This window comes from Topomyia yanbarensis, unplaced genomic scaffold (genome assembly GCF_030247195.1).
Source record: "Topomyia yanbarensis strain Yona2022 unplaced genomic scaffold, ASM3024719v1 HiC_scaffold_57, whole genome shotgun sequence".
Taxonomy (NCBI): Eukaryota; Metazoa; Arthropoda; class Insecta; order Diptera; family Culicidae; genus Topomyia; species Topomyia yanbarensis.
In genome coordinates this window covers 29,547-95,108 of record NW_026683791.1, presented here as the reverse complement: position 1 = coordinate 95,108, position 65,562 = coordinate 29,547, and the positions used below count along the sequence as shown (strand labels likewise).

Here is a 65,562-nt window from a genome sequence, read left to right as displayed (position 1 = left end):
TTTCCCAAAAATTTTCCATTTGGGAATTTTGCATAGTACCAGGCGTTTGGTGCTTATACCAAAAGATAGTTTCGGTTCGTATTCCTCGTCGGCAAACAGAACTTCTGTGCTTACTATCGAGACATCACTCGGTATAAGCCAGTGTTCACGCAGGACGTGTGACTTTTTGGATTTTAGTGTCTAACTAGTGCTAATTTGGGTACTAGTTTAGATACATCGTCTAACTAGACACCCAGTTGGTGCTAGTTACTGACGAGGAGCATCCGAAACACTAAAACAGTAAACCATACTCTAAAAATTGTATTTAAAAATTATTATCTATGAAACAAAAAAATACCAACTTAATCCACCTAGCAGTGGGATGAGACATTTCTTACATATATCACTGTTGAATCTTTTATTAGTTTGCAGAACTCATACGAAATAGCCACACAATAGTTTCTAGTCCTCCATGAATAAAACCTCGAAAAAAAATGAAGAATTTATAGAAAATCAATAAAACGAACGAAATTAAGAAATAGAGCGAAAAAAGTTCTCAAATTCATTAAATGAATAGAATGATTTATATAAATCAAATTAATGAAATACATAAATCAAATTATATTAGCTCATTGAATGGAAAATTGGGTAATATTTAAAAATAGTCATGAGATAATAGAACAAATTGACTCAAACTAACAAATTGAATAAAATAAATAAGTGGAACGACTGATCATGAAATGAACAAAATGAATCAAATGAATCAAATGAATCAAATGAATCAAATGAATCAAATGAATCAAATGATTCAAATGAATCAAATGAATCAAATGAATCAAACGAATCAAATGAATCAAATGAATCAAACGAATCAAATGGATCAAATAAATCAAATGAATCAAATGAATCAAATGAATCAAACGAATCAAACGAATCAAATGGATCAAATAAATCAAATTAATCAAATGAATCAAGTGGATCAAATGAATCAAATGTAGAGACGTTGCGATACTTTCGATACTAGTACGGAATCGATACTTCTGTTTCCGATACTCGTTTTACCGATATCGATACAATGTTCATGACATCGAAAAAAGTCGAAACAATCAGCATGTCGAAGAATTTGAATCGAAATTCTGAACGCTTTTGGAATGATTTCCGAATCAAATGCAATTACCGATTCAGTCTCGACCGTTTCGGAATCGGTTGTTGGGTTTGAATTGGTAAAAATATTAGAGCACCCATAGCATTTGATGAATAAAATCCAGTAGGTGATGAATGATCTACAGTCCGACAGAATCGTCGACTCGATCCACCACCAAACGATTCGGACCAAAGTGTGTTTGTCGGACGGATTTTTCTGTTCGCAGGAGCAGCGTAAAACTTGTTCTGCTCCTGCTGAATATACTGCAACAGTGTGGAATCGAATGGCGACACCTTCAAGTATCGATACCACGACTACGACGATATCGAAAGTATCAGTACCTGCATTCGATACCAGTATCGATGTATTTTAATATTGCAACGTCCCTATTCGTCATCCATCGGCACTGCTATTTCACGATCGCTATCTGCTCGTCCGTGTACTTGTGGGACCGAATCTTCTTCCGACAGATGATGTCCTCCATCATCCAGTGATATTTTCGGCCGGAGTCACACAAACTCGTTCCGTCCTTGTTGTCGACAGCTTTTTCAATGCTTCCTTCTTCTTCTTCGTCATTATCTTCGCCGGACGGCCGATGCCGGTCTTCTGCTCCACGCTCAGGAATGCTAGGATCCGGTAAACTGTACTCATGGGCACGTTTTCGTCTCGAAAGTGGTCTACCGTAATCTTTTTTCCACGATGACCATGCGTTTTGTAAAACCGTACAACACGCTCGCGGAGTGCTTGCTGTTTCGACGCCATCTTCGATTGAAATGACAGCACCCGAGCAAAAAGAAACATGCCACCCATTTCCATTTCTAGAGAGCAATTCTATTGTAGAGAAAAAAAAATTACGCTCTTTACTTTAATTACAGAAATGTATTGAAATCATTCTTATTTTTTATTGAACACCCGTTAGAAAAGGTAATCAAATACCATCAACCATTTTCTACGATGTAAAGGTCGCTGACCCTCCAAAAGACTCTTCCAATCTTTAGCCGAATTCTTTCGAAATGTTTTCAATACAGAAGTGCGCATACCTTCCTCTAGCACCTGGAACCGCATTGTTAATTATGAGTTATGACCTAAATCTTCCATCATCAACAGGCCAAGAAGAAGTTTACGCCGCACTCACGAAAGTAGACACTTCTAAAGGTGCTGGAGTCAATGGTCTGCCGCCACTTTAAATAGAGGAATGTGCTGATACTTTGTCACTTCCCATAGCGCACATCTTCAAACTATGGATTTGGGAGGCAACCTTTACGGAAGCCTGGAAAACGGATTCGTCATTCCAATCCACAAAACGTAGAAAATCCTGAACTACATCGCAAATGTATTTGAAAGCATAGTTCACAACGCGTTGTATCGCGGTGTAAGTAGCTATTTGGCGACTACTCGGGTTCTGATTGCCCGGCGGACCCTTCTTGTCAGGGCGGCCTAAGTGCTCCTACCGGAATTTCGAATCGTCATATGTCAACAAACAAAAAATGAAAAAACAAATAAATAAATTGCTTCCGTTTCTCTTAGTCTTAAATTTGCCGAAAAAAGCCAAAAAAACGATACAGTAGAACCTTGCGGTAATTAAAACATAGTAACGCAAATAAACTAAATTTACCGACTTTTGTTTCCTCTCTTCTCGTTGCGTTCTGCTACCTTTGCTGGATGTTTCTGGTGATAGGAATGTTTGACGGATTCTTGCCGCTTCCGACTGGCCGGGATCCCAACGGCCGCGTTCACCTGCAGTCTTCGTTGGCTGCTGCGGTAGCGGTCCTTTGCTTTTAGCTAGGGAGGTGAGCAAGGCTCCTTTGTTGAAACCTCCCTAGAGACGGTGGTGATGAATCACCGGATTCTTTACTCCCCGCAAAGAATCCCGGAAGACACCGCAGTGTTCTTCCCAGGCAAGGCCGTTACCCTACCTGGTTCCCTCTCCTTGGTTTTAACTGTAGAGGAGAGCAACGCTCGTTCGGCTTATACTCTACAGCGAGAGGGTTAGGCGCTTGGGATCCTTTGCGATTAGCCGGGGAAGCGAAAACTGCTTTACAATTAGCTTCCTTCGACGGCGATCGTGCACCACTAAAACTTTTGACCGAACCACGGGCCAGCACTATCGACGGGAATATCTTCTGTCACACACGCGCACTTCACTCACAAGCTATTGTGGCGGTAAACTTTTCCAAAAATAATCGACGTCTGTCTTCAACCGTGGTTCGTCACTTTCTAAACTCGATGGCCGCCTTCCAATTCGTCGATAACAAACCACCAACCGCATCGCCGCATAGTTGTCATCGCCAATGCACAGCATAATCAGAACATTATTTACGGCAAGAGGAGAATGGTAACCTATCTAAACCTTATATTTATCATACAAATTCATGCAACAAAAATTATCTAACCTATCTGCACGAACAAAACCGTTCACAAACGCGAAACTATACAAAAATTTACAAATAAACGTACACGGTACGAAACATCGGTGAGCACTATGTTACGTAAACAATACACTCTACGGAGTGTATACACAAAAAGGGTATATTTCCACCCAGTGCTAAATTGTTATCCCGATCCTGACCCCTGAGTTTCAGCACGGTTTTGCAGAACAACGCTCGACAACAATTAATCTTATGTGATTTGTAAACAAAAATACAGCGAATTTCATAGGAAAATCGTATATTTTTTTAGCTACAAGAGTAACACGTATGTAAATCATAAGATTAGCTTATGAAACGGCATTTATTTGGTCAAATCGGTTAGCTACACTCAGCCAAAACGTATATCGAAATTCATAAGAATTAACGTGTGATGCTGATGCATAGAAAAGTAACAAAACTATGTTTTCATAAGATTAATATGCCAATCATTTGAATTTCATACGAGAATTCTATGATTCTCATAAACATAAGAGAAATTTATAATGGTACCTTATGAAAAATAAAAGAAGGCATATGGAAAATGAAACCATAGCAAACCGATTTGAGGAAATAAATGCCGAGAATCTTATCCGATTTGGTTCCAATTCGGGGCAGAGAATGGTGGGGCTAAGGCACAAAGCTCCGATCAACATGGGGAACATGCCATTTGAACCAGTCACTACTGATTCCTGGTGCAGCTAGGAATCGATACAGGGGTGACCCGATGGCAGTACAGGTAAACTTCGATATAACGTACATTTCGATTTAAAAAATGTATCGAATTGTACGTTATATCGAAGCATGCAAAATGCTCACAAAATTGTTGTTCATGGTACTTTATTTTATAGAATTTTGACAAAGCGTATCTAATTTTTAAAATTTAACCTACTTAGCAGTGTGAAACAACTTTTCTTATAAGAAAATTATGTGGTTCCATGTAATTATTCTTTTTTACTTATAAGAATAAAATTTTAAATCTAAACCAAAATGCAATTATCATAGTATTATATTAAAATATTCTTATTCCTTTCCTAATTATTAAGGCATTAGTCAATTATTATTCTGTCTGAGCTCGTAAAATGTTTTTTGCCTTTCTCATATAGAAAGGTTATGCAATCACTCTAAAATTCGCCAACCTAATCCCGGCCCCGAGGGCCGAGTGTCATATGCCATTCGACTCAGTTCGCCGAGATCGGACAATGTCTGTGTGTGTATGTATATGTGTGTGTATGTGTGTATATGTGCATGTGGAAAATAAATGTCACCTCTGTTTCTCAGAGATGGCTGGACCGATTTGCACAAACTTAGTCTCAAATGTAAGGTTCAACCTTCCCATCGACATCCAGTTCCGGAGTTACGGGTTGAAGAGTGCGACCACACAGCAAATTCCCATATAAACTGAAATGAAAAATTCTCAAAGGAGGCAGTAAGGGAAAATTTCAAAATCGAATTTGCGTTTTTGATGCCATGCCAAATGACTTTAAAATGCATGAAACGTTGAGATTTGATGAAATCTCGAAAAAAATTTTTTTAACAAAGATTGACTTTTTCGGACTTTGGCATATTTTTGCCTTTCTTATATAGAAAGGTTATGCATTCACTCTAAAAATCGTCAACCTAATTTTTTTGACCTATAAAGGCTTAGGTAGGAGTATGCAATGAGGGGTTGCTGCTTTACAATTAAAACTAGTTTAAAATTTCTTAACAAGTTGAAAATTTTCGGCAGGGTCCAGACCCCCCGGATCTTCCACCTTGATCCGCCGCTGGTTTCAAGCGATGTTTCAGTGTCGACACATAGTATCTCAAGATCTTGGCTGTCGTTCCATTGTATGTATGTGCAAATCGTACTGAATATGTAATATACATTTCCATCATTGTATTGAAAATAACCAGCCATGGGATCGTAGTTTGGACAAATGAGAGGGGCACAATTGCACCACTAGGTGGATAAAACAGGTTTTTTTATATTCACACCGTATACGTCTCATTAAATAAAAGCAATTTAAAAACTTTAATCATTACAATAGACTAACTGACTGATGGAAGAATTTTTGAAAATATTATTCATTCCGTTAACCGGTTTCCTAAATACCCAAACCGGTCGTAAAACGTGCACAGTTGTCCTTATAACTACAAATTATATCTTTTACTCTTATTTGTTTGATATGGCACATGATAGGATACGAAAACAATCACTGGTCCTTGTAACCGGATTCAGGAGTCTCAGCAACTAGCAGAAAATTTTTGATAAACATTACTGGATTCCTCGTGGGTCATCAAGGGGACGTCATTCCATGGGTCACATGATGGCAAGCTTTAAAATTAATCATCAGTCTAGGGAACTGAATTCCGCAATATGCGATAACGGAGTTAAATGTGTCCGCATTACTTTCAATATGATTCGTAGATCATATGGTTGAAGTAATTTGATGAGCCACCAGGGCCGGCGGAAAGCGTGAGTAGTATGGGTAGTACTACCCACTCGAAAATAACCGAGTGGGTAATTACCCACTCGAAATTTAGAACCTTTTCAAAAATTTAGATGCGCAATGCATGTATCTCGCACTACACACATTTGAAAACATCGATGTACCACAATTCCATTTGCATAAACGAACGTGATTTAATGTGAATGTAAGGTAAGCGTGTGCATTGCGAAAAGGGAAACAATCCTTACTAATAGACCCCTCACCCTATTCTTTCTACCCACTCGGGCGTAAAGTGTTTCGCCGCCCCTGTGAGCCACACGTCGTGAATGATAAGAAAAATCTGTAATTCGAAGAACCTAACTCCGGAGTTTCGTGAAGCAACTGTATCTGATTGTTATTAAGTATGATTGCAGTTCACATGCTGTTTTATGTTGCACAGCATTACGTGGAACTTACACATTGTAATTCAGCCCAGAGAATCAGATTTCGCCGTCCCGAAACCATCCATCAATGGCCACACCAATATTATTAATTCTAGTTTTTCTTATTTCCAATTAGAACTTACTGATCATGTATTATTTATTGAGATAAATGGTTGGTTTTGATAAACTACGGTCATGCGCAAATAAAATTGGATAAAAACCTCTCGAAACCTTCAATGAAGTAGCCAATTGCTAACATCCTCAATAGAAGCCCAATTAGTACGTTTTAAGATTGTGTATAACATATCCAATTCTTAAAATATGGAATACATGCGTAATTGAAAAGAAATTTGGACCAGAAAAATGCACGAGGAAAAATGTACGTTATACGATATACGTTATATTGAGGGTACGTTATATCGACGTTTACCTGTAATTTCATTTTCCTGTTATTCTATTGCGCACGTTATTTTAATGTTCCGGATATTCCGTAAAATTCGTTGACAATCAAACATATTATTCAACGCTGGTAGTAGGTATTCTTTATTCAATTTTAGCACAATGCAAACTATCCAAGCAATCCGGTAATCTGGGACAGCAACTTTTCGAGTAAGGAGTTAACATTTGAGGCCACGCTAGCTGTTGCCGCGTTCAGATTTGCAGTAGCATTGGCCAGCTCGCTGATCAGATCCGATGAAGCGCTATTTCCAGCAGCCAGAACTTGAGTTAAAGTACTGTCCACGTTGGCAATCTCTGTCAACAGCTGAGCGGTTTGAGTGTTCAGTGTTGTGGTCAAATCGGTAGAGACTTGTGACAATCCATTGGCAACAATGCTGGTGAGAGCCGTCTGAGCACTTTGGAGGGAAGCGCGAGTATTTGTCAATTCTGTGATCAATTGATTGTTGGCGTTCGACAATACACCGGAAAGAGCGGCGGTAATTTTATTGACCTGACCGTTGATTGCACTAGTCAGAGTAGGCAGTTGCGTTTGTAGATTGCTTAGAACGTTATTGCCGCCTGTGAGGATGTTCAAAATTGTGGTCTGTAGAATGGAAGCTGGAGCCGTGAAGGTAACCTTGAAAATATTTTAAAATTTGTACTTGAAAGGATGAAATTGTATTAAATTGTGAGACTCACCGCCATCAGGCACATGCCAAGTCCGATGATCATCAAGGATTTCATTTAGTTAGTAATATACTACTGCTTCAGATGCCTGAACTACCTGTGGGTGGCGCATGAATGAGGTTTTTATATTGAAAATAAATTCCTAAACCTGTACTGGAAAGTTTTTTCTTTTTCATAACTATTTTGCCCAACTAACCGAGACAGTATTTTCCTTCAAAAACTGTTCCCAAAAAAACTGTTTTCCGTTCCCCACATAATGAGATAGATTATTATGGAATATCTGGCTGGGGTCCACTACGAAGTTGATAACAGCCTATTATCTTTCTCTGGACAAATCCAGCCTAGAGGACGTGTGGTATCCGGCGGGTTAAAGTATATCAACCAAGAATTAATCTGCTAGATTCTTGTTCCCATGTTGTAAGAGGCGACTGAAAACAGGACTCCTCAAGTCGAGGTGTTTCTCCGTACCGAGGCTGGCAGGACTAAAATATATCAATCGTGCACGGAGTGTCCTGGGTCTTACCCTTACTGTGTTAAGCGGAACTCTAACACAGTGGACGTTTGTTTCTTCGCTAATCGGGGGACTCAAATGGTGGTCATTTCCAGACATGCACAAGAACGGTGCTGCTCCGTGCCCTATTGCTGTGCACTGACTCATAATGTGTCAGCGTTAAATTCATTGAGCTAGTGCTTGCGCTGGTTTCCGATGAGCTAGAGTTAGCAAGTAGCACGAGCACCGATGAGCGAGAGCCCTCGCTAGCACGGTGATAGCTAGCACGCTGCACGGAGCTATACCTCAGCTATAGCAAAGCAGAATAAAAAAACAACGCGTTAGTGTGAGTAATGATGCCTGCATCGTTTTTTCAGCAACCTGCCGCACATTCACCAACGCATATTTCTTGCTTTGTCCTATTCTTTCGTTCCATAGCTTACACTACTGCACCGTTCTAGCTCATCGGACAAGCTTATCGTGCCAGCTCATTGAGTTAACTCGTGCTAGCTCACTGAGCTAGCTCACCGAGCTTGCTCGTGCTAGCTTACCGAGCTGGCTCAAGGTGCTAGCTTATCGTGCTAACTCGTTGTGCTAGCTCTTCGAATCTTACAGCTCGAGCACGAAGGTTACCTAGTGCGAGCGGTGTCAGTGCTTATTGCTCTTGGTCCGTTCAAAGCGGCCGCTCAGCTCGTGTTAGGCTCTCGTACTGTACTTCATGCATCCCTGGTCATGTCCCTAATAACCATTTTGGGGTTCGCTATACTCCCAATGATAGCATATCAGTTTCATAAAGATAGGAAATACCATAGAAAAAGGGACAAATGTGCGATCATGGGTAGTATAGGCGATGTTGAAATATGTAGTGCTGTGATCGAGTATGATTAGAGCAGCACAAATTAATCTTCATCATAAACGTACAGCAACCATGAATCTATCCCGCCTTGTGCAGGAAGGAATAGTTTCCATATATTTGGTTCAAGAACCGTGTTTCCATAATGAAAACTTCTATGTTGGAAAATTACTTAATCTCGCCTTCGCAGCTTTCAACAAAAATGGCATAATAAATCCACGTGAAACACCTCGTGCATGTATGCTTACGAATATATTGACGCTTGTCTAATATCCGACCTCACAACTCGCGATATTTGTGCTGTGACAGTCAATATGACTATTGATAATATAGACAAGAAATACGTTTATTGTTTGGCATATTTGCCAATGAGTTTTTAAGGAAAGATACACCGTGAAGCTTACATTTGGATTTCACATCTATTAAAAAGTATGAAAGGTAGAGCTTACATGTCTTCAGCAAATTTGTCGAAAATGTGTCGCTCTACAATTACATCGTAGGCTGCCAAGGTTTATCTCGAACCATTCAAAAGTTCAATTTTAGATCTTGCTGAAATTAGAACCGCCCTAGCTTTTGTTTAAACCAAAAGAAAGGCCTTGCAAAGTACAACAATCTACCTAAACATATTATAAAGCTAGGCTATTTAACATTAACAAAAAGTTAAATTTCCTGCGAAATTTATGTTCTGGTCCACTGTGAAATGGTTTTGGAATTTTTTTTAATTAATATTCACAATTTAAAAAATGGCCATTTTGAGACAATCTGCGTTAGCATGAAAATAGTTTGAATAAATAATACCAAATGCAATAAACAACAATTACAACTTTTTACGATATATTCTACCGGAATGAATGTTTTCATGTGACATGTGCATGTAATACTGGTTGTAATTTTAAGGAGGCTCTGTTCTCTGTTTTCTGACACAAGAGCGGGAAGGCAAAATGGATTGAGGTTTTTCGCATATATCAAAACGTACTTTAGTCTAGAATAACAATTTTAGTTGCCCCTTCACCACTACCCTCCGACTGATTGAAGTTGCTAATGCAAAAATTTATTAACATATTAAATTATCTAATCCTGGAACCATTATTTTTTTTCAAAAACTAAATTTTGCACAAAATTGCACCCGTTGGAACAAAACCAAACTACCACCACATAACTGACAGCAAGTTGGTGTCAGTTACTGACGAGTGGAATACGAAACATTGAAATCCTACTTTTCTAAGTTAGGTTTTGTGCCTTCAAACGTAAATTGGTTCATCCAAATTTTTTTGCTTGGGAAAAAATATATTTTGCGCCTTTAATTGCATGAAAAAAATACAATTAAAATTTTCCCAAAAAGAAGAGCCAAATACTAGATAAATTAAAAGGGTCCTGTTATATAATTTCGCAAAAAGTACCTAATGATTGATAATTTTAAGAAGTAAAATGACTTAGACATGTGCGCCATTCTGCAAAATGTGTATTAAGGTTTCATCTATGAAATCAAAATTTTCGAGTGTAAGGTGTCAAAAATAGCGTCCAAAATGGCGGCTCTCTCAAAACAAGATTTTTCGAATCTGCAGACATTAGGGCTTAAAAAATTGACATCCCTGCGTGAACTTGAAAGAGAAACAAAATTCAATTCATACCCGTCATGATAAATTAAATGTTTGGTTCGTTTCCCTCGTCATTCGATCTCCCGACACAGTGCATTCAGCTTCGGATATGTTCGGTTTCAGAAGCAAACTTAATTTTGTTTCTATGGTAGCTCTAAGAGGGATTATTGTGCAAAAGTGCACTTCTTCCTTCAAACCGTCCTCATAATAACAAATGAGTGCTTTGGTTGGTGAAGGAATTTATATTTCCTCTGCATTCCAGCATGCGATTCTGCGTAAAATTTCAGTCAGTTGGAAAGTTAATGAATGAGGGAGGCGTTGAATCTGAATGTCGGTTTCCGTAAATACAAGCAGAAATAGGTAACTGATTTTGAAATTTCGTAGCACTGGCAGGCATTCACGTTTTCGAACCATTCAACCAATCAACTTCGCGTTTGCCCGCCTAAAATTCAACATTCGCGCTGTAACCTACAAAATCGCAATATTTTGATCATTAACGATGTTTTACAGCCGGCCAAAGCGGAAAAATCATGCGAAAATAAGATACTTTATTTTAAAGTGACCGCCATTTTGTTTCTATAACGATTTTTTCAAGTTTTTTTTATTAGGGCGCCCCTATGCAATGTTTTCTTCAAGATTGTTTTGGTTTTCTGGTTGTAGACAACGAATTGCGATCTGTATCGTGCCCGCAGCTGAAATCGGTTATTAAAACACTTTTTGCTGGAACCGCCATTTTTGACACCTTAATCTTAAAAATTTTGAGTGTGGAGATAAAACTTTAATAAACATTTTGCAAAATAGCGCACATGTCTAAGTTATTTTACTTCTGCAAAAAACTACCAAACATCAGGTACTTTTTGCACAATTATGTAAGAGGACCCCCGTAAAAAGCTTTACAACGAAAAAACATAAGAGAATTACTTGAGTGGGTCTTGCGATATTTATATATGAGACTTTGAGGACATGGTTTTGAATAAAACACGATAAAAGTGTTCACAAGAGTTTAAACCAAATTTTACTTTTTTTCCAACATCAGGAAGGAGTTGGGGCAGTTTAAAAAATGTGTTTCTAAAATGGTGATATTTAAATATATGGAAAAGGAAAGAAATCAATTTTTTTAAGAAAAGAAATCTTCTATTGTCCCTTAATGAAAGAAACAACTTGAATTTTTTTGCAAAATTCTCAAGCGAGAAATTTTTTGGATAAGTCTAAATTTGTTGTACATAAGGAAACAGGACCTTGCATAAAGTATAGTTTTTTAGTGTTTCGGATTGTCCACGTCAGTAACTATCACCAACTTTATGCTAGTCCAAACCAGCACCAAATTTTGGTTGTAAATCTGCCATGGAATGGCACGTATATACAAAATGATCAACAGATGCTCATAAAAAACAATCCTGGCGTATACATATACAAACGAATAATGTAATTTTTGATCATTTTCCTACTGTTTCCTTACTGTTGTCAAGCGTCAAGCGTCAAAATCGTACTAAAATCCTTCAGCATAAGGATTGCTTAAAAAGTTCTCACTCGAAAAGTCGGCGAGTATAAACCTCTAGTATAAAAAGCGGTAAAAATAAATAATTCGTTCGCATTGAAGCATCCGTATAACGTTACGTTCAAGATTAAAAGTTGGATAAAGAAATGTACTTTGAAAGACACCAATACATTTTTTACAGTTCCACATTTCTTATATACGAAATGTATAGAATTTGTCGAGTCTTTTATACCAATCGACTTGGTTCGATGATTTAGAACAATGTCGGCATGTTTGGGTCTAGAGGTGGCCCTGGGTGATGGAAATTTGCAACTTGATATTTGTGGCTGAAAATGTTTGTACATAATGTTTGGTTAATGGTTAACAAACTCTCGAGTAAGGAAAAAATGTTCTGCACATACCATTCAATCTCAACCATTACAGAGTTATTGAACTTTTCACTTATTTGTCTAATAATATCTCTAACTCAATAAGTAAACTTGTCCATTTGTATGTGCTCTAGTACTCTAGTCTAAAAAATGCTTTATATCTCTAATCCCATGGTTTCTTTGGAAAGCGGGGAAAATTTTCTTTCGAATTATGTGCAAAAATCTTTCAGTGAAAAGTACTAAGTGACTTTTTACTAATAAAGTAGTTCAGAAGTATTGTTTTTCAAGGAATTTCTTTTGTAGTTTTTCTAATTATTAATTACCAAAATATTCTATTGCGATTATTCGTTTGATGTTCCTAAGCATTCTCTACAACTTGTACAGTGGGTTCAAAATCGTCGTTTTGGATATTCAATGATCTGATTGAAATGATTTCGCGCAAAACGAAAAGAGCTAATATTAGTAGTCAATGAAGGAATTTTAGAACTTGCTGAAATGCATCATTTTGATGATAATAATGTTCATGTTTGTTTTATACTTTCTAAACAATTAACAAAAATGCTAAGAATACCACTAACTTTCAACTAATTTGCGTCTAAAAGAACACCAAATGCGCTCAAGTGAACGGTATTAGTACATTTGTCTCTGTAAAATTTTGTTGGTTTTCCAGTGAATACATAAAATAAATAAATAAATAAATAAATAAGTAAATGAGTGGGATACTTTTTTAAAGTAGAGATTAACTCTAAGAGAAAATAAAATAAATATATCCAAGTTCATTAACCCAAAAACATGGAAACAAGAAGAGATAGGAACAAATGCACAAACCAATTATGCAACTTTTTGAGACGCACTATCTCAATCATTATAGTTATGCACACCAAAAAATAATGAAATTTAAACGACATGTACCTAAATCAATACGAATGTAAACATACAAAGCTTGAATCAAAAATTTGATTGAAAATTAAGTTGAGTTCGATGCACTCAATGGGAGCATCAAATAGCATATGATTTTACACTTTCGTTCGTGTAATATTCCATGTCATTCATTTTATAGCAATATTAGATTAAAAACACATTAAAGTGCATTGGTATCTCGTTTAATGAAACTGTAATCTTCAATCAACCTGTAAAATTGTAATAAAATTTGTTGAAGAAAGAACGACAATTTGTGTGTATTTGTGGTGGAACTCAATTTTACGTTTATATTCTGCTCCAAATATGTGCATGAAAATAAATTTAAATTCACAAAATATTTTTTTCTGCGTGATGTTAACTATTTCGACTTTTAAGGTTGGACAGAGAAGGGGTAAAATTCGCAAACGAAAAAAGCAATTTTTTTCCACACCGTATGTCAGATCTTTAAAAAAAATCAATCAGCAGTACTGTAACAACATTCTACATACGCTGATTGATTTTTATGAAGATCTGACATACGGTGTGGGAAAAAAACTGCTTTTTTCGTTTGCGAATTTTGTGCATTCTCTGTCCAACCTTAAATAAACTACTTCTAATGGGATACTTAATCCCATTAACTGAAACATGCAAAGACACCATTGAATAGGAATCTTTCCAATGAAAGTGAAAGATTGAAAATACAAAGTATACTTTTTGCATCAGAGGCGTTCAAAGACAAACAATTTACTGAAAAAGTTTAATAACTCTGTAACAGTTGAAATTTAATGGTATGTATGTACACAACTATTTTTTTCTCCAAATATGATCCTCTGTCACCTCTCGAGAGATTCTTAACCATGAACCAAACACTCGGACAAATAAAACACTTAGGTGAACCACTTAAAACGAACCGCCAAAAGCTTTTGTAGGCTCTATGCTGGAAACCACTGGCTGTGATCGATGGTATAGGATAGCACTGATTTACACTTTACTCGTATTATTTTTTTCTCGTTAACTAGTTAACTTTGAACTTTGAATGTTAGAATAAAACTGATAGCTCCTGTGTGCAGAGCGCACGTATTTGTATTAACGCCACCCATTCTAAGGACGCGTGGCTCATTCTATTCTACGCGTGAATAAGAAAGCCATGCCTCATATCGATTACCTTTCGTCTCCTTTGCACATTGGTGAATTGTATCTTTTTTTATTCAGTTCGTTTATTTTATAAAGCACGTTTGCGTTAGCTTTAGACTGTATCTTTTGTTCATTCAAGCTCACTGAAGATGATGCATTGTCGCATGTATGTTGCTGTTGTTGTTGGTACTGCAGCTGTTGCTTGCTTTGTGTAATGGTCGTGTGTAATTGAAATACCTATGTGACTCTCATTCTTGTTTCTTAGCGATAGCTGAACCGGTCTTTACCAAACTAATTTAAAAAAGGTCTACCACTCAGACTGAACGCTATTAGTTGGTTTTTGATGCTTCGTTTCCACTCATAGATATAGATAATTATTTGTGTATAAAAGACGTTTTTGCAGTTTTTTAAGGTTTGTATTTGTATTTGTCATTGTTGGCGGATGTCCTTCGGCCTAGTGAAATGAGTTTACTGTCGTGAGAAAATAATTTTCGCTCCTTTTATTAGGAGCGGTTGCAATGATAATTTCGTTAGAGTTGGCAACCCACTGAAAGAGTCATGGCACAGTTGACAACGAAAGGGGATGAACGTACAAAAAGAGCGCGAATGGACTGGCTTGCACACGATTGATGAAATGGCTTAAGATCAGTTAGATTCGAACCTTCGTATAATTAACATCAAAATTTAATGTGAATTACAAAAACTAAATGTTAATTACTGGAAGTAAAGAAATTGAAGTGCAAATAAGTGTTTCTATCTTACTAAACTAACATAACATAACATAACAGTCCAGAATTTTCCACCATTAGGCTTAAATTGAGCCGAACAGTCATATATACACCAACAGGCATTTCAAAGCCCCAATGATGTCATAATGCTAAACTTATTGCTAACAGTCAAATCGTTAAAAACTTTGATAAAAATAATAATACAGTGAAAAAAACAACAATGAAGGAATCAGCCGAAATTAGCGGGTCCGTTGAAGGTTCTGTAAAATCGTAGACGTAGAGTTGGGCGGGACAAATTAAAGTCGAAAGCTGATGCGACTCGGTTGAAGATCCTTTGTAGGCCAGCAATGGCCCCGTGCATGCTATAATTAGTGCGTCGAAGTGGCAATCGGAACATGAGGTTGTTATGCGTTGTTCGAGGTGCGACATTTATGTTAATTTACTCCAAGTTGCTGGGCAATCCAGATGAACTCGCAAAGTATCAGCAACGAACAAAGCCCTTGCTGTATTCCTTCGAACAAGCATTTCGTAACTTGGCAGACGGACGGGATCTCTCCGCGGCAACCTACGAAGCGCAAAAAGTGTCGTTGCACGGACTCGATTCTCTCAACACCGTTGTTATAGTTTGGGCTCCAAACTTCGCAGCAGTACTCCAGGATTGACCGCGACAAAGAGCAGTACAGCGCTTTGAGACAATAAATGTCCGTGAAAGTTTTCGCTATCCTGAAGATGCATCCCAGCATTCGAGATGCTTTGCTAACTGCATAAGAGACGTGCAGTATAAACGTAAGTTGCGAGTCTAGTATCACTCCTAGATCCTTCACCTGACTAACGCGTTCAATTTCAATATACAGTAGACGGTAGTTAAAACAAACCGGTTTTTTTCGTGAGAACGATATCACCGACCACTTCTTTGGATTTACACCCATACGGTTCGTGTTGGACCAGTTTGCGAAGTTTTCAAACTGTCGTTGGACTAATCCATAATCTTCAGTAGAGCGGATGAGAAGAAACATCTTGAGATCGTCTGCGAAGGACAGGCGTGGAATCTTCAGAACTAGATGAACGTCGTTGAAGTAAAGCAGAAACATCAGTGGTCCCAAGTGACTTCCCTGGGGTACTCCTGACGTAGAAGTAAATGTGGGTGCCTGACAATCTCCAATAACAACCACTATTTCTCGACCTGAAAGGTAGGATCGAAACAACTGCAACAGAATACCGTTAATTCCAAATCTCTCCATTTTAGCGATTGTTATGTCATGGTTCACTTTGTCAAAAGCGGCAGATAGGTCTGTATAGATAACATCGGTTTGAGCGCGACGTTCCATACTCTCTGTTATGTAGGAGGTTAGGCAAAGCAGGTTAGTGGTTGTCGAACTCCAAGACGGGAAACCATGTTGATCGTCACTTAGGTGCTGCTTGCAGTGAGCCTGAAGAGGTTCCATAATCACCAGCTCGAACAACTTCGAGACAGCAGTTATTGAAGTAATTCCCCGGTAATTATTGATGCCACTGGCAATAGATGCTCTAAAGATGCGAAGTAGTGGAGTCGCTAAAACGTCAATGTGCCTTTTCAAAAGTACTGAAGGGAAGCTATCGGGTCCCGGGTTGAAAGACGATTTTAACCGAGAACAAGCTCTGGTAATCATCGTTTCATTGACATCGATAGCGCTTAGAGTTTGGCTCACAACCGGAACTTGACTAACAGCGAATTCAATTTGATCTACTGTTAAGGCCTCATCTGTGAACACATTCGCGAATTTCTTTGAAAGTCTGCAGTCTGCACATATCTTGAGATGTGGTAGCTGTGCGGCCGTTGAAAGTCATAGACGACGGCAGTCCGGATTCCTTGCGCTGCTCATTCACATATTTCCTGAAACGTTTTGGGTGCGACTTGAGATTATACTGAATGTTTTGCTGATATCGAAAAAAACAATCCTGACTAACTCGTTTATAAGCATGGTTGAGACTGACGCAATAGTTTCTAAGTGGAATTGTGCGATACTTGGTAAACCTTCGCAGAGCAGCTCTCTTAATAGACTTCAGCCGTCACATCGTGCTCGTTTGTTCATTTGTTGTACCGTCACCAACAGACCCCTTGGCCCCAATGGTGGTTACTTAAACTAATTACATTTCAGAATACTCATTATTTTAGTTTTTATCGAATCCCTTGTCAGGTTGAAGTCAAAAGCCGTCGCCACACTGTTAAACACACGCTGTAGTCCGGTAACAGCGCTCTGGCGCCCATGGTTGGTTCTCCTGAACGGGACTCACAGAAGAGAGTAAGAGTAAGAGAGGGCCGATTTGTTGATGATGAACTATATTCGGGACGTGCCTGTCAATAACATAACCCAAAACGTTGGAAAATGTTTGGACTGCCGTATCAACATATTCTAGGTCCAGAATATTTAGCCAATCAAGAGTGGAGAAGAGGTCTGCGATACTGTGATGATCAGCTTTGTGGAAGTCATATGCGACGAGGACCGGAGGAACATTGTATTCGTGCGGCAGGTACGATTGATCGTGGCGATCAATGGTGGGTTGATGTGCTACTGGTTTCACTAGGGGAGAGGGAGCCATCACTACTGATGTAGCAGACACCTGATCGCTGACAAAACAAAGATAAAGGTTGCGGTTATTCTCATTCGTAATAGGATTAATTTGTAGTAACGTGGCTGAGCTGTAGCTGTCAAGAAGCCTCACTCAGGGGCAAGTGAAGAACGGAGTGATCTTAGCGCAATTTACGGTGAGCTGGAATCGACGAACATTACGGTGCTAGAAGGTTTCGAAATAGATGGATACTTGCCGCAGTACGAAGCTTGGAAGACCCTTTTTCCACTCCCGCACAAAGGACCGGGACGACTGGTGAACGCTGGCTGCAGTAGCTGGACTGTGGCGGGGGGATCGAGGGCTTTCATAGTACAAGCGGCGGTGCATCCCGGAGTCCGATATAACCTATTGACGAAATCTATCCTGTCTCTGCTGGTCGAAGTTAAATTCACTACCCAGAACTCCAGTTGGCGCCAAGTAGACGATCTGAGTGCCACGTCCTTCAGTTCACTCGGAAGCTCAACTCGGAAGGAAACAAAATTGAGCTTTATCTGATCAGCATCCTTCTTAACCAACAAGATTGCTTTGGGTGTATTACTTATTCCCAGGCATTCTTGATCCGAGCCATACAGTGGATGACATCGTCGCCATGACGATATTATCCACTGTATGGCTCGGATCAAGGCGGCTGAGGTGGACCCAGAACTGTTCCCGTTCATCAGCAACTGTTCTGATTTCCCGCTGAATTTCTCGAGTACCACAGACAGCGGCTGCAGTGGCGCGAATTTTAGCATAATTCTCGCGACTTCTTTTTGGAGTAGGTAGATCCCCCGGAAGTCACTTGATAGACAGCTTTGAGCTACAGAACTGCGTTCAGGTTATCTACTGCCTCGCACAATCAGTGTCCACGATGGAAGCAGCGGAATCAAAGTTAGAGCGAATCCTATACATTTCTTTTGTAAGAAATGTAAAAATGTCTTCATTGGTCTTCAACACGCATAGAAATAAGGCGTATTTGAATCAAAGATTTTGCAACTTTGAATCAAATAGATCAGTAGACTTTGTTGAAACGGAAATATTTTTTTTAATACCAGATAGTGTTGGTTCTTTTTTCTTATTTCTATTATAGAGGCTTTAACATTTGGGTCATTCATATCATTTTTCGGATTAGAAAAATCTCTTTAGAAAAATCTTTAACCCATTGTGCGGGTTTGGGATTCGAAGCCAGGTGAGCTGAGCATAAGGCAGTTGATTTACCAACTACACTATGCCGGCCCCTAAAAATTTAAAATATTGAATCAAAATGGTGACTGTGTATGGTTCGATCTCCGCCATTTTGCTACATCACGCAAAAGAAAAAATGGACGCATCGAAGGAAGCCTAGAATGCAGATTTGGAATGCGAGACGCTTGGACGTGCAATTTTAGCTGGATAGAAGTATGTTTTAAAAACTTTGGGAGAATGCTGCTGTTAGAATATGGATGTCCTTATTATTTAATAATCTGAGGCTAGTTGACTCAATCTTTTTTCTCCTTTTGTATTAGACATAAAACGCTGTCTCTAGTTCTGCACTTCAAGTACTGTGTAATACATTCTCCAATGTGTTTATGTTGCATTACATTATGTTTCGTACACACTGTAAGCAATATTGAGTTTTCGAACGTATTAGAGTGAAGAACCTATTTTAGTCATATTAGGTAGAGTGCCTCACCATTTCATTAATTATGTGGAATACAATTGTTGTAATGCGTATGAATTGGCACCTATACCTCTGCTTTCTTCTTATGAACCATAATCAACGGCTTCACAAGGTTAGGGCGAAAATATAGTTTAAGGGGTGTAAAAATAGAACACTTTTTTCGAAATTTGAATGAAGCGAATTGCTCGAAACTTTTGTACATTATAATGTATCATTTGAATAACATTCTTTTTTATGCAAAAATATCGACAAGCGACTCGGTGACGAAGCTTTTTGCAGAACGTCTCTGGAAAAAACAACAAAAATATCGAGAAACCAACACAAAATTCGTGTTCACCATTATTTTGACGTAGGAAAAAACCATTTGACATTTTTTTACATTGAATAAATGTACTACACGAAAAAAAAAAAATAAACGACACCATAACTAATAAATCTGATCCACGGTAACAGCCGAAATGACAGTCGATACCGATATTATATATCGTGTATCTAATTCACACAAGATGAACAACCTCTGCAATAACATAGTAAAGATAATGCCCAATACTTATTGTACCCCCATACCTATTTGACCACATTCTACTCTACTGAATGACGCAGATTGTGAAACTACTATTAGCGACTCCCGTAAGCCTAAACTCCTTGTTCACCCTCAGAAAATATTGAATCACACGAAGACGCGGACGTATAGCATGAAATTGAACGACACTGTTTTTTTTATTATAGACGTTTTAACCTTAGGATCATTCACCTCTTTCGGGTTAGAGAAATCTCTTTAGAAAAATCTCTAACCCTATGTGCGGAGTTGGGAATTGAACCCAGGAGAGCTGCGTACAAGGTAATCGATTTATCAACTACGCCCGTCCCGAAACTGGTATTGACGGTAAGAATAAAGACAATGTTTTCTTTATACTTGATACTACAATACACACTAGATCAAGAGGATGCTAGTTTTCGTTTGGAGGTCTGATTCGGGCAGAAGTAGAAAGCAGATTCATAAATGTCACTAAATATTCAAAATATGCAAAATAATAAATATTTTAAACTATGTGTTATCCTAGTAAAACAATAACAGTTCAATATAAAGCGCTCTGTGTCAAAATTTCGTTCGGCAACGAATGTTAGAAATTTATCACTAATTACTACCCATTACATTAAATGGAATGGTTCTATTTTAGCACTATACACAAATCTTCTATTCAATTTTGGAAAAAAAATCGTAAATGGAAACCTATATTACTGGCATTAGTGCAAGCATATGTGCTGACTTACCCATAAAAGAACAAAATATCATTTAGTAATTGTATAAAAACTACTTTTCAGTGTATTCCAAATCAATTTATTGAGATTATAACGAAAAAGATTATTTATAAAACAAAATAATATATACAAACAACTCTAGTAACTACAGTAAATTTCTATGCTACGCCTATGCTTTCTTAAAGAATTTCCTGTATGCGTATTGGCTTTCTCGTATGTTAACTATTTGCGAGGAAATAAGGCATTTGCTCTACTGTACCTGTTTGTTAGCAATAAAACATAATGGTAATCGTAATATAATTAATAATAACTAATATCCCTGCTAAAAGAATAACTTATTTTGAAGTTTCGCATCAATCAAGGAACACCCAAAATTAAAAAAAATCTGTTAAGAAAAACAATTTGGCTGTTTTGAAATGATTAATGTATGAGGACTTAGTCGAACTGTCAGAGTGAATGCTTGTCATATGTGTCAATTTATCATACTTTTCGCTCGGACTTACCTTCGAAGGTCCAAATTTATCAGTTTCTCCTAATTGCGAAAGCAATATGATCTTTCAATATGGAAAAAAAATCCGAGTTCAAAGTCATACATTTCAAGTTTAAATTGTGGTCGTTATGTTCAATTACATTTCCCTTAAATAATAGGAAGAGAGAAAACTTAAGAATATAGTCAATTTTGTTCATCCATCATAGTTGAAAGCAATCTTTCTTCAATCAAATTTAAATGCCCTGAGATTCTCTGTTAGGCCCATATATTCAACATGACCCGTTGTATTATCTAACTACTAAAAATGAAAAAGAAATTAAATCTCACAACCCCCTCTGGTCATGAATCCTACAAAAATCCCTCCCTGCAAGCGCCGTACTGCGGCACTGATCACCTCGCAGCGTTCTAGCGTTACACTGTGCTCGATCATCGCTCGCTGCATTATCGGAGGGTGTCGTGCTTCGTGTTGTTCCATTTGCCAGTGGGGTAACGGAGCGTTCCCTGGAAAATCTAGACCGAAAAGAATTCAGGAATAACATTGTTTCATTTGCTGCCGTTTCTTCGTCATCTTCTTCATAATCATTTTGCTCTGCAGTTACGTTTAAGCTCGAACGACCGACCGAACTTGTTTGAGGTGCCTGCGAAACTTCTCTTTGCTGTCGCCGTCGCGAATCCGTTTGATCCGCTCCGCCCATTCGAAAAATATCCCCCCGATAGATACGAAGAGCTAGCCGGCATATCAAATCAGCCAGAATAAAACTACTGAGGACAATCGTTAACCGTAGAACGTTTGAGTCAAACATATCCAATAGATTTCCGAGCAGATTGCCCGGCACAACCAAAATAAAGAAAACTCGCACAAATTTGTCGGCTCCAACAAAAGATAAGCAGATCATACCAAATATAAGGTAACAAAAATGAATCACAATGGAGTTAATCTTTTGAAGAACATAGTCACTGCCACCGATTTTCTCGGTGATCCAGGATAATTTCTGATCGAAATCTTTCTGAAGTGCCCCAATCATTGCCAGCATGTTATCTACGGTCCTGTTAATTTTTTCAAGTTGTTCCAACGTGTATTGAAACTGCTGCTCTGCAGCTCGATGATGTGAAACGAAATGCGACCCAGTCTCGTCTATCTTTGTAGCAATAGTAGCAGCACTTTTCTGCAAACTCTCCATATCGGACAGCAAAGAAGCATGATTAAGTTTACTTCTCTTCGACTGTTGATCGAGTTGTTTAACACTCTCATCGATCCTATTCCGCAAATCGGTTAGTAAAATAGCCACTTCCTGTTGTCCAGCGCGAATCAAACTCTTCTCTCGAACAAGATCTCTAAAATTCGATTCTACTTTCGCCCGGTGAGCCTCCGACAACCTCATAATATTTCCCTGCTGGCTAATGATCTTATCGTTATTGGAAGCCATTTCATCAATCGCTTCCTGTGTCACACTTTGTAACTCTTTCTGGTTCTCCGCTAGCTGACCCATCATCTGTATCTGTTCGTGGGCGGTATCCATCAGCTTGTTTACTGTTATTTCCGTCAACCCGCGAAATTGATCATGCCTTACGCTCGAGCAGACCGCTTTTGCACGATTCGTTACCAGGTGATAGGCGTTCCACGTGTCCGGGTCCATATCACCGGTGCACTCTTTCAGTGACATGTTTTCGTCACATTGATATATCCTCCGCCCCTCGGAATCCGATTGGCAATTCAGCAACATAACTGCCAATTTTCCCAGCTGCTCCGCATTCAACTGGTGGCAGGCATTTTTCAACTTGAGAATTACCCGGTGATGGCACAGGTCCAACTTGGACAGATTTAATCCGATCCATTTGGAAGCTTCTTTTAGGAAAGCTTCGTCTCCTTCGGATACTTCGTACGGGACGGTAGGAAAGAGGTTTATCGCGGTGCTTGGTTTGTCTGGGAAAATAAGAAACGTAAGTTTTTTTTTACAAAATATTATCGTTTATTACCTTTGTCTTGGGGCGGCCAAATATAGTCCAGAAATGAAGCCAGTGTTCCATACGGTACTAAGAGTATGCATCCGATGACCAGTATCCTGGAAAAGGTGCAAGTGTACAAAACAGCAAAAGGTAATAAGCATATACATATGCATAATTCAATTACTTACCACAAATTTAGACCTACAATTCGCGTACTTTTCCCCATCAGTTTCAATATCCAAAGCACTCAAGTGGGGTCGTTCAGTAATATACTATATTAGACTATATGCTATATCCTTGGCTAATTCACTTTTATGTTTAAAAATAGCAGCGTCGCGACGTCGGTAGTCAATGTAGAAACGAATTTAAACCATCGAAACAATATCACTTTTATTACTTTACTACTTGTTAAAGATAAGCCATTATCTCAACATATTGTTATTAAGAAAAACGTTAAATTAGGAAAACAAATATTAATTGAAAATAAAGCCTAAATGTAATAGATTTTTTTTGCGCGGAAAACCTATGTGGAGGCAAATTTGACAGTTCGTTTCTCGTTTGCAATAGAGCGACCCTTTTATGCTACAATTCTCTCAGGTTTGATACAGATACATACTTTGAATCAGCTGATTACAGCCGAAGGTACTAATACCATGAACAGTTCAGTTACTGTATAGTATTGAGCGCGTTGAGAGCATTTATGTTGAGAGAGCCAACATATAGAAAACAAAAACAAGGGGAATATGGGCTGAAACCACCATACGTAATGATAGATTGGAGGAAAACTGGATTACCCTGCGGAACCAGACGAGAGAAGTGAATGCCGGTAAATGTCACTGTGAACCGGCAATGGACTGTCATCGCAAACCAGACCTCTCCAGAGAAAAGTTGAAGTTAGTTGAAAAATGTATATTATCGTTCTATTCTGGCGTTTCAAAAACAAATTGATTACATTTTGTTCAGATGTATGTAAATGTTAGGGTGGGGTAAAGTAATCGTTTTTATTGAACTTGAGCTTGTGCGACCACCCCTGGCTGCTACTCCGTTATCGATCTGGACTAGATGAAGTTGCACAGGGAATCAGTAGATAATTATACGAATGTAGCTGTTGGTGATTAACGATACGTCGACCCCTTGGCGTATAACCTGTCTATATTTTCCCCATACAATGTCGTTTACCGGAAGACAATGATTTCGTGTGAACATTTTTATTTGAACAAACATGTAATAAAATGAATTGGTACAGTAACGTTCGGTCGCGTTTTTACACAGCTTCGAAATTGATATTCGCAAAGGGTACTCGCGGTTAATTACGGTCGTTTGGAAATCGGTTATCGGTCCAGGTTCGTCCCTCCTCCTTCGACACACAAAACATTGGTCCTTCGCGTCCGGTTGTAATGGAGAAAAGTGAGCTGGAGAAGTTATGGGCGAAGAGGGAGGTTGTTTTCGCAAAAGCAAAATGGGAGTTGTCCGTCGCAGAATCGCTTAGCACCCGGAATCCCTCATTCGACGAGGTGCACGAACGGCGGAACAAGCTCGTAGAACTTGCTGGAAACTTCGACAGGATACAGACGACGATCGAAGAATGCACCAGCAATTTGGAAGATGTTGCATCGGTTTTCAATTACCGGCTGCAGTTTGATGAAGTTTATTTCCAGATAAAGGGTATCTACACAGCATATCTGGATGAGACACAAGATCGAATGTCCAACTGCAGTGTCGGAACTGGAGAATCGGTCAATGACCTACGGGATGCGATCAGAGCGCTTGTAGAAACACAGCAAGCCTTGATATTGCATCAAATACAACCCACAGCAGCATCGGCTACCGGCCAAGTGTCTAATCATAACAACCCTCTGAACGTGAAGCTTCCTCAGCTAAACATTCCGGTGTTCAAGGGTGAACGGAAGAATTGGCACTCATTCAAGGATTTGTTCGTGAGCACGATCCACAGCAGAACGGATCTAAATGACTCGCTCAAAATGCAGTATTTGTTGTCCTACTTGGATGGCGAGGCGAAAAAAATGGTCAGTTCGTTTCCCATCAGTGACGCCAATTACAAGGAAGCCTGGGAAACATTGGAAGCGCATTATAATAAGAAGAAGTATACGGTGTTTGGTCTGGTTCGAGAGTTCATCGATCAACCATCAACGTCAACTGCACTCGGATTAAAAAAGCTGGTGGCCACCTCCGACGATGTGATACGACAGCTCAAGGCTCTTGGAAACGAATTCGAATCGAGAGATCCGTGGCTTATCCACTTATTGCTAGAGAAAGTTGACAAGGAAACTCGGTCTTTGTGGGCACAGAAGATAATTGATGTCGATAACCCAACGTTCACAGACTTCTTGGAGTTCTTGCAAAAGCGCTGCGATGCGCTCGAGACGTGCACAGCCTTCACGAAGCGGACTAGCCAGGGAGACGTCGTAAAAAAGGAATACCCGAAGGCACACGGTGGTGAAAAGGTGCAATCCTTCCTCACCAATGCTTCATTACCAACATGCGCTAAATGTTCGAAGGATCATCCAATCTATCACTGTGACCGGTTCAAAGAAATGGATGTATCGGCCCGCAGAGAGTTAGCACAAACATCAAGACTGTGCTTTAACTGTTTGCGCTCCTCCCACACAGCGAAGAGATGTCAAAGTCCGTTTGTCGCTCTACTGATTGCAAGCAACGTCATCACACCTTGTTGTGCACCCAGGATGTAAAAAAGACGGAAAAGGAACCAGAACAGCATCAACCCTATCGGGATACTGGTACAGTACCAGCAGTAGCATCAGCGAACGTGAACGCAGCGCAGACGGTGGGAGATAAATATGAATTTACACTGCTGCCTACAGCGGTGGGACGAGTGGAAGGGAGCGACGGAAAACTGCACGATGTACGAATTCTAGTGGACTGTGGTTCACAGGTATCACTCATTACAGAAGCGTGCGTCAGGCGTCTTGGGTTGAGACGCAGCAACGCTTCGCTGGTAGTGACTGGCGTCAGCGCAGAAGTGGTCGGCAAAACCGCCGGCAAGGTTACACTGGTGATCTCATCACGTTTCGAAAATACAACAAAGCTCATTGCTCAAGCCTACGTATTGGGGAAGCTGACGGCAGCTCTGCCGTGTCAGCGTTTCAGCGTATCTAACATGCCTTATTTGGAAGGTCTACAATTGGCCGACCCGCAGTTCAATAAACCTGCATCAACGGACATCATTCTTGGAGCCGACATGTTCCTGTCAATACTGCAATCAGGACAGATCAAGGATCACAACGGAAATCCTATGGCACAGCGTTCCATCTTCGGATGGATGGTCACAGGGAAAATCTCAAAACAAGAATGTGCTCATACCTATCATTCGGTCATCAATTTGCAGCACGAGGTTGATATTGATCGGACTCTGCGCTTATTTTGGGAAGATCAGGAGTTACACAGTCTTAAGCAACACACCAAGGATGAACTTACGATGATAGAACTGTTTAACTCCACCTTAACACGCTCGAAGGAAGGTCGCTTCATCGTTCGTTTACCAATGGATGATTCGAAGCTCAAACTTGGAAACTCTCTAGTTGCCGCTACCAGGCGATTGAGATGCATCGTACGCAGATTCGACAGTGACAATGATTTCAAGCAACGCTATATATCGTTCATGCGGGAGTACCAGGAATTAGGTCATATGATGATTATACCACCAGCGGAGATTGACGTGGATTGGTCAAAGTCGTATTACTTGCCGCACCACGGCGTCATCAAGGAAGACAGCACCACTACCAAACTCCGGGTGGTGTTTTATGGCTCGTCTGCAACAACGACCGGAGCATCACTCAACGATATTCTATTGGATACCCCAAACATCAAAGCAGATCTGTTCAAAGTACTACTGCGATTCAGAACCTATCCGATTGTATTCATAGCGGACATCGAAAAGATGTATCGTCAGGTATTGGTACATCATGACGACACCGATTATATGCGTATCGTATGGAGAGATTCACCTGATAAGCCCATTCAACATTTTCGTCTTCTTACTGTTACCTACGGACTAAAGAACTCCGGATTCCTAGCGATGGCTGCACTGCACAAGGCGGCTGACTTTCGAGCCGAAATATCCAGAAGCAGCAGAGCGAATCATAAAGCATACCTATGTCGACGACTTAACATCAGGTGCAGATTCGGTGGATGAGGCAAAACAGCTTATTAGACAGATAAATGAAATTCTCGGTGAAGCTGGGTTTACGCTTCGCAAATGGAGCTCGAACTCTGGTGAAGTGCTGGAGTCTTTATCAGACACAATCAACAGCTCGATATCGATCCAATTTCCTGATGAACGGAACGCAGTGAAGGCACTTGGAACGCATTGGGTTCCGAGGGAAGATGTGTAAACGTTCAAGGTAACCATGTCAACCGATGGGCCAAATACGAAACACCAACTCTTGTCGGATTCAGCGAAACTATATGATCCTTTCGGATGGTTTGCACCGGTGATTATACGAGTCAAAATTCTCTACCAGAAATGTTGGCTCTACGATCTCAACTGGCATGACGCGCTACCTCCCACAATCGGAGAGGCGTGGAGCGAAGTGAAGGAAAACCTGCATCAGCTTGAGCAAATCAAGATAGCCAGATGGGCACCCAGCTACAACGGCCGCATTCAGCTGCACGGTTTTTCAGACGCTTCTGAGGAGGCATTCGCAGCTGTGGTATACTTTAGGTCAACGGACAACAACGGCGAAGTTCATGTCACCTTACTAGCAGCGAAAACGAAGGTTGCTCCCGTGCGACAAATCTCCATACCACGTCTAGAGCTTAATGCAGCTGAAATGTTGGCGAAACTCATAAGAAAGGTTGCAGAACCATTAGTGAGATTCCAGATCGAACAGTATGCTTGGACAGATTCTACGATTGTATTGCAGTGGTTATCCGCTCACCCTCGTAAATGGAGCACTTATATAGCAAATAGAACATCTTCAATCCTAGACATACTACCTAGAAGGCACTGGGCACACGTCACATCAAAGGAAAATCCGGCGGATTGTGCTTCTCGAGGCATATCCCCGCTAGAGCTTATCCATCATCCGCTTTGGTGGACAGGGCCTGCTTGGCTATATGAAGATTCCCTCACATGGAGTCGAGACGTACCAGATAATACACACGATGAGGGGACACTGGAGGCACGTAAGTGCTATCAATCTTTAAACATTATTGTTAGTTTTCCAGTAACAAGAAACATAATTGAGAAGCAAATCCTGGAGCAACGATCCGATCTCAACGCGGCATGTTGGCAGCTCGCTCGCGTTATGAGATTCGTTTACAATATGGTATGTTCAATTAACAATCTCCGGTTCAATTTTACCATCGGAGCTAAATCTGGCTCGAATGCAGTTCGTCCGACTGGCGCAGCAAGAATCCTACGAAGATGAAATTAAAGCGCTAGCTCGTGGAGATAGTGTTCCCGTCAAGTCTAGCATCTCAAGCCTGCATCCGTTCCTGGATAGTGCCGGTACGCTCCGAGTCGGTGGCCGGTTGCAACACTCGTTGTATACATTCGACGTCAAACACCCGATAATTTTATCCAAAAATCATCGCTTCACAAAACTACTGTTGGAGGAAATTCATGTCAACAATTGCCACGCCGGGTCAACTTTAATGACAGCAACAATCAACCAGCGTTATTGGATTCAGGGTTGTCAAAAGCGGACCCTACACGAGTAGAAATATTGTCAATAAATTGAATATTGATCAATATATTGATCGTGTAAGGGTATTTTGAAAATATTGATCATGTAGAAATCAAATGGGATTGACGTATTGAAGCAGTCTTGACAATATTTTTATTGACAATATTCTTGTCCCGTGTAGGGTCCGCTAAAGGATTATTAAACAGGTAATTCAACGGTGTATGATGTGTTGTCGTCGCAAGGCGCTGACAGCAAAACAATTAATGGGAAGTTTGCCAGCGGCTCGAGTGACAGCATGTCGCCCATTCGCTCACGTTGGGGTGGATTATGCTGGTCCAATAATGGTACGTTGCAGCAACACGCGAGGAGCACGGTGTATGAAGGGATATATTGTCGTTTTTGTTTGCCTTTCAAGTAAGGCTATCCACTTGAAAGTTGCAGGAGATCTAACCACTGATACCTTTTTGGGAGCCTTCAAGAGAATGATCGCACGTCGTGGATATTGTAGCGAAGTATGGTCCGATAACGGCACGAATCTGGTAGGTGCCGATCGACAGCTGCAGGAAATCTATGACGTTGTTACCAAACATGTTGAGCAAAAGGAGCATTTCTTCGTAAATCTCGGAATTCGTTGGCGATTCATTCCACCTGCAAGTCCACATCAAGGTGGCATATGGGAAGCGGCAGTTAAAAGCGCCAAGAAGTTGATTCGACCGATCGTAGGCAATGAGAATCTTACGTATGAGGAGTTGTCGACGGTATTGTGTCAAGTGGAGGCTTGTCTCAATTCGAGACCCCTCTGTCCTATCTCTTCATTCCCCGATAGCCTCGAAGCGCTTACACCGGGACATTTTTAAGTTGGGCAACCGCTAAATCTACTGCCTGAACCAGACCACACTCATCTCAAGATGAATCAGCTCGATCGTTGGCAAAGAGTACAACGGTATACGGAGGAGTTTTGGAAACGTTGGCGTGATGAATACATTGCCACGTTGCAGCCAAGAGGAAAGTGGGAAATGAAGCAGGACAACTTGAAGTCTGGGCAATTGGTACTAGTGAAGAACGATAGTAGCCCACCATCAGCTTGGGAGCAAGCGCATTGTAGCAGTTCATCCGGATAAACAAGGATTAGTACGCAACGTCACTCTTCGTAGAGGCAAATCGGAGTATCAGCGCTCAGTCCAGAAGCTTTGTCCACTTCCTGATTGAGCCGTTGCCTCAAGGCGGGGTGGATGTTGGTGATTAACGATACGTCGACCCCTTGGCGTATAACCTGTCTATATTTTCCCCATACAATGTCGTTTACCGGAAGACATGTAATAAAATGAATTGGTACAGTAACGTTCGGTCGCGTTTTTACACAGCTTCGAAATTGATATTCGCAAAGGGTACTCGCGGTTAATTACGGTCGTTTGGAAATCGGTTTTCGGTCCAGGTTCGTCCCTCCTCCTTCGACACACAAAACAGTAGTGGAACATCTTTCAATATGCAACTTCTGGTAATCGTAAAGTGTTTATTGATCAATACCGGCGCCGGCCATGCCCGAGCGTAGATCGCGGAAGGAAAGGGAAGGAATGTTAGTCCGATACTTGCTTTTGCTAGAGACCGTATGTACTACTGCGCACTCCAAAAGTATCACGGGAAGAGGATATTTGTTAGTAAGTATAGGGGTCAGCCTGTTTCCGCTACGAAGCCACAAGCGAGGTGACTCCACTATCTGGACTACACTGAAAAAAATCCAAACGTTAATTCTATTTGCTTCAAACCGCTTAAAATTCATATGAAGAAGAAATGCTATTGTTATCACGCGCACACATACCTTCTATGTGTCAACTGTATAAACTATGTCTGCACACACATAAGTTATATGTGCATATTGTCATAGAATGGGGTTTTATGTGCCTAATAGTTATGAAATGTGATTGTAAGATTAATATTTCTTGTAAATACACACATTAGGTTTATGTGCCAGCAAATAGTGTCTATATTCCTCCGTTAATTGCAAAAATCTATGTATAAAATCAATAGGCATAACGTTTACTTTTTTTGAGTGTAGATATCGACCCATACACTGATGGACCGGGAACCAACGTGTACAGCGGCCCTTACACTTCAATATTTTTATCAATACGAGTATTGGCGATATTGCTTCAATACGTCAATCCCATTTGAAATGTACATCGTCAATTCAACTTTTTTCCATTACACGTACAATACTTTAGTCAATACTGTCTACACGAAAACGAAAAACTACCTAACATTGAGTACTTTTGACTCAATCTCGGGGTTTCGTACAGGAATGTAAAATTAGGTAACCCGTGTTGAAGCTAGTTTCCATTTAACTACGACAAAAATCGTAACTCAACCTTGAGTTCAATTTACTTAAATTTAAGTTGAATTTACCTAGTTTTGAGTATACCCAAACAACTCAAAAGTACCTTATTCCATGGAAGGCCTCGACTAAGTCGAATCTTTCTCTTTGTTTTTGACAACACTAATAAGTGCAAAAGCGACGCAAGACTCAATACTACCTAAATTTAAGTTAAAAGAACTTACGGGTTGTTTTATTTTTCCGTGTACCTTTTGATATTAAATATTAATTTTATTTTTTTATTCGACGCGGTAAAAAATGCTCACGTTGATGTAAATTGATTTGCTGTTGAATTCGCCCTTGTCAAAAATTGTAATACAATGAGCCATTCCATTGAAATTGATCACATCGAAGCATCAATTAACAGAAAATTACTTCAATTTGAAATGCTTCATACATTGCTGCTAATGAACCATGCATTGCACTCAGCATGCTTCCCAAACATATGTTAATCACAATTTAAATTCCGATGGATTCTGTGGTCTGCAAGCGAATAATTGTATAATATATTTGACCCCAAAAAAATCGTATAATACTTACAGATAGACAGACTTACAGATCTAGATATTCATTCTATCTGATTTTTTACCGAATTACAAGTAATCGTTTTATTTTGTTAATTTGTGACAATTGGGTTCATGCGTTTTGACATTTGTAAACAATAGTGATACCGAAGATGAGATCCGTCGTTCAATAGATTTGAAGAGTGATGCAAATCGAAAAGATAAACATTTCTCGACAAACATATGATTACGGCTTAAAAGCCAACTGTCAAAATTCTCTTTGAAAGGAAATTCCGAACAAACCGTTACCCGCCAATCACAGATGCTTGCAGTAAACAAAAGAGAAAAGTTTTCTCTTTCGTTAACTGCTATGCACAGAAAACTTGCATTACCTAGCATTAGGTAATTTTAAATCTGTGCATCCTACTTCCTCCAATGAAAAACGAGAGAGGGAGTCCAACTTTACCCAAAAATAATGAGATATTCCCCAAAGCCGACTAAACTTCATCCCATTAATTTTGAGTAAAAAAATCATTCCCGCTCCCTTGTTTTCCGGCAGTGAAATAAGGACAGCAAATTAAAATTACCTACTGGTAGGTAATGGATTTTAAGTGTGTGAACTGTGTTTAGCTAGTAACGGTTTGTCCGGAATTTCCTCTCAAAGAGAGTTTTGACAGTTGGCTTTAAAGCCGTAATCATATGTTTGTCGAGATTTTAACTTAAAGATAATATCCATTAAATAGTTTCGAAATCCAGATCACTTTAATGCTAATTGTAAATCACTAGATAATCAAAGCTAAATCACTTCAATTGGTATTCACTGATAGAATAAAGTATCCATTAATGCGTAGAACACTACGCATTTTCAATAAAAGTGGAATAACCCATTAAATGGGTAAGAAGTTTGTACCCATAAATGAGTACAGACCTTGTACGTCAACCTGGGTATAGTTTACCCATTATTTTTCGCAGAATTGTTACAACAAAATGCGTAAAAAATACCCATTTATGAAAATCGCGCCAGAATTGAAAATACTGTCAATAGAATTGTTTCTGAATTTTAAAAAAATAACACTCATTTAACATTATTGTCTCCTTACAAAAGTATAGGAATCTAGATAGAGATCCTATTCCAAAACTCCTTAACAAAATAAAATCGCCAACTGCCCGGATAGAATTTTACAATAGCATTTACCCTACAAACAATCAAAAAACAATAAATATTATAGTTATTACTGTTTCAACATTGTTCGATGCCAAGTTCTCACAGTAGATTTACAATAAAATTTCATGTAACTATAAATTTCACTGTTCAGCCAAAAACTGATGCAGTGCATTCACATTAAATATTACTGTTTTCGGGAAAAATGCATGGAGAAAAATTGATTTTTTTTTAATGTTAAGATACATAACCACCCCCCTTTTTCACTGTAAAAGTCTATTTTACATTGAAATTTACGGTAAAAACGTTAAAGTTTATTGTTTTTGTATTGTAGCATAACACTAAAACTGTTAATTATTGTAAAATTACTGACTGTCACAGTGAAAATCATGGTTTTGTTAATGTACATTTCTATTCGGGTGGATATATTTTTGATGGCTGGATCTTTTGGCTGTTCTAAAAATGCCGAACTAGTGCATATTTGCAACATCCTCAGTAGTCTAAACAGCCGTTGTTTTCGGAGCATCGCCGAGATGTTCCGTTTCCACCACGGACTCCGATACAGGCCGATAATTTGCAGGTTCCGCTACGATCCTTAGTTAGCAGGTTAACTTGCTTGAAATAATTCATAAGGAGTTTTCACCCATTGTTAAGATCAATATACCCACTGACATTACCTCATCGAGTAGTTGTGAAATGGATAAAAAGTACTCATTTTTTTTTATTTCAATTATAGAGGTTTTAACCTTAAGGTCATTCGCCTCTTCGGGTTAGAAAAATCTCTTAGGAAAAATTTCTAACTCTATGTGCGGGGTCGGGACTCGAACCCAGGTGCGCTGCGTACAAGGCAATCGATTTACCAATACGCTACGCCCACTCCCCAAAAGTACTCATTGTTAGAAACAAAAAAATACCCATTTTTTGACAGATTGAATAACTTCCGAAAATGGGCAATTTGAATACATAAAATGGGTAAATTTTTTACCGTGTTGAGGTGTGATAAACTTATTCAAGTGCAAAAGCTTTTGGATTGGACGTGCCAATTTTTTACCGTGTTGATGTCGAAAGGTTAAGAAACGTCACTTACAGCTGATTTCAGTGTCCAAAGCAAATCAACATAAATTTCTTTTTTTAACGATCATGATCGATCTCGCCAGCTGATTTTTTTAATAACTAACTAGTAAGTAGTAGAAATAGCACAATGTGCAACAAATTCTAGAATCTCAAAGATTATGCTAGATTTATTTTCAGTAGGTACGCAGCACCTGTTCTTCCATCGTAGATGTAGTTACAAATTCAAACCGCAGTCACTCGCACTGTAGCATAAACATTGTTTGGATATCGCTTCAGATGTATGTAAGAAAGATGTAAAAACATTTCATCGCACTTACGGACGAAAATGGATATACTAATTGAGCCGGATTGCTACAAAGTTTGTAGAATCTGCATGGAAAGCTGCGAGGATGACTTCGTATGCGTTTACGATGAATTCGAGGATAATATCCTCATGGACGTAATTGCTGAATGTGCCCGAGTTGAGGTATGCATTTTCTTACATTTAACCGCAGCAAATTGGCCTTTTTAAATATATTTTGCGTTGTCTATCCTATTACATTTTTACGATGCAGATTAGAAAAGACGATGCACTGCCACGAAATGCCTGCCGAAATTGTGCAGAATATATGATTATAGCCTATCATATTATACAAAAGTGTCGCGATTCCGATCAGACTTTGAGATCGATATTTAAACATGAAATCGATTTGAGCAGCAGAAAAGAAGAGCCAATTTTCGGAGTAACCGACATCCACGAAACGGATATCAACCCAGCGGAATATGCATTCCTTCTGTCAGATGCATACGACAAAATCATGTTGGAGGATGTCAAGGGTCTAATTGCGGCGGACGCCAATAATGGTTTAGTAAACGAATTTCACTGCGAGGATCATTACCAAAGTATGTTAAATGAGGATCACATTATAACCACACATTCCAGCCAAGAAATCCCTACTCCGGTTGAGACGCTCCAATTGGATTATTCGGAACTAGCGGGAACAGAGGAAAATAGACATCCAGAGTTAAGTCAACATGAGGCTCACGCGACTAAAAAGTGTTGTGGATGCAAAAAGATATTTGAAAATGAATTTGATCTGAAGAACCATTGCGACTCAGTCCACCTGAGTGAATCAAGCAACGCTCATGATGATACGAGACCGTTCAAATGTCCCGTATGCTATAAATCGTTCTCCAATCAGCAACTTTTGAAAGAACACCAGCGAAGTGTAATTCGAAAGTATTTCTGTCGACAATGTGGTAAAGGATTCATGACACAAGCGAACTTAGAAAATCATTTAAAGTGCCACGTGTCCTCGCGAGAAACCAGAAGGTGCTGTGGTTGTCGCAAAGATTTTAAAAATGATACGGAACTTGCATTGCATTCCAATGAAGTGCACAAACCGGAGCAGACTTTCGATCCTATCAAACCGTTTGAATGCAACATCTGCTATCGACGATATCCTACTCGAAAGTCCCTTGTAAGCCACAAGCGAATGATTCAACAGCATCAATGCTCTCACTGTGGTGAATTTTTTATGAAAAAACTTTTTCTATCTTTACATGAAAAGTCTTGTCATCCAAATGAACAAAAAGATGACAAGAAAAAGCGATGTTGTGGGTGTCGTTTAGAATTCCCAAATCAACATTCGTTGATAGAACATGCGATAGCTACTCATATCAATACTAATCCTGTACCGGTTGACCCGACGAAACCCTTTGAATGTAAAATCTGCACACGGCGTTTTCCCTCTAAATTGACTCTACGCAAGCATCAGAGAAAAATAAGTCAGGAGAAACGCTACTCTTGTGAAATTTGTGGTCGATCTTTCAATCGCGCCCATGATAAAGCGACCCACGAAACGACTCATTCCAATGAAATGCCCTACACGTGCCACATCTGTTCACGCCGATTCAAAAACAAACTCTACCTCAAAAATCACTTCAAGCTGCACGCAACTAGTGACTCGCGAAACTTTTCCTGTCACGAATGTGGTAAGTGTTTCCGAACGAAGGACCTGCTGAAAACTCATGCCATCAGTCATAGCGAGGAACGGAAGTATGCATGCCAGTTCTGTTCTGCGACGTTTAAGCGTGCCCAGTGCTTAAAGATTCACACCAAAGTGCATACACGAGAGAAAGCATTTGCTTGCACGGTCTGTTCCAAACGGTACGTTCAATCGTCCGATTTGAAGCGTCACATGTTGACCCATAATCCGGGCGAGGGCGGCAAGCCGTTCCAGTGTGAATACTGTCTGAAGCGATATCCCCGGAAGGATTATCTCAAAGTGCACATCCGGAAGCAGCACCTGGAGAAGGCCGATATGATTCTGATCGAAGAGGTGGCTCTTGAGTTTCAAGGAAATAGTGATGGAAGTGATTTTCTACTGATTTAATCGAAGCTTGAATTGTATTAACTGAATAAAATTAGTAATTTGGAATTGAAAACAATAATTTGAAATAGAAGCATCATATCTTCGTTTAACCGTTATGTGCCCGACCGGGTGCTCGGGTACCTATTCGGATTTCAATACATGAAATTGCAATGTTCTTTCCCAAGCTGGGAATTAGAGTATCACAAAGCAAAGCTCTTGAGGAAATAAAATCGATACAGTTAGCGGAGGCCTCTGTGTTTTTGTACACCATAATAAACCCACAGCGTACGCAGGTACCAGCCTATCCCAACTAGAGATCTATGTCGGCCATTTTTAAATCTCTATGTGATGAGTTGTCATGATGGTTGATGATGGAAGTATTGTTAATGAACTCGATAGAACAGATAACATCATAAAGGAAGATTAGTCAATTCGTAGATATACGTATTAATTATATCTATTATATGATTTGACTCACGATTAGTACCGAAAATAAAAATATATACCGCGAAAACAACTTGTTTGATTGAAATGGTGTGCTCTGCAATGTTGTGCACAAATAGTTTACCAATCCAACAATTTCCTTTTAGAAAAAGTCCAATAAGTTATAAAAAATTAAATCTAAATATCCGTTCATCCTGTAACCATTATGCAGATATCCATTATACCAAGAACCGATAAACCGTCATCTTAAATTTTCTGAAGACTATTCTAATTATAGGCTCCAGGTCAATTACGAAATTTAATTTATTTAAATATTTTCTGTTAAAAACTCCATTTTTTGTAGTTACATTCCAGGACTAATTCAAATTCAAATGGTTTATAACTTGCGTCCAGGGTTTCTTTCCTCAAAACAAAATCCAACATTGTATTTAATCTTCACATTTTATTCTCGTGTAAACCCAGAAAATTCATCGAAAAAGACCGCGCGTCTACTCTAAATAGTTGAGATCAACTTCTTCTTCCCCGGCTATATCATGCTCTTCACAATTCACCCCAAAAATGAACTCCGTCTCCGCATATATCTGTTGCTTCGAATTCTTCGATACCGTTTGAACTGTTCCGGCAACCAACTGTTTCGGTAGATGCGTTTTCTGGTGCTTCTTCAGTGCGGATGTAGTAACATAGGACGTTCCACAAGTCAGGCACTTGTGCGGTTTGATTTTAGTATGAATGCGCTGATGCACCAGCAGGTTGGAAGAATGTGTGAAACTTTTTTGGCAATAGCGGCACTGGTACGCTTTAACACCGCTGTGCATGTTCATGTGCTCCTTGTACTTGTGCTGGTAACCGAAAGCCTTAGGACACAATTCACACTTGTATTTACGTATATTCTGATGTATCACTTCGATGTGCCTCTTGAGGATGGTAGCCGTTGCAAATTTGTTATCGCACTGCTGACACTGGTACATTTTATAATGATTGCGATAGTGCGACCACATCAACTGGTACGAAGGTGCCACATAGTGGCAGTCAGCCTCCTCACACGGTCTCGGATAGCTAGAGGAGTCCTTCAATTTCTTGGGCAGGATATCTGTTTTAGTGGTGTACATCGGATCATTCGGGAAATGCTCTCGCATATGAACACGCAAATCTGTGGCGTTTGTGTAGTGCTTCTTGCATACCGTGCAAGGATATCCCGACTCATCTTCGCATTGCTGTTGGATGTGACGCATTTTATGCTGTCGAAAGTTGGATTCGTGATTAAAACCTCGATTGCAGTAAGGACACACAAACGGACGATTATCAGCGTGTATTTGTTCGTGACGACGCAGTAGAGTACCCGTTTGAAATGTCTTGTTACATGTTTTACATTTATACCGCTGCATTTCTCGAGCTTTGTGAGCCCGTGTATGCTTTTGGAATTTTCGAATTTCGTTGAATACCTGACCACAAATATCGCACGTGAATCCTTCGGTATTGCGGGAATGGGCATTCCGAGTGTGATCATAGAGTGGAGGATAGGAACGAAACCGCAAAGGACAATGTGAGCACTCATAGCTGAATCCATGCGATTCAAAGTGTTTATTGAGTTGTACCAAAGTTTTGATTTCTATCGGATTTACTCTAGTACTACATTTCACGCAATTGTATGGCAGCATAATTTTATGACTGACTAAATGGATGTCGAAAAGATCGTTGTTCTCGTAAATTGTGTTGCAAATGTAACATTTGTTAGGAATTGTTTCAATTATGTCCAACTTTGGAACAGCCTTCAACCTTTTTTGTGTTTTATCAGGCTGAAAGCCTTCTGCCGCTTCTAACCTCACCGGAACAGGTTCCTCGAATCCTTTGAAGTCTTCCTCAGCATCACTGCAATATTTCGATAGCGCATCGTAATTTCCTATGATTTGTTCAACCTCAAATCGATCTCCCGTTTCAAGAGTTTCAATCTTAATATCGATCAACTGCTCCTCAAATATTGGTTCATCTACTAAAATAGCTGATTGATACTCGTCGTTGTCCACCTTCTCCACATCCATGTCTTGATCCAGTTGTTCAATCTCCATCGACGCACACTCATCATTTTGCTCTTCTAGTACTTGAGCTGGCTCTGAAATCCCATCGCTGTAGTAGGGCAAATTGAGTGACTTTAAGTCCTTCGCAGTTATTTTTCCTTTATTTTTACATTCGAAGAGCACTGATTGACACTTCATCAATTCTTGTTGAAAACTATAGAGATAATCTACCTTTTTAATGCAGCTTGCACACACGTTTCTTGGGAAAAATGCATTTTTATCAAACTGGAAAAATCAACGATGTATTTACATTTGCAAGTGTGGTATTAGAAATCAGATAATCTTACTTCGACTCGGAATGTGGACCAGATCATTTCAGTTAACAGTATATCTCCGATTCGCGCCTTAAACAGAGGGAGTGTCTCTTGTGACCGTCGTAAACACAGGCGGCATAGTCTAATTGCCATTATTTACCAAAATTATGCAACGTTATTATAAATTATCTTAAACCAAACAACCGAATTCATGAAACGAACTACAAACATTTAGGATGCAAAAAGTGACAACTGACATTTCTTGAGTAATTTTTCAAATGGACGTATGTAACATTTGGTGGAAACCGAGAAAAACGGGTTTGAAGTTTCCAGCGGAAATTTTTAAATCCTATTTCACAAATACTGGAGAAATTGCAGCATCGATTTTACATATAACATTGTTTGCCCCACTTTTTTATGTAACGTAACATTTCTACACGTTTTATGCGTGTATCATGTAAAAAAAGAGAAAAGAAATTGATACGTCATTTCGATTTGTTGAATGTATCATACACCGTCATAATCGTCGTCTTGAAATATATGTTGTTAGATACGTCAAGTCAAATTCTCGCTTGGGTTTTCAAAAGGTCGTAAGCGACAAAATTAGGCAAACTTAGTTATCTACTCCATACAACTCTTTTCTTGTATGTCTATCGTAACACACAAACAGGATTCCCCAAAAACGATTTTAAACCACATTATTAAATAAATTGTAAAACGTCGTACAAGTTTAATCCATCATATTTTTTGAAATGTAGTATACGTCCTTGTGGTTTCACGCGGTCCTATGTACAACTGTATTAGCATCACGCGCGTATCAAACGGACGTAAGTGACGTTTATTTTATTATTTTTGCATCTGTACATAAACTTATAGCAAAAGGTCATATGTATAGTTTTTTTAAATTCTTTGTGTAGATTATCATACGACAACCCCGTTATTAGAATCATCCACGACGTACAATATGAAGCGATCATAATAGAACTGATATATAGAAACAACACAAAAGAAATACTTCTCGCGTATTGATTAAATAGCATGCACAAAGATCAACATTTAATTTGCCTACTCGTGACTGCCGTTACTAAAAAGGGTTATAATTGTTGCTGCTATCATGTCAAACGACACGTAACAGAAATTACACGAAAAATGCGTTTTATAATTTATATAAAAATCTTGTACAAATTTTAACAAACAAGAAAATTTTACTTACTATAGAAACGGTTGTACGTCATTTCCCGGTTTACCATTCCCCGGAATACCACTTCCCGGAAAACAATTTCCCGGAATGTACCATATCCCGGAATATCGTTTCCCGGAATGTACCATTTCCGGGAAAACCATTTCCCGGAATGTATCATTTCCCGGAAAAAACCATTTCGCGGAATACCATTTCCCGGAAAATAAAAAAAACTCGTACTTCACCGACCAAACTTATTTTTAGAAGACCTGCTATGCAGCTAATTGTGTTGTAAAAGATTTTACCTACTTCAGAACATGAAAAGTTGTTTGAAAATATTTTCAATTTTTTTTATCTTGAGTGGTAATTGTGGTAAAAAAACAAGATAGCGACAAGATTGCAAAACTATCATTCTAAAGATTTAATCTTTTCGATTCCAAGATGTTAGGACAATTTATTTAAATTGATCATTATATGAACAGCTTACGAACTACTTTTGGTTTTGAACCAAAAAGAAACTTGGAGATTTAAAAAAAATTGAGTGGGGAATAAAAAGCATCCAAATGGATGGGATATCAACGAATTAAATGAGTACCAAAATAAAAACAAATACTTTCCAATTTTCCCACCGCAGGTAGTGAAGAGGTGAATAAATTTCATAAATTCATGACCGTCTAATTCCTGATTAACAGGCCCTATATTTTGCCTCATATTTGTTCCAAATTTTGCGGATTCAATTAACATGGTATATTTTCAATTCTTTTACTATTTCGAATCGATTCCTTCGCGTGGTAATCTTCGGTGAAAAGCATAATACACCACTGTAGAATTTTTAAGATTTGGAAATTTTGTTATTGAAATAAAATGATATAATAGAAAATGGAAGGCGAACAGAATACCTAATTGTATATATTATTAATTCTGTCCTATCGTTTTTAGGTAAAGTCCAAGCGCACTAAAAATTTCAAACGCGTTTTTTCAAATCCACTTCAAACTTTGAAATATTCACAGCATATTTTAAATTATTTTCTCCAGCGACGTACGAAGGATTTTAGTTAATAAATTATGTCTGTATCGATTTTCTTGGCCATTTTCAGCAAATTTAAGACTAAGAGAAACGAAAGCAATGAAATTGAAAGACGGGTAGATATTCTATAAATGATGAGGCGCTGATTTTAATATTTTCAGCGTTTCGCGTAAAATTAAAATAGCGAAAAAATCCTACGTAAGTCATTTGCTGTCGTTCTAAGGAATCGAAAAAAAACTTTAGTTTTTGACACTAGGTCAAACATTACAGGAGATAGTGTAAATTCGTAACGATCAATTTAGAACGCCTCGAAATGCGGCCATCTTTGAAATTGAAAAGGCAATATTTTCCACACCGTTGGCAACATTTTTATGATAACCAATACCAGTACTCTAAAAATGCCCTGAATACGTTGATTGATTTTCACGAAGATTAGGTAAAAGGTAATGAAAAAATAAAAATATTTCCTAAAATTTAGTCATAAATATTCCTGGAACCATTGAAATTTTATAGATTGTGAATGTATTTGTCTGAGATGCCGCCTTCTTTTAAATATGCATTTTTCTTTGGAATTTTGTGTAGAATGTTATTTTAATCTATATGAAGTTTCTCTGAAAATATTCTTGGACTTTCATTGATTTTTATTCTCAATAATATTTGTTTACAGTAACAGTGCATTGAAAACTTCTTCAGTTATTTTAAATTTCACTTCGTATTAAAAATTTCTATGTGAATTAGCCTTCTTTGGAACAATAATAAATCAATGGAAATAATTTTAGAACTTCATTGATTTAAATACAATAACTACAATGAAATCGATTTGGCTTCTTTAAAATCTTCGTAGCATATTATTGAAATGCTATTAATTTTAAATTAAATTACGACCTTCTTTGATATCGCCTTCTTTTTAGCATAAGCTATTTTCTGAACCTCTAAAATCGAAATAAAAAAATAATGATTTCATATAAAATTATATATGCATGAGAATTAGTTTTTCAAATTCATTAACATGATCAGCGAGCAAAGACAAGCTGTGAAGGGAACCAAACAAATATTTGAGTAGCAACATAGTTCTAAATGCAAATGTTCTTAAAGTACTTCAGATTTCAATAGTATAACAAATTGCCGAGAAAAAGTACGTTCCGGGAAATGGTACATTCCGGAAAATAGTATTCCGGGAAATGGTACATTCCGGGAAACGATATTCCGGGAAATGGGACATTCCGGGAAATGATATTCCGCGAAATAGTACATCCCGGGAAATGGTTTTCCGGGAAATGATATTCCGGGAAATGGTTTTCCGGGAAGTGGTATTCCGGGAAACGACATACAATCATAGAAACAATTTGTTTTCCAAAGTTGGATCTGGTGTTTTAAGCGTATTTCGCTTTGACTAAATTACAAATGATACAACTGGAATGTGAAACCAACTTAAATTGTAAACGGTGGGCTTTGAATATTTTCAAGATTCAGGTAATGTAACTATCGATTGTCTTGCTGAAATGAGACACGCAAAAACGCACTAACCCATTCAACAGAACTCCTAATGCTGGCCTCATTAACAGGCAAATAGCGCTCGGGTCGACTTTCCACCGAATTCAAAAGCAACAATTTGTTTCTTCCGGTAGCTGTTGATCCTTCCAGATCTTCTGGAGAGTTATCAATAAGACTTCCCGGTCAGGCACTGACGTAAATATCGATATTTTTGTTATTTTAACATGTCGTAAGCCGACAACAGGAAAATATCGTATTGGATCTGCTCATCGATACAATACGATGGTCATCCATCTCATTGTGCACAAAAATATCACGTTCTCTGGAAGGTAAATTCATTCTTGTTTAGCATTTCCGAGTAGATAAATGCACGATGAGTAATATTCAACTTACCAAAATATTTGTAATAGAAAATGATTTATGCCAGATGCTCCGAAATAGCTTCATACATACGAACCGGGTATGCCGTCACTTTTGCGATCTAGATACAAGAAAGCAAATCTTATACACTCAAAAAAATTATCACTTACCAATCACATGCAAAAACATATAAATCGACACAGATCTTTCAATAGGGCCAAAGTCGCAATGTACTCAAATGGAGAAAAATCAGTTTCAATACACGGCGATGCTTTTCTAAATGTAGTTTTTATTGTAGGTATAAATTACTTTATGACCATGTTTTTCCGGAAGCATCTTTGGTTAAACCTTATGACAATATAACAAAGAATTTAATTCCTATGTGCTTTTAGTGGGTAGAAACTAAAAAAATGCTTACGCCCAATTTGCATCCCAGTCGTGATTTCGCCCTTCAGCAACCACCATTTGCGGAAGGGCTAAACGGTGTACATAATTTTCAGAAGGGCGCGGTAAAAGGGCTAAACTGACTCTGTCTTGCTGGGTAGGGCTGGGTAAATGGGCGAGCTTGACAGTATACTTTTTAATAGGGCTCAGCAAATGGGCGCATAGAAACCCAATGTAAATGATAGGGCGCGTGCATCTTTTCTTCGAATTTCATGAAAATATCGAAATATTCGAATGTTTATGTGCAACAACTATCGAGTAGACATGATCCTAGTAGATATTGCTTATCATTTATATAATAGAACCGCCGTTTAAAGAATAATTTTGTGAATAATAACCGTACGCCCGGTTCTGTCAAAAAATGTAAGTTTAGCCTTTATATTCCATATGAGAAGAAGGGCCTAAGTCGAAATCTCGAAGAAAATGCATGTTTCGCCGTTTTGTTTTCTTTAATTATAAATCGAACTAAAAACCATTTTAACTAATTTTCACCTCAATCTTGTAGTATTTTTGTCGCATAATGTCATAATAGCGAAAACGCAGTTTGTTTACATTTGCGATTTAAGCCCTAATGAAAGATCTATGTCGAAATATTTTCCATAACACTTTTCACGTAAATATTACATGATTCACACATAGAAAACTTTGTTGTCAATCTAATTAAAACCAGTGTCGACTGCATGTATATATTAAGTGAAGTTCATTTCTCTTCCATAGGAAATTCACATACTTTCTAGAATAAATCCATATATTTTTATGTGATTTTCATGTGATTAATAGCTGAATTTAAAATAGCATTCAAATGCCTTTCTTATGTGTTTAAAAACAGTGGAAGATGATGAATAAATAAATTGGCATGGAATTTTATTGTAATGCATCTTATATTTACATGTTTTGTTTATAATTAATAGCATTCGTATAATTATCAACAAGTAGAATCGGTTCTCTTACCATGCATCCTTCGTGTTGAGAAAATCATCAAATTCGTCGCAGTTTTCGTTGGTTCCTTTAATGCTTACAGCTCGTTTCCGTTTCCGCATTCTGCAATATAATTTCGTTTTATTTTTATTGCTCATTTTGTACATTCGATTGAATTTAAGTTTAAATACCTTCAGAAAGGGGTTCGAGTATCTCCGATCGTAATTCCTTTTCCTTGAGCTGTTACTATACGGAAACTTTATTGAAACTGTCAACTTTTTTTCACATTGTATATTCACAAAATATTCATGTTCTCTACACATAACACGTAAGTATGTGACAATCACATAGAATGTATGTATAGTATACTTGAAAGTCATTGATATAGTTTTTGAAGTTCATCAATGTAGGTATGAATGTTATTAGCTGCACATGAATATAATGTGATTGGTATTTTTTAATATTTACGTGCTTTTTCACTTAAAATTGATATGATTATTTGGCTCAGTGATATTCTAGACGGTAGCAATTTCTTTCAAGAACAAACAATTCGACACAGATCTTTCATTAGGGCCTAAGTCGCAATGTACTCAAATGGAGAAAAATCAGTTTCAATATTCGGCGAAGGTTTTCTAAATGTAGTTTTTATTGTAGGTATAAATTACTTTATGACCGTGTTTTTCCGGAAGCATTTTTCGTTAAACCTTATGACAATATAACAAAGAATTTAATTCCTATGTTCTTTTAGTGGGTAGAAACTAAAAAAATGCTTACGCCCAATTTGCATCCCAGTCGTGATTTCGCCCTTCAGCAACCACCATTTGCGGAAGGGCTAAACCGTGTACATAATTTTTAGAAGGGCGCGGTAAATGGGCTAAACTGACTCTGTCTTGCTGGGTAGGGCCAACGACACGACTAGACACTTGTATTCCAAAACTGTATCATGAATATGACTACCCCTCAGTGACTCAGGTAACTGGTAATGTCCAATTTGATATTTCATGAGAAAATTCATGAAACTAGCAGCCCTGATGGGTTTGTTATTTATTTCAAATAGTTACCATCGCAGTCCCTGGTTACGCTGGGGAAAATAAACAAACTCGTAGTTTTACAGCGGAACGGAATCTTTCCGTTAGTCCTTGCCTTAGTTTTTCTTATTTTTAATTTAGTTTAAAGCAAAAAATGTAATAAACGTGGAATTACTAAACAGGAAATGTCCATGAAGAAGGATATAGTACAAAGATATATACGGTAGGAGTTTGTCAAAATAGCATCGAGTAAAAACTTTTGATTATAACAATCATTTTCATTCACAGCAAAAATTGATATTTTGCCTATCTTGTCTTCTACGAAAATCAAAAAAACACGGGACGCTCATCTTCAGTACACAATATCCTCTGGGTGTACGATTTTCTTATGTTTGACACGAACGAGTAAATCAGGGCGTCTTCGCCTCACCAAATCGGTATAGTTTTAAGGCGAAACAAGTTATTATCCACATTCATTGGCAGTTGTTGGATTCGGTTTGAAACAATGTTGAATCCACAAAGCAGAATAACAGATGGCACTAAACGAAATCAGTGTATTGCTCTACTTTGCGAAGCATATTTTATTCGGAAGGTAGTCGCATTCCCAAACTTTCTAGGCAGAGAAACGGTTATACTTTAAAATACATAGTTTCATGAAATGTTACTCAATGAAATAAATATTGCGATTTTATCTATTGCAGATTCTATAACATCGATATCCTTGTCTAATGTCTCCTTGTAACGTGGAAAACTGAAAGGCTGTGCTTTCTGACAACTGGATGGCCTTTCCGCCATTTTTTTGTAAGTCAATCAAAACTCGACCTGGTGTGGTCTGCTACGCGAGCAGGTGGCAGCTTCCTCGTATGTTATCGTTATCCCAAACTGTCTTCGAAGACAGCCTGTAAAAAAAAATATTGTGTTGATGAACGTAAATTAAAGATTAATTCCGAGGGGCTTAGTGCGTCTTCAATACGACGCTGAGCCAAAAGTTGTACTTAATTAGTTAATTTAAGTACCATAAAGTATATTAAGTACCACCAATATTTAAAAAGTGCGTACCAAATTCATTGTAATTAAATTACAGAAGATTTCAAGTACAGCGCATTTGTACTTTAAATACGCGAAATATTTAAATTACCGTCAATGTGTACTTTAAATACTTTAAGTATTTAGACAACGACATTAATTACATCAAGTATTCTGGTTGCAGTTGAAAATCGAAATATTGAACTAGCGCCTTTCGTTTTTCTCCCATTTGCCGAGCGGGTAACTAATGCGCATCTTATGTACATGCTAGAAAATCAACTTGCCCATCACCTACATCAGTTGCGCTATAGTTGCGCACGCTGAAAGTAGGAGAGAAATCGAAAGGTGCAAGTTCACTATTTCAATTTACAACTGCAACCTGAATCTTATTAAATATAACAGAATTTTTTTTAAATATTTTTATTAATTAAATATGTCGGTATTTTCAATACGATGCACTCAAACCTGCTTATACTTGCCCCTTGATTAATTAAGCAATCCACCACGTTTGTTTGACAATTCAGCAAGGGGTTTTGTCAATAAGTTTGCTTCTGCGAACAGAAAAATCCCTTCCGACGACCATGCTTCGTTAGCCCGATTCGTTTGATGCTGGATCGAAACGGCGATTTTGTCGGACATCGCGCCCACCCAAGTTACGTCAGAAAAGAAATAATCAGCTGATCAGAAATGTCTCATGGAATGCCTAATTCCCCGTCACAGCATTTCATTTTGTACCCAAGCGAGTTGCATACGACTTATAATTACACTATGACCTACCAGTCACCCCCCCCCCCCCCCGCGTTGATGTGCATTTGATAGATCGTCGCTGTTGTGCTATCTTATGACAAACGCCATTTTGGGGTAAACTGAGTTAGATATGCAACATTACTAATCTGAAAATTCTCTACAAAATGGCGTTTTCAGAATTTTGAAATTTTGCTTGGTTACTGAGGTATAGCGAAAAAAGTGATGAGAAATTGTCAGTTTTTTGCTTTAAATCACTGTATCTTGGGATTCGCTTAAGTAATGTAGAAGTTTTAGATGTTTTTATATGTAAAAATGTCTGAGGAACACAATGGCATAATAATTTTCAAAATAAAAATACATGTATTGCGAGAAATATGCAGTTTTACTTTTAAATTGGCAATATTTCATGTTTGGCAACACTGTAATTAAAAATTACTATTTTTTCTAGATTGCTTGCTCAATTTCTTTCAAAATGCATCTCATCGATTGTTTCTAGGCCGAATAAAGCCGAATATATTAATAAAAGTTAATAATTGATGCTTTTTTTCTATGGAAAATTTTCCATGCACAATTATGACACGCCATACAAATTTTGCCATCAATACACGCCTACGACACGTGTAAGTGCGACTTTTGTTTACATTCATAGTGAAAACTCGCAACATAGTCAACCGAACTTCGTGATATTTGAGAGTTTAATATGGAATAGATGGAAGCATTAATTGTCTTCTTTGAATTGTTTTTACCATTTTTAAATTTCAAGATATTCAATCTCAAACTTTAAAAATCGTTTTTCTCGAAATGTGCTAAATGGCGCTTGTCATAAGATAGCACAACAGCGACGAGATGAAGTCGAAAAAAATCACAATACAAATATAACAGATAAATATTGTTTAGTTTTCATCCGAGAGACAAATGGGACTGGTATGCGGATACTTTTCTTATGGGACTCATATGAGTTGATACATTTTTTGAATAAATCAATTTTCAGTGCATTTTCGATAGTACCATAAAAATGAGACCGAACCCTGAGATGAACTAAAACCTGATGAAAAAATCATATCATAGCGGGCTACAGTTTCAACCGTAGTTTGTGGATAAGTATTCAAACGACGACTCTGGCTGATTTGAATCTCGATTGACCACGGCTTCATTTCGTACGTCTTACACTGTTATAATCGGCCGAATAAATATAAATCATTTAACAGGAGTTAGTTTTAAATCTCTGTATGACACAAGCAAGTGGATCACCGGAGAAAGCTCCCGCCGAAATAACATTTCCCAGCAACCACCATTTTCCTAAGACATTCTCCCGAGGCTTGACAATTTTAGGTCTTTCTATTCCAGACAAATATACTAGAAGATATTTATTTCACCTTCGTCAGAGAGGTGAAATTTATGGTAGATTTCGCGTGACTTCTACTGGGTAAGACATTCATTGTAATCGAAGCGACCGTTCCTTCCAGTGAGCCTATAATTAGCACTAGAAAGTACAAATCTGAATTTTAATCAGTTTAATTACAATTCATTTGTTTCTTTTTACGAGACTGTGTCTGCGCCGTTTTATCGTTGACTAGTACTGTAACCTTATAGCCTGTGTACAAGTTTTGCAGCAGCGCACGAGTTGCATTTTCATATATGTATTCCTGGTTATCGTTTGGCAATTTAACATACAAGCTTCCGATTTATCGCAGTACCCGATACCGGCTATCTGTTCCAGTAAATCCAATCAAATTACTGCCATCCGGAAACCTCGGTCCTATTCCCGATTGAATATGCGAAAAGGTTCAATAGGAAAACTAAATTAATCACAAAAACCAAAATAAGTTACCATAAAAAATATGCTAATGAACTATTTCCGTTTGGACCAACTAGAAATTTTGCAAATATGTAATAATGATTTGAAACGCGAATCAAATAGAACAGATAAATTTTTTTTTTAAATGAGTTAATTTGTTGAGTTGATGTAAACATAACAAGGTTGCTATGCAAAAACTAACAATCAAACAAAGAAGTGTTGCTGGAGAAATTATTGTTTTGATGGCATCGAGGGGCAACTCAACTGGTGGTAAATGGCTTGAGCATCTTTTCTTCAAGATATTACACTAACTGTCTGGTCGTGTCGTTGGTAGGGCTGGGTAAATGGGCGAGCTTGACAGTATACTTTTTAATAGGGCTCAGCAAATGGGCGCATAGATACCCAATGTAAAAGAAAGGGCGCGTGAATCTTTTCTTCAAATTTCATGAAAATATCGAAATATTCGAATGTTTATGTGCAACAACTATCGAGTAGACATGATCATAGTAGATATTGCTGATCATTTATATAACAGAGCCACCGTTTATTCTTTTATTTGTGAATAATAACCGTACGCCCGCTTCTGTCCAAAAATGTAAGTTTGGCCTTTATATTCCATATGAGAAGAAGGGCCTAAGTCGAAATCTCGAAGAAAATGCATGTTTCGCCGTTTTGTTTTCTTTAATTATACATCGAACTAAAAACCATTTTAACTAATTTTCACCTCAATCTTGTAGTATTTTTGTTGCATAATGTCGTAATAGCGAAAACGCAGTTTGTTTACATATGCGATTTAAGCCCTAATGAAAAATCTATGTCGAATTCACGGAATAAAAAAAACTATTTAATAACAGTGATCTTCTAGGTCGTATCGGCAAGAAAAAAACGTAAACAAAAAACAGTCCATTCGACCTTTTCACTTATCGATCATGAATCGACCAAAGGGCCGAAGTCGCAATGACATCGAATCGAGAAAAATAGCTTTGAAAATTCGGTTCAGAAAATTAAATCGTATTTTAACAGTGTTTGCATACTGCGCCTTCAAATGTATTGAAACACTTTGAAACAATACTAGTTTTCGGAAGCATAACTAAAATATTTTATATAATAACGTTTTCGTTGATAAAATTGAAAACAGATTATTTCGCCGAGTGTTGTTATGAAATGTTGATTAGGCCATTTTTGAGTCGCCCTCTTGTTTTGACGACTCTCAATTTCGCCCTGCAATGTCGCCAAAAAACAAAAATCAAATGTGGCTTTCGCCGTGCTCGCTGGAGGGGAAAATTTGTTATTCCCCCTGGGCGTAACAAGCACTTGGTTTTTGTTTGGGGCGATTTTGTTTACGGACCTTGTAAACAATGATGCTGTCAATTTCGCCTGTATACACTACCTTAGTAATGCAGAGGCGTAACCCGCCTGGCTTTTTGTTTACAGTTGAAAGTCGGATTCGCCGTTTTGTTTTTTATTGATTTTCATGAAGTGTGAAATATTTATAAATGAGTTTTTATATTTTTTATAAAGTATTTTTACTCCTCTTTCAGATATTAATCAAATCTCTGTTTGTGTACATTTGTTAGTTTCGCCCATTTGTCGGTTCACGATCGTTATATTTACAACTCGCGTATGAGCTGAAATAGAGGGGAAAAAGATTATTGACATTCCGACATATACTCTTAAATCGATTTCTTCACTTTCTTTTATAACTTGGTAAAACATCGAACGCACTCTTTCGGAGAGTAGTGGAACATTGAGTTATGGCTACAAGAGGTAACTCAACTTAAAATTGTATTGTTTTGTAATTACAGATTAAATCCGATTTTTCAATAGTCGTAGGTGCACTCTTGTCCAGAAATCGGCCCGAAGTGCTACGACGTATGTGAGTTATTTACAAGAAAAAGGACGTATCGTGAGCTAGCAAAACGTCGTATGGACAGCAAAAGGTCGTATTGCCAAATTATGCTTAAAATTCATATTAAACGTTGCTATTTCTTTTCAAATGTATAACACTACTAAGGCGCACGGTCAGGCTATACTTTATACGCCCTTTATGTTATTTAAAAAGGGTTTATTTTTTAAATAGGAATTAAAAGTATACTCGCAAAACTTCAAACTTAGTTTTCTCCGTTAGAGCTAATTGTCAATAGGTCGTTTTGAAAACTCACCCGGGAATTGGACTCTTTGTAATTTCTGAAAGTAGTCTAATGGTTTTTACGATTCTTTGAGCGTTATTTTTATCAAATTTGAACATAGTGTTAAATATAAGCAAATTTCGAGTACTTTTTCAAATAGACGTATGAGATTTTTGGTAGAAACCAAGAGAAATGGAAAACATCAGTTTCTTGCGTAAACTGTTAACTCCTATTTCAAAACTACTGGCAAAATTCCTACATCGATTTCACATTTTCATTTCATTTTCGCACCATTTTACGTAAAGTAATCGTTTTAACTTGTTGTTGCGTGTATTATGTTAAAATTGAGAAAAAAAAATCATTATACGCCATTTTGATTTCTGGACTATATCATACACCGTTAGATTCGTCGTTTTGATATTTATGATGTATGATACGTCAGTCGGATTAGACTGTTACTAAATTCTGAAAACAGTTACGTCGTTTGGTTTTTACTATTCTTTGAGCTTTAAAATTATTAAATTTGAAAATAGTATAAATATAAGCAAATATCTGGTACAGTTACACTAATTGATTTGCTTGCTCAAAGTGCACTGGAATAATATCCGACTTGAAAGTGACGTCCTCACATTCTCAACAATATAAGTGAGTTTATGATAATCTCTCCGTTGCACTCTGGATGCACATATTCTTCCGCGAACTAAAAATCAGTTAGGTGATGTTGATCATCACTCCTGTATGCTTCTCGTAATGCAGTGCTTCAGCTTGGCAATAACCATTTCGATCTTCGGCACGGCACGAGAACAGTAAGTCAGCTTACGAACAAAGTACATATGTTTCGCTATGTAGACATTTATCAATGGAGAACAAAATCTACGAAAAGTACTAACGTAACTAAACACGTCATATTTCTCTTCTTTTGGATACGTCAAACTCGTCTTGGCCACACTCTAACCCAGTCACCATGGCAAGCAGAAAGTTCCCAGTAAAGCTCAGCCGGAATTGAACTGGAATTCTGGCTGGTTCCAGTTCGTACACGGGCTCCAGTGACACAACCGATTCTAACTAGAATCGGTTGTGTCACTGGAGCCGGAATACGAACTGGAACCAGCCAGAATTCCGGTTCATTTCCGGCTGAGCTTAACTGGGTTAGCAAAAGTTGAGCAAAGCGAAATTGATTCTGGCTTGTCAGTATTTTGGGCGATTTGTGCGTGAATTCTGGCAAAGAATTCGTTCAAATGCAACAACCATTTTTAACAGAAGCGGTTAAACTACCCACTCACCAAATATTGTGACAGACTGTTCTGCTAGATTTCTGTAAGTCTTGGTTTGGCAGCCCTGTCAGATTTCTGCGCGCATCTAATCGGGTTAGTTGAACTAGGGCGAACTCGGTTTCGCTCATTTTCTAGCAAATTTTGACAGGAACCGAGCAAAACCCTGGCATAACTCGGACATAAACCGTGCAAAGATCCTGGCAATTCTTACCTGGTAGAATTTCGCACGAATCGAGCTAACCATCTGATAAAGATGAGGCAGGTAGCGTACAGAAATCTCAGCCGTACATTCCTGGCTGGATTCTGGCTAAAAGTGAGCAGCATCGGTTAGTTTAACCGCTTCAAACTCGTCTTGGCCACACTTTAACCCAGTCACCATGGCAAGCAGAAAGTTAGCAAAAGTTGAGCAAAGCGAAATTGATTCTGGCTTGTCAGTATTTTGGGCGATTTGTGCGTGAATTCTGGCAAAGAATTCGTTCAAATGCAACAACCATTTTTAACAGAAGCGGTTAAACTACCCACTCACCAAATATTGTGACAGACTGTTCTGCTAGATTTCTGTAAGTCTTGGTTTGGCAGCCCTGTCAGATTTCTGCGCGCATCTAATCGGGTTAGTTGAACTAGGGCGAACTCGGTTTCGCTCGTTTTCTAGCAAATTTTGACAGGAACCGAGCAAAACCCTGGCATAACTCGGACATAAACCGTGCAAAGATCCTGGCAATTCTTACCTGGTAGAATTTCGCACGAATCGAGCTAAACATCTGACAAAGATGAGGCAGGTAGCGTACAGAAATCTCAGCCGTACATTCCTGGCTGGATTCTGGCTAAAAGTGAGCAGCATCGGTTAGTTTAACCGCTTCTGCCAGAAACAGTTGTTGCATTTGAACGAATTCTTTGCCAGAATTCTCACACAAATCACACAAAATACTGGCAGAAACGCTGCCCGAATCAATTTCGCTTTGCTCAAGTTTTGCTAAATTTGCTTGCCATGGTGACTGGGTAACCGAAGCTGCTCGCTTTTAGCCAGAATCCAACCAGGGATGTACGACCAGGATTTCTGTATGCTTCCTGCCACAACTTTGTCAGACGTTTTGCTCGATTCGGGCTAAAATTCTACCAGATGGGAATTGCCAGGATCTTTAAACGGTTTATTTCCGAGTTCCCACTGGGTCGTCCAAAAAAATGTTTCAAAATCGTTCAATACGGGTCCAACGATGGACGTTTGTTGAACGGTTATTTGGACGTTGTCCAAATTGGTCCAACGGACGTGCTTCATTGGACGATTTTGAAACCAACCGTTCTTAGAGGGTTGTGCTCGATTCCTGTCAGAATTTGCCAGAAAACGCGAGCGAAATCGAGTTCACCCTATTTCAGTTGACCCGACAGGATGTCTATTTTTTTATTAAAAAAAATACGGCTCATGAATTGTTTTTTAGCGTTACAGGAAATGTGAGTTATTTGAACAATATCTCTCCAAATTTTCATTGCAAAATATTGAAAATTGGGCGAGTGACAATGAATCTTCAGGAGGCGCCTCAAAAAATGTGGTGTGCACGATTGCTTAAAATCTCCTGGGCCAATGGTAAACGGAAGCACAACGGGTCGACACACAATTCATTGGAAGCGGAACAAACGGTATAACGAAAGCGATTTATTCTGTGATCACTCACACCGCTCATGTACGATTCATTTTGTACGAGTACCAAAGTGCCATCTTAACCACAATTGTATATACTGCATTGTTTTTCACCGACTGCCCTGTAAAGTTCGGCCGGAAATGAGCTGGAATTCTGGCTGATTCCAGTTAGTAATCCGGCACCAGCGGCACAACCGATTCTAACTAACCGATTCCGACTCAATCGGTTGATGCATTTGAGCTGGAATTCATACTGAATCCACTCTAAAGTCCAAACCAGTTCCGGAATGGTTTGACTGGGTAGATGTATAACCATGTCACTGAAGAAAGTGTGAGCCGGCTAGCGAACGGCATCATCAGAAAAATATGAGAATTTCTTGGAAATAACGATGGTTGATTTGAATCAGATATTTTCATGGTCTTTTGTATCATGTATATTGTAAATTGAATTCATTTTCTTGCCATAACAATTGAAATTCAGAATGTATTTTGCGTTGCGTGTAAAACGTCAAAGCCCTGTAAGAAACTAGCTCTGTATCCAACAAAACATAGTACGAAGTGGATCGGCGCAAGGCGTTTGTTGGACAGACTTGTTTACTAGGGAGTGTAAAATTGATGCAAAAATGGACATTAATGGCATTTTTGCTTGATCCCGAGCTGAGTCAGGTTCTCACCCCAATAGCAAAAACAAAATAAGCGGACCCTACACGTGAATAGAATATTATCAATAAATATATTGACAAGACAACTTCAATCCCATTTAGATTCTACAGAATCAATATTTTCAAAATAGACTTACACCATCAATTCTCGAGTACTTTTTCAAATGGACGTAAGTAACAATGAGAGATTCTCTTTGAGGTCTTTCTCTTCTGTTCATTACTCGGCCATTTCAACATTTAATACTCTACTCTTTGCATAATATTGTAGTAAAAACCGTCGACTTTCGATATGTACTGGAAAATTAGTACAAAGTGTTGTAATGACGTCGTAATAAATGAAAGAGAAAGTAAACAAAGAGAGGCTCTCAATGTTACTTACGTCCATTTGAAAAAGTACTCGAGAATTTATTGATCAATAATTGTGTTATTGTCAATATTTTGGCGCGTGTAGGGTCCGTTTTTAAAAAACATTTTTTGTCAAATTCCATGCAATCTTGATGTACATTTCTCGATAAACATATGATTAGGTCTCAAAAGTCAACTGTCAAAGTTCACTTTGGGGGGGTGGGTCTAATTGCGGAAGAACCGTTAATCGTCCAGCACAGTTCGACATAGATCTTTCATTAGGGCTTAAATCGCAAATGTAAACAAACTGCGTTTTCGCTATTATGACATTATGTGACAAAAATACTACAAGATTGAGGTGAAAATTAGTTAAAATGGTGTTTAGTTCGATTTATAATTAAAGAAAACAAAATGGCGAAACATGCATTTTCTTCGAGATTTCGACTTAGGCCCTTCTTCTCATATGGAATATAAAGGCTAAACTTACATTTTTAGACAGAACCGGGGCGTACGGCTATTATTCACAAAATGATTCTTGAAACGGCTGTTCTATTATATAGATGATAAGCAATATCTACTATGATCATGTCTACTCGATAGTTGTTGCACATAAACATTCGAATATTTCGATATTTTCATGAAATTTGAAGAAAAGATGCACGCGCCCTTTCATTTACATTGGGTTTCTATACGCCCATTTGCTGAGCCCTATTAAAAAGTATACTGTCAAGCTCGCCCATTTACCCAGCCCTACCCAGCAAGACAGAGTCAGTTTAGCCCATTTACCGCGCCCTTCTGAAAATTAATTTTACGGTTTAGCCCTCTCGCAAATGGTGGTTGCTGAAGGGCGAAATCACGACTGGAATGCAAATTGGGCGTAAGCATTTTTTTAGTTTCTACCCACTAAAAGCACATAGGAATTAAATTCTTTGTTATATTGTCATAAGGTTCAACCAAAGATGCTTTAGGAAAAACATGGCCATAAAGTAATTTATACCTACAATAAAAACTACATTTAGAAAAGCATCGCCGAATATTGAAACTGATTTTTCTCCATTTGAGCACATTGCGACTTAGGCCTTAATGAAAGATCTGTGTCGAGTTGTTGACAGCAAACAAAAGAGAAAAGTTTTCACTTTCGTTGACTGCTATCACAGAGAACAGACATGCATTATTGAACAAATATATTAAAAAAAAACTTGTGTAAACATTTGAATTAATATACTATAAAACACTAGCGCCGCCAAACCAACATATCCCAACTATCCGTCAAAACTATTCCGGAACCGGTTCGGAGTCCTGAATGGATTCCAGCTCAATGGAAACAACCGATTCCGACTCAATCCGTTGATGCATTTGAGCTGAAATCCATACTGAATCCACTCAGAATTCCGAACCGGTTCCAGAATGATTTAACTGGGTGGGTAGAGGCATAACCGCTGTCAATTCAGTCGAGCTCAGCCACTAAAAACACGACGACAGTAGCGCACCTGATGGAGATATCCAAACTACCCTAAAAACGTTAGGGAATTTACACAAACGTTAGGGAATTGCGGAAGATGGACGTCTGTTCTCTGTTCTGCTATGTACCGTGCTTGGATACCAACGGTTTCTCCAGAATTTCTCCTCAACGTGCATTGAAGTTTTAATTTTTGAGCCCTAATCATATGTTTGTCGAGATTTTCAAAGTGATCCCCACTAAAGTTCAGCCGGAAATAAACTGGAATTCTGGCTGGTTCCAGTTCGCATTCCGGCTCCAGTGACACAACCGATTCTAACTAGAATCGGTTGTGTCACTGGAGCCGGAATGCGAACTGAAACCAGCCAGAATTCCAATTCGTTTCCGGCTGAGCTTAACTGGGGATCTGCCCCTAGTAATACACGCATTTGAAAATGTCCCGTTTCTTAAGTATGCAGCCTTTATAATGAATACGATTAAAATAATACATATATCCTCCATATTGGATTGCAGTTAGTTACTCTATTCGGGATATTGCTGAAGATATTTAACTAGCCGTATTTTGTTAGTAATAAATCGATACGCAAAGATATTTTCATTGTTTCCCATTAACGTTAACAACACTTTTTATTTCATCCTCAGTTGTGCTACTTTCCTATAGAGGGTGCAGAAGAGATTTCGCCCACCCATGTATTCGACTTTGCAGTAAACACCTCACACGCACCGTGACTGACGTTGGTACATCGACAGCTGTTCGCATTGTTGTTTTGCGTAGTTTGTATTAGCTTTTCAAATTTGTCCGTCCATCAGATTCCGTTCGGTGTACCGAGAAGGAGCGTCAAGATCAAACGTAAAATCGTATTGTTGCAATACCCATACTGATTGGAAACATGCCGCAAGGACGTAGGAAGGTCCCTTTCAGTGGAAAGCAAAAGAAACTACAACTGGTAGCTAAGAAACAGGCGAAATGTAAGTAAAACTTGTTAAATTTGGTAAATTAGGTAGAGATTTTCGAATAGGATAAAATTTGCGGATTTAATCCCCACTTTTTTCATGAAGAGCGATAGAACCAATGGTATTATTTTAAGAAAACCAACAATATTTGGTTTCACAAACCATTAACACGTATTTTTTTTCGCATAAAATTGCACAAATCATTGATTGGTACACAAAGCTGCTTATTGTGCTTAGAATATTTTATTTGAATCAGATTTTGTTTCGACTAAATAATAGTGTGGTGGGTGTTTTTTGGTTCAATGATGTCTTTTAACTCTCGTTTTACGCAATCGATCTATGTTTAATTTTCATGCAAGTTACTTATTGTTTCCTACAGCGGGGACATCTCACAACATTATTCGCAAATTGCGTGATGAGGAGTCGAGTGACATAAGCGAGGACAGTGACTTTCCCAAGTCGTTCTGTGCTACTGTAGAGAAGATCAATCTACAGCCGACCAAGGACCCACGGAGTAAGTCAAACCGGTACGTGTTGCAGTTTCATCGAGAAACTGCCAAAGAGCTTCGAGAGCTTAAGGAAGAAGCACTCAAAACACTCAATCCCTGTCAGGCGGAAGCATTTGAGCTGGGCGATAACTATTATGTGGGTTACGATTTCCCAAAACGACCGCAATGGAGTTTTGAGATGTCCAAAGAACAACTGGATGCTAACGAGAATCGATACTTTTTCGTAAGTAGTGTCAAGTAAGCTTTTATAACACTTACCCATTGGTCTATGCTTGCAGAAATATATAACTTATTTGGAAAAAACCCACTATGATGACATGAAATCGTTAAGCTTTTGTGAATTGAATCTGGAAACATGGCGACAATTGTGGAGAGTGCTAGAGCTATCCGATATAGTGTTGGTTATCGTCGACGCTCGCTTTCCGGTAGATCCTTATATTACTTTACAAACAAGTTTATAATTATAAACTTCATTGCAGACACTTATGTTTCCTCCTGCACTGTACAACTACGTAACCGACGAAATTGGTAAAAGCATGATTCTAGTAATAAACAAAATAGACCTTGTGGAACCGGAAGTTGTTTTAGCATGGAAACGATACTTCGAGGAGAAATACAAAGACATCAAGATTGCGCTATTTACCTCTTATCCATCGTATAATCTTCGTGGTAAGCAAGAGAACAAACAGGGACTCAAGATACGTCGTCGTAAAGGACGAATGCGCATGGCCGCTGAGGGAGCGCAACAAATTTTCAACATTTGCCGGGAATATGTTGGCGATGAGGTTGACGTTAACTCGTGGCAGCAGAAAATTTTGGAAGAACGAAACGCCTCTTCCATGGACGTTGATGACGATGATGAAACAGTAGAGTCCGAGAGAACCCATGAAGAGGAAAAAGATTTCTCTTTCGAGGAGCTCGTCAAATTCAAAGGTGGCGTACTAACAATTGGTTGCGTCGGATTTCCCAATGTAGGAAAATCTTCCTTGCTCAATGCACTAATGGGTAAAAAGGTCGTTTCGGTGAGTAGAACTCCGGGACATACGAAACATTTTCAAACCATATTCCTCACAAACACTGTCCGCCTCTGCGATTGCCCAGGACTTGTCTTTCCCTCAGCCGTTCCAAGAAAATTGCAGGTGCTTATAGGCAGCTACCCGATTGCTCAATTGCGGGAACCGTATGCATCGGTAAAATATCTAGCCGAAAGATTAGACTTGCCAACACTTCTCGCTTTAAAACACCCGGAAAACGATGCAAGTGGCGGTTGGTCTGCTATCGATGTCTGCGATGCTTGGGCGATCAAGCGAGGTTTTCTTACGGCAAAAACTGCCCGACCGGATACATACCGTGCAGCAAATAGTATTTTGCGAATGGCTCTGGATGGAAAAATTACGCTATCCCTTAAACCGATTGGATACCACCAGATTCAAAGCCGTCTACAAGCAGATGCGGAACTCGCTTGGGTCAAGGAAATTCAATCGCTGGCCAGCTGCAGCGAACGAGAAAGAGAGGAAGACGATGACTTACTGTCGGACACGGATACGGAAGATCTGGCAGAGGCTGCAAGTAACGATGCGGATAATGAAGAAGACGAGGAAGGTAACTCAACCCTGTCACCCGTCGGTTCCAGCCAGAATCCCTTCTCTTTGCTTGGCAGTCCAGAATAAGTTACAGACTGGTAGCAGTTGGCACAAGGATTTAGGATAGTTGACGTTTTAACTATGTGCTTTCCAACCGTTATTGACCCGTTGAGGCGAGATAAACTAGAGGAAAAAAACAACCGATTACTGGTCAGATAGCACATGTTTGTTACATATTTATTGTTATGTCACGATTTATATGTCTCTTTGCAATAAAAGCTACAACTCTAAGGATATTCATTATACGGATCAATGGATCACACCCTTACGTTATGAACTGAACCTCACCTTCGACGCTTACCCACAGATGTACATGCTTGTTCGTAGGATACGCGATTTTAGCTGGATAGGAAACTCGTATTAGTCCTAGTAATTCACAACCGCAATGCGCCCTTTTTTCTCGCGATTTGTATCTTTTATCTGTATCAACAGACCCCTTGGTCCCAATGATGGTTACTTAACCTAGTTACACTTAATGATGGAAAAAAATTAGCTTTAATCGTATTTCGTGACAAGTGGAAGTGAAATGCTGAGGCAACTCTATTGGAAACCCGCTGAAGTCCGGTAAGTGCGCTATGACAACCGTAGTTGGTTCTCCTGAAAGGTGGCCGTGTAGTATACGCCCAGTTAAGCTCAGCCGGAAATGAACCGGAATTCTGGCAGGTTCCAGTTTGTATTCCGGCTCCAGTGACACAACCGATTCTAGTAAAAATCGTTTGTGTCACTGGATCCGGAATACGAACTGGAACCAGCCAGAATTCCAGTTCATTTCCGGCTGAACTTTACTGGGCGGCACCTGAAGTCTCTCGCAGTATTTCAGCAATGAATTGACCCACTGGGTTTCTGTGCCCATGTCGTAAAAAGCGACTAACAACAGTTGTGTCGTCAAATGGTGAGAAAATATAGTACTTACAAGTTTCCTATCACGTGCCTCCACGCGAGTCTATTGATGACACTTGGTTATTAGACCGGCATCGGCTGGGTGCTATCAGTCTTCTGTTGTAGCAGCGGAATGAGAGGCTGCCTTAAAAACCTTACCAAGGTGTGACGCGACCAGTTATGCCGAGGGGCATCAGCACTTCGAACCCCAGCCCTATTTGAAACTAGGATCGGGATTCGAAGTGATAACAAAAATCAAAACACGCGCGAAGCCTGTGGGGCACTAGGGTGTATCCAACTGTATTTTTGCCCTTACCCTGGCAGGCGGGACTCTGACAGGTTTGACTTTCTGTCCGTAGCTATTCGTGGGAACAAATCGGAAAACACAGAACACTGTAAACATGAGTTTGGAGGTGATTGCGGCAAGGCTTGTGGAAGAAGAGGTTCGCGGAAAACAAATTTGGAGAGCTGCTAAATAGAAGCTCGTTTGAGGATGTTGTGTCCTACACTTCGTCCATTCTTAACTCTCGAGCTAGAGGCGAGGATCGGACAGTTACCAAGGAGAACACATACCAGTTCGGCGGTCGGAGGGCTCCGAGTTTAAAACAAGAGGAACACGAAGAATTTGTCGGAGCGACGAAGAAACGCTATGGGGTGCTACTGAGAAGCTAAGCTAAGCCCGACAGCGTTCCACGGACACCAAACCGCTAAACAATAGTGGGTTCAGGAAGGAACCCCAACCGAAAAAGATCAAGGAGCAGGATCCTAGACAGGCACTTAAAACTGAGCAGCGCCCAACCTTCAACGAATTGGCCTAGTCATACTCGATGACCATCATTCCTGTTGGATATCCTGCAAATACCCTCAGCCATGAACAACTGAATGCTACTCGATGCGCGCTGATCGATAGCGTCATGGAACAGAGCTCAAGCAATACGAGACCCAAGTTTATCATGTGTCCGCGTATTTGCCACTTTCTTAATGTTCGCAGGATGCCATATGTCTAAGTGGTGTCGTACGCCTTGCCCAAGTTAAGCGACTCTAGCAAACAATGCTCGTCACGGTCGGGTAATGACCTCTCCAACTCCGGAAAGTACGCCGATGAAGTCGGTTGAGATCACTCGATTGTCCACTTTGGTTTCCTGTAGTACTATTAGGCTCGGTTCGTATTCAGCGATGAGCTGTTTAAGCTCGCTGACGTTGACTCACAGCCCCCGAATGGTCCACTTTCTGTTTCGCTATATGGGAAGCATTTACTATCTCGACTGGCGAAAGCCGTTTACGAAGACGATGATAAAGACGAATGTGACCTGCGATGTCCTGCTGGCACGTAGCGTGTGCTGATATCAACGGAGAGATCGATGCTCTGATATTGATCATTATGAAGTGGAGAGGCTACTTTCTTCTCTTCTTGCCCAAACCGTGGGATTCGAAGTGGTGGCATCTGCAACAAGAGAAGCCACAAGACTGCCTGATTTACGATGGGGTAATATAGGACTGACCTGTCCCACAGTGCCAACCGCTGTCGAAACTATTAAATGGTTAATTCCAAAACTGCCGACAACGACCGGTACTGGGGTGACTTCGTGTAGATTTTGTTGCTTGTTGCTACGACGGTAGTGTTGCAGCGATGTTGCCATCTCGGTATGGGCATTTCGATGTTCCTTCGCCAGGCGAACGTAAGGGACGAAACGAAAGATCACCGATTCCAGTCAAATCTGAAATTATGTTAAACGCAGCTGTACCCGCAATAGGATTAGCATAATCGGAATGGTCTGTGGAATAGGAATGGGCGATGTCGATGGGATTTTTTTTTAATTCGATTTTTTACCTCAAGAATCAGCTTATTTTTCAAAATACCCATCACTACTGTGGAAGGTGCCAACCACTGTCGTACAAACTCCACTATAATGTTCAAAAACACCGGCAGGCACTAGGGAAAGGCTTTATGTAGTTTTGCTGATCTCCTTCTGTTTGTCGATTGGAGTTTTCTGGTTTGAAAGTTCTGGTCATCGTGCTGTGCTTGCGTTGGAAGCAGTACTACACTTTCCTCACTTCCAAACGGATCTATCTTGACATCAAAATTCGTTCGTCGATTTTCTTCGGTATCCAAACGTTGATGAAAAGGAGAGTTATCGAGGAGGCTGGCTAGGAGATCCAACCCGTTAGGGTAACAATTTAGCACTGGGTAGAAATATACCTTTTTTGACTATACCCTCCGTAGAGTGTATTTGTTTACATAACATTATGCTCACCGCTGTTTTGTACCTTTCACACTAAAGTTATAAATTTTTGTTCATTTTCTCGTTTGTGGACGGTTTTGTTTGTGCAGATAGGTGTAGTAATTTTTGTTGAACATTTGTGTATAAGAAAGATAGAGTTTAGATAGGTACCCGCTCTCCTCTTGTTGCAAAACTGATTGCTGACTATGCTGTACCTTAGCATTGACAGCTATGCGGCGGTGCGTTTTTTGGTGGTTGTTCTGGTCGAGTGAAAAAGGCGGCCATCGTGAAAGGTAGTTAGTAACGCACAACGGCAACGTGAAGACGTCGTCGATAATTTTCGAGATAGTTTACCGCCACCGTAACTGTGAGAGTGTAGTGCGCGCGTGCGACGGAAACGAAACCAGTCAAAAAGTGCCGACCCGTGGTTCGGGTGCTCAGTGTTTTGTGGTGTTGAGTCGCCGGATAACGGAAGCTAATTGTCAAGGAGTCGCTCGCTTCCCCGGCTGTGATAGTGTGGGAAATGAAATGAGTAGGCTGGATAGGGAATATAGAAAGAGAAATAAAGTAATGACTGACGTGTACGGACGTATTTCCTTTCACTCAAATCCGAAGCACCACATCTGGCGACGAGGCTAGGATTATTTCTTTCCATTGGGTAGATATTAACTAATTTAAAATGATACGTTTAAATATATAAACTTTTCTTAACAAGATAATACAGTCACTTCCGGATCGGAAGGACGTTTATTAAAAACCTCATAAGCAAGGCGACAGCCGCTGCGACCGCAGAAAGAAGGTTATAACCGCTGTTATCAGCAGAAATAAGGCGATAGCCGCTGTCCCGGAACAGGAAATAGGCGTAAAGCCGCTGTTCCGAAACAGGAAATAGGCGTAAAGCCGCTACCGTTAGGTAGAAACTAGGCAACAGCCGCTGTTAAAAGCAGAAAATAGGTTAAAAAAGATACCATAGCAACGAAAATTATTTTAAAGCATAAATAAAAAAAATTGCAGAAAAAATTATGGAAGGTTGGAACATAGCTTCATTTAAATTTAACCATCTACCAGAAACGGAAATCCGCAAGGAATGGTTAAAATGGAAGCGAAATTTCGATGTTGTGGCCGCTACAAGTGACGAGAAGAACAGTATAAAACTGAAGAACATGCTATTAGCGAAAGGAGGGTTGGAGCTACAGGATCTGTTTTAGTCTTCAGATGGTGCCGACGTGGTTGAAGATCGAGAGAATGAAATCGATCCATATAAAATAGCGATCGAAAAGCTGAACGAGTATTTTTCTCCCAAGCAGCATGATTCTTTCGAGCGAAGCGAATTTTGTAAATTAATGCCGTTAACTTCCCAAGATGGAACACGTGAGCCATTAGCGAAATTTTTAATGCGGTGCACCGAACAGGCCAAGAAATGCGAATTTGGAAAAACCGAGGCCGAGAGTCGCGAGTTAAGGATCATTGATAAAATTGTGTTCTACGCACCGATGGAATTATAGGAAAAACTGCTACAAGAAGAAGAACTAACATTGTCAAAAATCACGAAGATGGTAAACTCGTTTGAATCGATCAAACATCAAGCTCAACTAATTATGATCACAGGGAACGAGACAGCTACCAAAGCAATGATATCGGACTCAACCCACGTGAATCGAATTCAAGGAAACACGAAACACCTTACTGGAACATGTTACAGATGCGGACAGAAAAATCACTATGGCAATGATCAACAGTGCCCAGCTCGAGGAAGGAAGTGTGAGAAGTGCAATAAAATTGGTCACTTTTCGAAGGTTTGTCGCTCTGTTTTAAAACGAAAACAACATGGAAACACAAGCTTCGTTCCACCATTAAAGAGAGGAAGATTCGAAAATGTGAGGACAATAGATGTAACTGAGCACAACGAAGAACAACCCAGTTTCATCTATAACATTGGAGACGGCGATGAATTTTTATGGGTGAAAATAGGCGGTGTGCTTGTTCAAGTATTGATTGATTCTGGTAGCAGCAAAAATATTATTGACGATACTACATGGGAATATATGCAGAAGGTTGAGGGATCGCGCATGGTGGCCACTGATGGATCGAGAAGCGAAGGAATTTGTAGTTAAATGTGAAGGATGCCAACTGGTCGGACTGCCTAGCAAGCCGGTTCCAATGAGTCGTCGTGAATTGCCATTGAAAGCGTGGGTCGACGTGGCGATAGATTTTATGGGTCCACTTCCGTCAGGAGAATATTTGTTGGTAATAATCGATTATTTCAGCAGGTACAAAGAGGTAGAAATCATGACACAAATAACATCTCGAGAAACGGTGGATAGACTAAATAAAATATTCACAAGACTCGGATATCCCAGAACAATAACGTTGGACAATGCGAAGCAGTACATAGGAAGAGAATTTGAAGAATATTGTAAAGTACATGGAGTAAGCCTAAATCATTCTGCTCCTTACTGGCCACAGGAAAATGGACTTGTAGAACGCCAGAACCGTTCACTTTTAAAAAGACTACAGATAAGTCACACTTTAGGAAGAAATTGGAAGAAAGATTTAAACGATTATCTCATCATGTACTATACGACGCCTCATTCATCTACAGAAAAAACACCAACAGAACTGTGTTACGGTCGAACCATACGTTCTAAGCTTCCGTGTATTGAAGACAGAGACTGCTCCACCTACTTCGGATTACCGTGATCGTGATTGCATAAAAAACACAATGGAAAAGAACGCGAGGACACCAGGCGACGCGCAACGGAATCGGATGTCCAGACGGGTGACACCGTTTTATTACAACATTTAACACCATCCAACAAAATGCAAACAACATTTGACCAAAACAAATATTGTTAGAAGAACAGGTCCAAAGGTAATAGTTGAAGATTCAGGATAAA

The 65,562-nt window shown here is 39.1% G+C and overlaps 7 protein-coding genes and 1 long non-coding RNA gene across 13 annotated transcripts; 4 read left to right on the top strand and 4 right to left on the bottom strand.

Moving 5' to 3' along the window:
- Positions 1-6,921: 6,921 nt before the first annotated feature.
- On the bottom strand, positions 6,922-14,334 carry LOC131695815 (uncharacterized). Of its 2 annotated transcripts, XM_058984348.1 has the most exons (3): positions 14,126-14,334; positions 7,520-7,604; positions 6,922-7,457 (listed from the first exon to the last, which is right to left on the bottom strand). In XM_058984348.1, exons 2-3 carry the CDS (start codon positions 7,562-7,564, stop codon positions 6,951-6,953), a joined length of 552 nt encoding a protein of 183 aa, XP_058840331.1. In that variant the 5' UTR covers positions 7,565-7,604; positions 14,126-14,334; the 3' UTR covers positions 6,922-6,950. The 2 variants fall into 2 exon arrangements, with proteins under 2 accessions (XP_058840331.1, XP_058840332.1); XM_058984349.1 differs by lacking the exon at positions 14,126-14,334 and having other exon boundaries at positions 7,520-8,151.
- Positions 14,335-20,644: 6,310 nt separating this feature from the next.
- LOC131695822 (protein brambleberry-like) lies at positions 20,645-23,587 on the bottom strand. The gene is made up of 3 exons (XM_058984358.1): positions 23,214-23,587; positions 23,056-23,141; positions 20,645-23,002 (listed from the first exon to the last, which is right to left on the bottom strand). The coding sequence occupies exons 1-3, from the start codon at positions 23,249-23,251 to the stop codon at positions 21,402-21,404; spliced, it is 1,725 nt and encodes a 574-aa protein (XP_058840341.1). The 5' UTR covers positions 23,252-23,587; the 3' UTR covers positions 20,645-21,401.
- Positions 23,588-24,422: 835 nt separating this feature from the next.
- On the top strand, positions 24,423-27,398 carry LOC131695826 (uncharacterized). Its single transcript, XM_058984365.1, has 3 exons — positions 24,423-25,603; positions 25,657-26,990; positions 27,181-27,398. Exons 1-3 carry the CDS (start codon positions 24,423-24,425, stop codon positions 27,396-27,398), a joined length of 2,733 nt encoding a protein of 910 aa, XP_058840348.1.
- Positions 27,399-27,413: 15 nt separating this feature from the next.
- LOC131695825 (uncharacterized) lies at positions 27,414-28,728 on the top strand. The gene is made up of 3 exons (XM_058984364.1): positions 27,414-28,191; positions 28,234-28,334; positions 28,399-28,728. The coding sequence occupies exons 1-3, from the start codon at positions 27,414-27,416 to the stop codon at positions 28,726-28,728; spliced, it is 1,209 nt and encodes a 402-aa protein (XP_058840347.1).
- A 5,069-nt stretch (positions 28,729-33,797) lies between these two features.
- On the top strand, positions 33,798-36,661 carry LOC131695820 (gastrula zinc finger protein XlCGF26.1-like). Of its 4 annotated transcripts, none has more exons than XM_058984354.1 (3): positions 33,798-33,910; positions 33,982-34,270; positions 34,359-36,661. In XM_058984354.1, the coding sequence occupies exons 2-3, from the start codon at positions 34,130-34,132 to the stop codon at positions 36,177-36,179; spliced, it is 1,962 nt and encodes a 653-aa protein (XP_058840337.1). In that variant the 5' UTR covers positions 33,798-33,910; positions 33,982-34,129; the 3' UTR covers positions 36,180-36,661. The 4 variants fall into 4 exon arrangements, with proteins under 4 accessions (XP_058840337.1, XP_058840340.1, XP_058840338.1 ...); XM_058984357.1 differs by having other exon boundaries at positions 33,819-33,910; positions 34,081-34,270; XM_058984355.1 differs by having other exon boundaries at positions 33,837-33,910; positions 33,970-34,270.
- Positions 36,662-37,024: 363 nt separating this feature from the next.
- On the bottom strand, positions 37,025-43,120 carry LOC131695814 (zinc finger protein 878-like). 2 transcript variants are annotated; one of them, XM_058984346.1, is made up of 4 exons: positions 43,026-43,120; positions 42,666-42,954; positions 38,965-39,152; positions 37,025-38,902 (listed from the first exon to the last, which is right to left on the bottom strand). In XM_058984346.1, the coding sequence occupies exons 3-4, from the start codon at positions 39,082-39,084 to the stop codon at positions 37,091-37,093; spliced, it is 1,932 nt and encodes a 643-aa protein (XP_058840329.1). In that variant the 5' UTR covers positions 39,085-39,152; positions 42,666-42,954; positions 43,026-43,120; the 3' UTR covers positions 37,025-37,090. The 2 variants fall into 2 exon arrangements, with proteins under 2 accessions (XP_058840329.1, XP_058840328.1); XM_058984345.1 differs by having other exon boundaries at positions 38,965-39,073.
- Positions 43,121-48,324: 5,204 nt separating this feature from the next.
- Positions 48,325-49,113, bottom strand: LOC131695813 (uncharacterized). The gene is made up of 3 exons (XR_009306718.1): positions 48,987-49,113; positions 48,699-48,914; positions 48,325-48,638 (listed from the first exon to the last, which is right to left on the bottom strand). It is a non-coding gene; the product is annotated as an uncharacterized LOC131695813 (long non-coding RNA).
- An 8,080-nt stretch (positions 49,114-57,193) lies between these two features.
- On the top strand, positions 57,194-59,800 carry LOC131695816 (guanine nucleotide-binding protein-like 1). Its single transcript, XM_058984350.1, has 4 exons — positions 57,194-57,427; positions 57,792-58,144; positions 58,200-58,346; positions 58,401-59,800. The coding sequence occupies exons 1-4, from the start codon at positions 57,349-57,351 to the stop codon at positions 59,589-59,591; spliced, it is 1,770 nt and encodes a 589-aa protein (XP_058840333.1). The 5' UTR covers positions 57,194-57,348; the 3' UTR covers positions 59,592-59,800.
- Positions 59,801-65,562: the final 5,762 nt, after the last annotated feature.

Bases quoted from the DNA above. Each gene is read 5' to 3' on its own strand.
- LOC131695815 (XM_058984348.1), bottom strand. From the start codon at position 7,564: ATGAAATCCTTGATGATCATCGGACTTGGCATGTGCCTGATGGCG. The intron at 7,458-7,519 runs GTGAGTCTCACA...AATATTTTCAAG, and splicing joins TTGGCATGTGCCTGATGGCG to GTTACCTTCACGGCTCCAGC.
- LOC131695820 (XM_058984354.1), top strand. From the start codon at position 34,130: ATGGATATACTAATTGAGCCGGATTGCTACAAAGTTTGTAGAATCTGC. The intron at 34,271-34,358 runs GTATGCATTTTC...TTTACGATGCAG, and splicing joins CTGAATGTGCCCGAGTTGAG to ATTAGAAAAGACGATGCACT.
- LOC131695826 (XM_058984365.1), top strand. From the start codon at position 24,423: ATGGAGAAAAGTGAGCTGGAGAAGTTATGGGCGAAGAGGGAGGTTGTT. The intron at 25,604-25,656 runs GTTAGCACAAAC...CCTCCCACACAG, and splicing joins GATGTATCGGCCCGCAGAGA to CGAAGAGATGTCAAAGTCCG. The intron at 26,991-27,180 runs GTATCGTATGGA...ACTTAACATCAG, and splicing joins TGACGACACCGATTATATGC to GTGCAGATTCGGTGGATGAG.
- LOC131695825 (XM_058984364.1), top strand. From the start codon at position 27,414: ATGTCAACCGATGGGCCAAATACGAAACACCAACTCTTGTCGGATTCA. The intron at 28,192-28,233 runs GTAAGTGCTATC...TTAGTTTTCCAG, and splicing joins TGAGGGGACACTGGAGGCAC to TAACAAGAAACATAATTGAG. The intron at 28,335-28,398 runs GTATGTTCAATT...GCTCGAATGCAG, and splicing joins TGAGATTCGTTTACAATATG to TTCGTCCGACTGGCGCAGCA.
- LOC131695814 (XM_058984345.1), bottom strand. From the start codon at position 42,697: ATGAGGCCAGCATTAGGAGTTCTGTTGAATGG. The intron at 39,074-42,665 runs GTTAGTGCGTTT...AATGGCAATTAG, and splicing joins TTAGGAGTTCTGTTGAATGG to ACTATGCCGCCTGTGTTTAC. The intron at 38,903-38,964 runs GTAAGATTATCT...TGATTTTTCCAG, and splicing joins GGTCCACATTCCGAGTCGAA to TTTGATAAAAATGCATTTTT.
- LOC131695822 (XM_058984358.1), bottom strand. From the start codon at position 23,251: ATGGGGAAAAGTACGCGAATTGTAGGTCTAAATTTGTG. The intron at 23,142-23,213 runs GTAAGTAATTGA...CACCTTTTCCAG, and splicing joins ATTGTAGGTCTAAATTTGTG to GATACTGGTCATCGGATGCA. The intron at 23,003-23,055 runs GTAATAAACGAT...TTATTTTCCCAG, and splicing joins TTGGCCGCCCCAAGACAAAG to ACAAACCAAGCACCGCGATA.
- LOC131695816 (XM_058984350.1), top strand. From the start codon at position 57,349: ATGCCGCAAGGACGTAGGAAGGTCCCTTTCAGTGGAAAGCAAAAGAAA. The intron at 58,145-58,199 runs GTAAGTAGTGTC...CTATGCTTGCAG, and splicing joins ACGAGAATCGATACTTTTTC to AAATATATAACTTATTTGGA. The intron at 58,347-58,400 runs GTAGATCCTTAT...ACTTCATTGCAG, and splicing joins TCGTCGACGCTCGCTTTCCG to ACACTTATGTTTCCTCCTGC.